Here is a 72089-nt window from a genome sequence, read left to right as displayed (position 1 = left end):
AAATTCGTCAGCAGTCTTCCCCATTATTGTGGTTTCAAAGAACAAGAGATACCCGGAATTTATACTGTAGGGATGGTCATTAATTAAAACTCAAATGTAGATATTCTAATATTTTGAGATACTGATTTTTGACTTTCATGAGCTGTAAGCTCTAATCATCAAAATTAAAACAAAAAAAACTTTTGGAATGTTTTACATTTAATGAATCTAAAATATATGAAAGTTTCACTTTTTGAAATAAGTTACAAGAAAGAATGAACTATTTCACGATATTCAAATTTGTTTAGATGTACCTGTATGTGCACATCCATAAATAATGAGGAGTCATGAAAGATTTGCATCATGGAAATCCTCTCTCTTCACAAGCAAAAGCATGTACTCTGATCTGATCTTTTGCTTCATGCATTTATATTCATCCCTGCAGAAAACTGCAGCATATTTCATAAAGAAAACTGCACTGCACAGACAGAGGCTACGTGTTGTTTGAGAGCTAATTTGAGTTCTGCTTGTCATGCAACATTACCACTATAATATGCTAGAAACTATACATACACCACAGATGTGAGGTTATGTATGAGGTTTACATATTTTTTGTCTCTATGTAGGACAAGTATAAAAATAAGCACACAATGTTTTACCACATTATAGGAGTATGACATACTTTCCCATAATGCTGATTTAATGTCAGAAAGGGTCTAATGAAGGGTTGGCAGTGCTATATTTCAGTTTAGTAAATAGATATGATGTATATTTACAGTTTATAGACTCTTGGGCTTTGAAAAATAAATATTACAAACTTATTGTCAGGCCTGTTAGAGTGTCTGTGTTTCCGGAAGAGACGGTGGTCATTTTAATTCTGCTTTTCAGTATGTGACCTCTACCATACAACCATCCAACACAGCATTATAGAGCAGCCTGTCATGCCCAGTGAACTCAGAAAAGGTGATTTTAATGGCCAGAAAACATTTTACACGTAATAATGGCAGTGATCATTTTCATAAGTTAAAGAGTCACTAGTTAAAGAGGTGTTGTATAACAAATGTCTGTATGAGCCATTAAAGGGCTAGTGAACTGTAAAGATCAAAATTATCTCATTATTTACTATTATTTATCTGTATGTACAAACTATGTATGTAGTTTTCAGATGTCTCTGTCCATATAATAAAAGTCAGTAGATCCAAAACAACAATGGATATCACTGACCTGAATAAACAAAAATATTGAGACATTTTAACAATATATTATTTTGTTCGTTTCAAATCTGTATTACTTTCTTTATTATGATAATTCAGTATTAGTAAAGATGGCTGCATGTTTAGATAGCAGTACAGATAGCAGACAAAAACTATGAGAATATACCCAAAATTTCCATTCCAAATCTTCAGACATTATTTGAGTTTTGTTATAAAACACATCACAGGTTTCACTGTAGACCGCGGCTGTGGCTTGTCTGCTAATTGGCCCTAATGTAGGTTTCCTGCTCTTTGGGCTTTATGTAAGTCATGTATAAAAATACACAGGAAGTGTTTATCAGATTGTATGAGCCATATGTGGTACATCTACCTGTCACTAAACCTGAGGAATACTTCTGTTCATTAAAGTCAGACAATGGAAGATTTTCAGATTGAAATTCCAGAATTTGAAATTCCAGAAATTGAAGTTCCAGAAGGGGACTTTTGTGATGTGGAGATGGAAATGGATTATGAATTAGAGATGGAGGATGATAATGGAGAGGGCATAGAAGATGAAGAGTCTGAGACTAAAAGACCATCTCGTCCAAAAGCTGGAAATCCAAAACACCAAATCCAGTACAACCGCCAAATGCAGCAAAACCGCCAAATGCAGTACAACCGCCAAATGCAGCAAAACCGTCAAATGCAGCAAAACCACCAAGGTCCTCGCAAAGTCCAAGTAAAAGTGAAAGACTACTTACGCTGTTCTGTGCTCACCATCACCTTCTGCAACTGCCTGTTTCTGGGTACGGCTGCATTGATATGCTCCTTGAAGGTAAGGGATTTTGCTACAAATACTGTAATACTGTAAACACACTGTAAGCAGTGGCTCAGGTCAAACCTGACTCAGAAACTGACTTTTTGACTTAGAGAGCCATATTTGCCATATATTATGATCAAATTGCAATTCAATTGTTGTGTAAAAAAAAATTGTTTTTATATTCACAGGCAATAAATAGGAAGTATAGGAGAGATGTCAAAGGAGCAAAGAAATTCAGCCGCCGTGCTCGGGCTGCCAATATTTGTGCCATCATTATGACCATCATCACTATAATTGTTGTTTCTGTTGTCACTGCAATTGTTAATAATTACCATAGAATATGTTATTTCATTTAAATTTTTAGATCCAGCCATTACAATGAAATATCAACAGCAAAACTTGTAGCTCTGGCTTTATGAAAGGCTATATGATGCAATCTACATTCATCTTCATTAGTTTTGCATCAAAATGTATTATTTTCTTGTTATTGTTTGCTGCTTGTTATTAAACATTGCTTTCAACTGTACATCTTTGTCTTTTCATTGAATGTTTGTTCATGAGACGTATACTGACATTTACCCTTTCACACACAGATTATTATATAGTTACAGCTCTTTGAAGCTACGAGCTACAGTATGAATTTACTTTTGTGCTGAACGAGCACTAGGCTTCAGATCAGCAGCACGTCCTGAAAACAGAGACTTCATGTGTGCATTACATTGTATATACACACATAAATAAAGCTTATATAGCTTTCATGCATTTAAAGGTGCAAAACTAGTACACTTTGAATTAGAGTGTTTGTGAAGTGAAGAGCTGTGTTGGGGCTTTCTGTGGCTGTATCCGAAATCGCCCCCTATACCCTCATTCACTATTCCCTACATTAGTCCACTCATACAGTTCACTTGAAGGAGTGAATGAAAACGAGTGAGTGAATTCGGACACTGAGTGCACCGGAAGGACTGCTGCTTTTGCATAGTTTGCTTGCTGCTTAATAATCATTTGATACGGGCAGCTCCAGTAGTAAGATTGAAGGATTTATCTTGAACTCTGTCACGGAAATTATGTATAAACCCTAATAGTCAATTTACAATTAATTTGTACCTGTGTTGTTGTTACACTTTCAAGAATGATGTGACGTCCGTTCTTATGGCAACACATTTATTTTCTGTTAAAACAATATGAAAAACACAGGTTAAATGGGGAACGCTTTCCGTTGCGTGTACACCGACACTAATCACGTACTGAATGCTATTTCTGTTCTCTCAGTCAGCTATCTTAACAGAGTATCATAAACAATAACATGTCTTATAGTGCATGTTTATGCAGATACATGGCACTGGACACATTACTCTTTAAACCACACTCAATTCTCAAGAAATATCTGCTGTAAACTCATAAACTTCATTATCTACTAGATCTGAATGTGTTCTGTGCCCACTCGCACACAGCGTAAATAAAAAGTATGACAAATAACATTTAAACATCACAAACCCACTTTAACATGAATACAAACGAGTAATGCAAACCCTATAAACAAACTATGAGGATGACTAATTATTTTATATCCATATTACTCCAGCATCGATAACTGTATGAAGCTGTATTCATACTCTTTTTAATAATTTTGAATCCTCTATGAAATATGCTAATGAACTGACTTTATCTCATGAACTAGATCTTAACCGAACACCAGTTACTATGTTTTCCATAACATTATGACAACATGATTAATAAAAGAATTTTACCACTGAATCTGACTGGAATTCTTGTATTTCTGAATCTGAATATACATATACATATATAATTTTGAATTATGCCAGTTATCAGCATTTCAGTGGTAAGAACCTCACTAACATTTGGATTCAGCCTTTCTGAAGATTTTAGATGACACTAACACCTGTGAAGAGATAACAACCCCTGCAAAAAACGTATGATCCCAACTCCGAATCAACATGCAAAACTGCTAAATTATCCTTATATTGCAATCATTATGATCACAATCATTTCCTAAACATGTTTGTGCTTAACTGTACGATGTTCACTACCCAGATCCAGCCCGTTTCCAGTCCAGATGGTGGATCAGCTCCTAGAGAAGACCACGACATCTCTGAATGTCAGTGGAGACCATGTCAACTAGATGTGCCCTAGAGACAGATCCCCTGCGAAGACCTCTTCACCTCGGCAGTCATCAGCACAACTAAACTGAGCACTGAATCAACGATGAACTGACTAACTGAGAAACTGACTGTTTACTATTGTCCTCATATTAGAGCTGCTTTACAGCTGAATTGAACTTTCTTTGCATTGAGACACTATTTCAGTATTTAACACTGTTAAGCTCTTTTGACACGATCTGTATTGTATAAAGTGCTATATAAATAAAGGTGACCTCACTTGACTTGACAGACCTCTATTATAAAACTGTACATTTCTGCAATATGGACATTACATCAACAGTCATTTCTGACAGCAGATTTCTCTTCATAGTAAAAAAAAAGAAAAAGCATTTTATGTAAAGATGCTTTAAGCTATGTATTATTAAAAGTGTGTGTGTGTTTGCCTCAACACCTAAATGTATATACGTTTGTTGAACATTCCCTATTCAGCATAATTCACTGCATTTTATCTGTCACTAATTCGAAATTATATGCATAATGCAAAACTATAGCTTGTTTATCGCTCATTCTTTAGCCATATAAAAAGAAAGAAAATGAAATGCTTGACATTCCTTTGACCACAGCAATATTGATGCTCGAATTCATTTAACTTACACAAATTAAGTAATATTTTTGAACAACTGCCTACACACGCGTTGCAAAGAAACAAAGTAACACCTTATTTAATGAATGTACAATTGTCATTAGAATATATATATATATATATATATATACTGTATATATATATATATATATATATATATTGAAACGAATTTAAGATAGCCTAAACAAATTAATCTGGGCGTGGTCTGAGACGTGACTTGAAAACGCATTAAGACTTCCCTTAAACCGCGTCAGATACATTTGAACATCGACAGGGGAACATAATACAATAATACAAAGTCCATACATAAGTCCAATAATACAAAACATTCACAAATAATGTGGAAAGCTTTGAAATCTGTTCCGTTGAAAATTCCCTGTGACGAATCTGTGGAGGTCCAACGTCTGCTGGAAACTCAGGTAAAACTATTAGCGTGCATGCGCATGTCCCCAGTTAACACGATCCCCAGTTGATCCATAACACCGGCACTCCTACTCACGGTAGCTTGGCTCTAAATACTTTTGTAAATACTCAATTGGGATAGTAGGGAGTCTGATGCCATTTTTGTTTGTGAATCCTTTTGTTCTCTGTTTTGGTGATAGGAAGTTAGGGGAGTGAATTGTATTTTATTTAGTTTTGTTTTGTTTTGGGTAAGTTAAGTGAGGTGAGGTTTTGTTTGTTATTTTGGCCTTGTCGGCTCCTGAACTTAAACTCCCAATAAACGTATTGTTGTTTGAAAATCTTTTTGTTCATGGTAGTCCTTTCATGTTGTGCTTCTTCCCCAGACGGGGCATAACAATTAGGATAAGATGTATGTTTCTTTGGCTCAGAGATGTACAGTGATGCAGCGCCATATGCTGTTTTTATTTTGTCATTTCCTCCCTGGCTTGTTTTTGTACAGCTCGGTGCTTTTCTGCATCATTGTGTCTCATCACAGCTGTATCTTGTGTTGTCAGACCAGAGAGTTTCAGATACACCATGCTGTTTGAATTGTCTCTAGTGATCTCTATTCGTCCCTCTACACTTTTAGCGTACACCGTTTTACTGGCATCAGACCAGATAACCCCCATCCAGTTCAGTGCTTTCCCTGCTGACTGTCTGATCCAGTGCATGCCGTATTGTCCAAAATTAAATCCAGATCCTTTACAGGAGAGATTCAAAGTTTCTCCAGGCTTTTTGGTGACAGGACTTGATGGGATGGACTCCAGGCTCTGGCCATCAACACCTAAAACAAAAAAATGATAATGGCCTGTCAGCATTATCATATACAATACATCTATTGATGAAATCTGAAGCCAGAATTAAATATTATTACACAGACAAATAGACTGCATACATACTAGTAAAGCTCATCAGGAGAAAAAATAAGAATGAAATGTCTGCCATTTCAAATGATGCAGGAAGGTCAGCTGCTACAATGTCATTGAACACTGCTGGTAGAAATACTGTATGTAATATCATTTACATTTGGGTGGAGCTTTAACATTTATAAAATATGCCACTGTTGGTGAGACAAGTATAGAATCTCCTTCTTTCATAATATTAAATTACCATATTTTGTTTGTCAATTAATTTCCATTTAAAGAATGATCTTTCTTTTTTACATTATATCAGTCGGTATTTTTTAATCTCTTCAAACATACTTGAATAAGAACGTTGACAAGTTCTATATTTTTTATATTCTAACAATTTCAGTAATTCTGGGACATTCTCAAATTTGTGAATTACTGTTCTTTGACCTCTTCAGTAATTTTCATGTGCTATTTAATGTTTATACATTCATTACATCTAATTATTATTGTGATACTTATGAAGCAATATTGTGTTTCTGGCTACTACTGTTATATAACAAGATGACCTATAAATCCTATCTTCCACATATTGTAAAGAACTAGCAAACAGCAAGGTGCAAATTATTTTTAGTGATTAGACTGGGGAAAATATCAGGAAGTTAATTTGTAATATGATGATGGTGTTTTTGTACAGGGAGGCTGTTGGTGTCTGTCACTGTGTGTCTTTGGCACAATAATACACAGCTGTGTCTTCAGCTCGCATATTCTTTCCTTGCAGTGTTATTGTGTTACTGGAAGTGTCTCTGGTGATACTGAACTTGCTTTTCAGGGAATCCTTGTAGTATAAGCTTCCACCACTCGAGATCCATCCAATCCACTCCAGAGCTTTTCCTGCAGGTTGACGAATCCAGCCTGTATGCTCACTTGTAACTGAATAGGAGACTTTACAGTTGATAGTGAGAGTATCATCAGGACGGACAGTCAGAGACTCAGGCTGAGTGAGTTCATATGAATCAATACCTGTGTCAAATCAAATAATACCAATTAATAAGAGAGCACAATGTTTAAAAACTGTTAATAAGCTTTTTGGCAACAAAATGATGTATCACACATAAAATAGACTAAACTTACAGGATATCACTGCCAGAAGCAACACTAAAGATGAAGAGATCATGGTTTGTTTCACAGCACAGTTTGAATGAACTGAAGCGATTCTTCTCTCCCTCTAGTGATCAGATGAATGTATAAACTGACTCATGCCTGCTGTTTAAATATGCAACAGGAGATTTACATAATCATACAGAGATATTAATGAACTTCACATGCATCACACTTTCCTGAATATTATTTTAAAAGCTAGTTTTGAAATCAATGAGGTCATTATTTTATATTATTATATTATATATTATATTATATTTATATTATTAGTCAATGAGCAGAAATGTAAACAATTTGCTGACATTGTGACTGTAAGTATTTTTTTTAACACCAGCTAAACACCTAGAAGTGACAAAAAATATAATTTATTGCTTATATTAAAACATTTATGGCATTAAATTCAGAAATGTGGACTAGCTGAATTTTATTTTTCCTTTTTTCAATTTTATTTTACTTTGGTTAAAATGTATTTTATTTAAAGTAATAATGGGGTTTTTATTGTTTTAGTTGACTGTAATAACACTGATTCTGAAAGTATGGTTCTTTTGGACCTATATCAGAAAGAATAAAATTCAACTATGTTAGCGATATGTTTTAATATGTTGCATTAATCCTTCAACATCCCTGATATTCAGAAATCTGCTTTTCATCACACGAAGGCAGAGAGTGCCCTCTATTGTAATATCAGCAGTATTGTCATCAAAGATGAATAACGTGACTTTAACCTTCACTTTATATGTGACTATAGCGAACAGTTACAGGTAATCTCAAAATGTCCTTCATGTGGTAACTTTAATGAATTGGTTGCATTCAAGTCAAGAATATTATTTAATCTGATTAAACCAAACTGATTGTACTATTAGGTTACATCAGCAAAGTAAGTCTGTGGGTCATTTCTCAGACATTTGCTGAGCTGTAAAACACTGGGTCATTTTTTGTTGACTGTTTTTTTTTATTGCTCATTTCATTCAAGATGTTTTTGACCAGAACTGCTTGTGTTTTGTATCACTGTGTGCTCTCTCTCTGGTGCAGTAATACACAGCTGTGTTCTCAGTCTTCATATTCTGTCCTCGCAGAGTCACTGTGTTGCTGGAAGACTCTCTGGTAACTTGAAATCTACTTTTCAGTTTATCACTGTAATATGTGTTACCATCACCACATATCTCTCCAACCCATTCCAGAGCTTTTCCTGCAGGCTGCTGTATCCAGTGAGTGCAGTAGCTGCTGTCAGTCACTGAATATCCAGAGATTTTACAGGACAGTGTCAAAACCTGACCAGGACTTAAGACAAGAGAATCAGTCTGGGTCAGTTCAACACAGTGGACACCTGAGAGGACAAATATGGTCAGACAAGTTAGAGATATGACAACATTATGTATATTATAAACCTTAAGTGTTTTTATTGTGAAGTATCTCTAAACAAGCTATAAAGACTTATGAGAAAGAGCAACAACCAGAGAGACGAGCAGATCTGTAATGTGGACTTTGGGTTTAGGGTTTGGTTTCATGTTTTCATGTCTTTTATTTTGGAGTTTATGGTCCCTGTTTGTCATGTTTCCCTTGCCCTCATGTATTCGTGCTATTGGTTCCTTTCTTCATTGTGTCATATTCTTATTGGTTATTGTCCTGTCATGTGACTCTCAAATCTGTTTGCTCATTGGTTGATTCTTGTCATGTGACCTGTTTTGTTTGCTATAAGTAGTCATCATGTCGCCATTGTCTCTTTTCGTGTATTAATGTTGTAACCTGCTGTTGGTGAGTCTAGTTTGTTCATGTCAAGTCTGTTCAAGCCAAATCTCTGTTTGGATTATGTTTGGATTTCACGGTGTTTAATAAATAAAACTGCACTTGGGTTCATCACTACACTCGCCTTCAGTGGACTATTATTACAAGATAATAAACCCAACGTGAGACTTAAAAGAGACATTAGGTCCCCAGTGAACGGATAATTGAAAGTATAGTGAGTCCAACATTAATATATATAAATTAATATAAAATCAATATCTGTGATCAGTTTTTAATTAAGAATATTGCCTAAATTTAATGATTCAAGAGTCAAGATTTTTTTTTTGTCACATACACAATTATACAGAGTATAACCAGCAGTGAAATGTAGGTCAGGTCCGCTCCAAGGACAGTGCAATTATATAGAATACAAATATTAAGAAAAAGAAAAGTAGAAAAAATAAAAGAATAAAATAAAATAAAAGATAAAAAATATAAATATAAATGTGCAGGTCAGTATGTTGTTGACTTAAATATTAATAACAGGAATGTGCAAAAAAAAGTTGTACAGGGTATTTAAATAGCAGCAATATGAGGTAGAGAAAAATTATGAATAGCTTATAGATGTATTGATATTTACATGGAGTCAAGTGATGTTATGACACAAATTTAGAGTTTAGGAGACTGATGGCCTGGGGGAAGAAGCTCCTCCTAAGTCTCTCAGTTTTTGCCATCAGGCTACGGAAGCACTTACCAGATGGAAGCAAAGTGAATAGATGGTTACCAGGGTGATTTGAGTCCTTGAAGATTTTAACAGCTCTATTTTTGCAGCGTTTGAGGTAGATGTCCTGCAGAGAGGTGAGAGCAGACCCTGAGATGCGCTCAGCTAAGTGCACAACTCTCTGTAGTGCTTTGGAGTCCTGATTGGAGCTGTTTCCATACCACACTGAGATGCACTGAGTCAATACACTTTCTATGGTCCCTGAATAGAAAGATTCCAGGATTGCTGGTGAGACCCTGAATTTCCTCAGCTGTCGCAGATGGTACAGTCTTTGCCTGGCTTTCTTAACCTGTGTTTGGATGTGTGTAGTCCAAGTCAGGTTCTCGGAGATGTTTAATGATCACATGAAATTGGAGTCAGATTGAACGCGGAGCTAGACTAAAATTGAAACTAAATCCAGATAAATTCAGAGGCACAAGTAAAAGACTGAACATGCATTAAACCTTCGACCAGGCCGCTGGATTCCGCTGTTTGGGTTAGCGGGTGGATCCTTACACTGTGAATATAACCACGGCTGTGATAACATGCATCTATGGCCGAATCTCAGCTGTACTCTACTGATAACAACAGCCCTCCAGCTCGTGTGATACTGTTTAGTTGGTAAGTAGCTATGTGATGCATATTGTCACCTTGAATGTGGTTCAGAACGGATCACAGTATTTTGCAGTTTGAATGTATAAATCAAACATAGCTCTGCAAGAATCAGTGTAGAATCAGTGTTGTATTGGAAACACATGAAATGTAATATTGCACATTTTTAATTACAACCTAACAAAGTTAGAATGTGCATTATAATTTAAGATTTGTATGCAGTGGAATGCGGCTGATCAGTCAATATTCATCATCTGTATATGTGAATGAGGAAGTAGTTTTTGTATTGCTTTGACACTGAACTCATTCACAGTGACACTGTAGCGCAGTAATATACAGCAGTGTCTTCAGTCTTGAGGCTGTTCATCTGTAGATACAGTTGACTGCTGGAATCATCTCTAGACACTGTGAACCTGCCCTGGACTGACTGGGAATAGGAGATTGGAGAACTAGCTGTGCTGATGTATGCAATCCACTCCAGTCCTTTTCCAGGGCTCTGTCTGATCCAGCTCAGACGGAGACCACTGAAAGTAACTCCAGTTATTGTACATGACAGTTTGTGAGACTCTCCTGGTTTTTTAACCACTGCTTCAGACTGAGTGAATGTCTGACATTCAATACCTGTGAAAAAAGAAAAAAACATTACATGTAATGAAGTATATTGTTACAGTTTTGCACTATTGCTGTTCATGTATTGACTTACATGGTAAAATGGTCAGAATTACAAATATAAACAACTTTTTTAACATGATGTCTGTTAAGTTTAAACCAGAAAGATAGCCTTTGTTTCCAGAGTTCAGATGTCTGTTCAGATCTCAAAGATGAACCGTCACTTTTAAAGAAGCTGATTTGCATATTCAAATCAGATAACTGATTATGTAAAATGCTGACACATATTTGGTCCAGATTAATATTTTTGTGGCTAATGTTTGATCTATATAAACAGACCATTATTTTTGTAATATTAAAAGATATATTTTTTTGTTGCTAGAGATACATTTTGTGCACTGTATTACTTTTAATTTTATGTTCTTTAGTGGATTTAAAATAATTGCATTTCATTTTAATATGAAATTCAAATATGAATATCATAAAATATTAAATTGTAGAAAATTATGTCTTCACAGTAAAAATTTGAATAGCATAACATGGAAAGTGTTTAAAACCACTGAAAATCAATTTAGAAAATTCAGTATAGGCCTACGACAGGATAAATTCAAGTGATGGATTACTGCCATTGGTGCTTATTGGTGTTTAAGCAGTCAGCTGACATTTCTTATAGACCTCCTGGACTCACATCACACAGACAGAAAAAGCACTGCAGTTCACTGACTGACACAGATCTGATGATGAAACAATGCCGCTCAAACGGTGCTGAAAACTACTGTATCACTTCTGAGACAAAAGCAAAACAGGGTCAAAACAAGCTCTATCAAAATGCACCTTTATTGACCAACAGACTTTCTAACCTTATGGGAAGAGAGTAAATTGATGCAAAATATAATGAATTTTTTTTTTACTTTCTATTGAAACATAGTTTCTGATTATAATGTTTATTTTAGCTAATTAATATGTGTTTTTTATTAGGTAGTTTGCTGTTTTTTCCAACTGATTGGATGCATATTATAATCAAATTAATTCCAGCTGTAAATGATAAACATCAGTGAATATCAGTTGTAAAAACATGATAATACTGTAATGTGAATATGATGTTTTTGTACAGGGAGGCTGTTGGTGTCTGTCACTGTGTTTCTCTGGCACAATAATACACAGCTGTGTCTTCAGCTCGCATATTCTTTCCTTGCAGTGTTATTGTGTTACTGGAAGTGTCTCTGGTGATACTGAACTTGCTTTTCAGGGAATCCTTGTAGTATAAGCTTCCACCACTCCCGATGACTCCAATCCACTCCAGAGCTTTTCCTGCAGGCTGACGAATCCAGCCTGTATCCTCACTTGTAACTGAATAGGAGACTTTACAGTTGATAGTGAGAGTGGCATCAGGACGGACAGTCAGAGACTCAGGCTGAGTGAGTTCATATGAATCAATACCTGTATCAAATCAAATAATACTTGTTAATAAGAGAGCATAACATTTAAAAACTGTTAACATGCTTTTTAGCAACAAAATGATGTATCACACAGAAAGTAGACTAAACTTACAGGATATCACTGCCAGAAGCAACACTAAAGATGAAGAGATCATGGTTTGTTTCACAGCACAGTTTGAATGAACTGAAGCGATTCTTCTCTCCCTCTAGTGATCAGATGAATGTATAAACTGACTCATGCCTGCTGTTTAAATATGCAACAGGAGATTTACATAATCATACAGAGCTACTAATCAAATCTACATGCTACAAAAAATATTCATGTTAGGGTTCATATCATTTATTGCTCTAATTAGAGACTTAAAGACATGTTTTGTTTAGATCACTATTTCCATATTTTCTAATTCTTTTTGAGGGCTTGACATAACTGATATACTGTATTGATAAATATTTTTTGACAGAAACAATAGTTCAATAAGCATGTTTCTCTTCTACCTGCATCATTAATATAGCAAACCTGTGCACTGGAAAAAAAATATCTTTAAATATGATTCATATTTGATTCATATGCAGTTTTATTCCTATGAGGATTTTTTTGTACTTTCATTCAAGATGTTTTATATCAGAACTGCTTGTGGGTTATCACTGTGTTCATTTTTGTGCATCTTAAGACACTGTTGTGTCCTTCATTGTCATACTCTCTCCTTATAGAGTTATTTTGCTCCTGTAAGAGTCTCTGGTAACTTAAAAATCTGGGCTTGTATTCATGAAAAATCTTAGTGCTAAGAGTTGCTCCTAGTAACAAAATTCTAAGAAAATCTTAGAAATGTGGGCGTTTCCTCTTAAAATTAAAGAAAATATCCTAGTAAAGAAAAAAGTAATTCAGAAAGCATCTTAACCCTTAAAAGACGTCTTAAGGTCCAAAATTGCTAGGAGTACGGACGAGGACTTTTAAGGGGCTTAAGAGTTTCTTTAGCAGTGGGGAAAATGGACGAAGCATGAAGAGGGAGAAGAAATGCGTTGCACACAATGCATGACAGTGAGTTAATAAGACGCTACACATTAGATCGTGCAGGGATCATGTTTGTGACCGATCTTATTAGAGGCATGCTAACATCTCAGACACTACGCTAAAATGCCATAGCGCCAGAAATGGACGTAATCACTACATTAACATATTTGGCAACTGGAAAAATGCAAGATTTGGGTCTGTTACAGAACTTATTAGGCTATGTCTCTGTTCATTTCCTATAAAACACGGTAAGTATGACAGAATTAAAGCGTTTTAGTTCTAAAACTAGGTCCTAAATCTGTGAAACGTTAGGAGTAGTGAAGAGGACTCCTAAGTCACTAAGACCAAGCCAAAAACTATCCTAAAATGGCTGTTGCTGGCAATCTGCCTCAGAATCTAAACATTTTAGAAACATTTGATGATAATGAGCCTTTAAAATGGTATCATCTTTAAGGTTTGGAGGTTATCCCAACTCAAACTTTTCCTTTCATTATATTCTTTTCATTAACCAGTTGGGCAAGAAGTAACAGTTATTGTGTCCAGTTTGGTTTTCTTTTACGTTTGCATGTCTTACTCTTAACCATGATTATTCTACTCTGTTAATTAAAAGGCGGTTTATATGCATCCACTACAAGAAGCATACATGTAAGAGACTGACAATTAGCTGAACATATATTTGTTTAAGTGATACTTAGCCTGCGTGTTAAAATCATTATTTGAATGTGGCAATTAACATTATTTTTTAAACCTTTATTTGGATATGGCAACATAATATCGTGCTCTACAATATTTCTATGGATAAATCTCTGACAGGGACCCCTCTCCTATCAGCCAATCACTGTGTGCAAAGTTAATAAGCATGCTGAAATCATCCATAGCAACGAGGTCAACCTCACCCTTACTCTTAGCTTAAGACTTCTCTCTATTCCTTTTTGTCTCAGCAGCTTTGTGAATAGGTTTTAAGAGAAAACTCTAAGCTAAGATTTTTAGTTTGTCACAGTAACATGTATAGCCACTACCACAAATCTACACATCAAAAGACGCATGTTGTGTTGAAGGAGTCAGACATGCCTTTGTGCTGTATAATGTTTGAGCTTTTATAGTGAACTTCACTGCAGAAACTTCACTGCATACCATCCAGCGATAGTATATAATCTCATTAGGCTGCATTTTATAGATTTTCTTTATTCTCTGCTGCCACCTGTTGACTTTGAGTAACAAGAGAAAAAACAGCCAGTGTGGTTTTTGTTCAGCCGTACAAGACCTTTGTGTCACTGTGCTTGCTTTGCACAATAATACATGGCTGAGTCTTCTGCTGTCAGGCCTGTTACTTTCAGATACACCATACTCTTTGAATTATCTCTGGTGATTTCAATTCGACTTTTGAAGGATTCAGAGAAGTCATGGCTATTGCCATGACTATAAACACGTCCCATCCACACAAGAGGTTTTCCAGCTTGTTGTCTGATCCAGTGCATGCTACAGCAGTCAAAGCTGAACCCAGATCCTCTACAGGACAGAGTCAGAGTTTCTCCAGGCTTTTTCACAGCTGTGCTTTCAATAGACTCCATATTTTGACATTTTACACCTGAAAAGAACATTAAAAAGACTGATTTCATTTGGAATCTATTTACACTCAAACTGATAATAGACATGTAGAAAAACTCACGTTGTAGGCTGAATGAGAGCAGCAGTAAACAGAGTGCACTCTTCATCTTGAGAGTGGTGATGTAACACTTCAGATCCAATCAGCAGCACATAAATACTAAACAAATGTTCAGGATTGCTTTGATTTGCATTGGGAGGGTCACAATGTGCAATCATGACTGAAGGGACAAACTATTAACTATTCAAAACCCTTTTATTTGTTTTGGGGTTTTTTTAGATTGCCAACTAAACATTATAAATATATTAAATACATTTATTTTTATTATAATGTTGTTTTTGTACGTGGTGGCTGTTGGTGTCTGTCACTGTGTGTGTTTGGCACAATAATACACAGCTGTGTCTTCAGCTCGCATATTCTTTCCTTGCAGTGTTATTGTGTTACTGGAAGTGTCTCTGGTGATACTGAACTTGCTTTTCAGGGAATTCTTGTAGTATAAGACTCCATTACTCCAGATCCATCCAATCCACTCCAGAGCTTTTCCTGCAGGCTGACGAATCCAGCCTGTACCATAGCCAGTAACTGAATAGGAGACTTTACAGTTGATAGTGAGAGTGGCATCAGGACGGACAGTCAGAGACTCAGGCTGAGTGAGTTCATATGAATCAATACCTGTTGAAAAAAATAAAAGAAATACAAAAGGGCATTCAGATCAGTAATTATTAACAAGCTTCATATAAATCTTCAAGAAAATTGTTAAAAATTGATGTTCCCAAAAGAAATACCTTACTGTTTACACTTACCAGAAGTAAGCCTAAGAAAAATGTACATTTACATTTACAAGGGACTTACAAATGAGGACATAAGAAGCAATCAAAATCAACAAAAGAGCAACAATATGCAAGTGCTATGACAAGTCTTGGTTAGCCTAAAGACCTTTCCACACTGAGCGTGAACATTCGCGCACCGAAAATGCTAATGTTTTTTTTTTTTTTTTTTTTTATCCGGTCCGACGAATCTTTTGAGTTTCGCAAAGCGAAAACACGGGCCGTCCAATAAGATTTGAGCATTACATCACATGACCAAAGCAACTGCTGTTACCCAAAAGGTTGACGCTAAAAGCTCAGAAGACTGTACTGAGCACGAGCGTAAAAAACACAGAAATAGAGGACTTTTTCCGTAAGAGAGAAGAGAGAATTCCGGGTTCTTGTTGTTGTTCTTGTCTATTCTCACACGTTCTTTATACAGAATAACTTATTAATTACCTACTGAATTATGTGATCTGAAGAGCACCGTCCATTTTCTTCCACAAGCGCGAGTGTTTATGAGTCAGACCTTGTTCATCTAGTGAAGTGAGTGAAGTGACATAAGGCCAAGTATGGTGACCCATACTCGGAATTCGTGCTCTGCATTTAATCCATCCAACGTGCACACACTGCATTTAACCCATCCAACGTGTTCACAGCAGAATCGAAATCCATTTTAGATCACAATCGGAAGTTATTACAAGTACTCGATGATGATTTAAAGTGGGTTTTGAGCAAAAACATTAATGATTACATGCATTTTCACCTAGTGTGCAGGCGTAAATTAGCAGAAGGCGAACAGTCGTTTCGTGCTCGGTGTGAAAACAACATTCGTGGGCGATTCGCCTCTCTTTATCGCATCGCGCTCAGTGTAGAAAGGCCTTAAGGATTCATGACATGTCTTTTAGGAAGCATAATTTGCTAATAGGTTGTTTGCGCATGACGTCATTAATAATGCACACATGAGCATTATCCGATCGGCTCCTCTCGACCACAGATGCAGGTTTACAAGCCACTTTTCCCTCCTTATGAACAACACATTTTCATACACGATAAAATCTCCTTGTGTTTTCTTGGTTTGACTGATTTGAGCATTCATAAACTACGCAAAACACAGGCATCTTGAGTTTCTGCTACTGATTCCTATGGAGAAAATATTACTTCTTGCCCTCCAGCTGCATTTCACGCATCATCAGAATCACGTGTTTGCAAACAACCTATAGGTTTGTCTTGAATACTGTTCTTAGTTCTTTAGCTCAGCGTACAAACCCTTAGCTGTCCAGGAATGTCTCCAAAATTCGACCTAAAGGCCAAGAATTCCGTAGTGAAGTACTGTCGATAATGAGAACAATGTCGCCAGTTTTACAGTTTTGTTTGGTTTTGTCTTCTGCCTTTTCTGCAATAATGGGAGGTACTCTCTAGTCCATCGTTTCCAGAAAAGATTGCAGATGTACTGTACTTGTTTCCATCTTCTTCTGGAATAGAGGTCATCCTTCTGAAAAATCCCGGGAGGCAAAATAGGAACTCCTTTCATCTGAACCAAGTGATTAGGGGTTAAAGGGTTAGTTCATCCAAAAATGAAAATTCTGTCATTAATTACTCACCCTCATGTCGTTCCAAACCCTTAAGACCTCCGTTTATCTTCGGAACACAAGTTAAGATATTTTTGATGCATCCCGTGAGCTCTCTGACCCTCCTATAGACAGCAAGTGTCCTTACACAATCAAGGTCCAGAAAAGTAGCAAGGAGATCTTTAAAATAACCCATGTGACATCAGGGGTTCAACCGCAATTTTACAAAGCTACGAGAATACTTTTTGTGCGCAAAAGAAAAAAAAAAAGACTTTATTCAACATTTTTATTCGTCTCCTCCGCGTCACCCTATAGTGCCATTTTGGGGAATATCCGCTGGACATAAACAGTGTAACAGAGTAAACAGCGTATACAGCATATGCTGTTCTGTGTCGCCTTGACCCCTTGACCCCTTCTACACATAAATCTTCTAAGAGCACAAATACAGGAATCTGTGTTCAGTGAAAAGGCCATTTCAAAATGAGCAGCTCTACTATTAAAACAGGTAAATATTACTCCATATCTTTTGTTATGAGCTCTCCCCCTCTTCACCTCAATGAATACAGGAATCAGCATCTCCAAGATGCTTCCAGAAACCTACCTGCAAAGCTACAGTACTGTTAAACGTTTTAGGCACTTGTGTAAAAATGCTGTAAAAGGAGAATGCTCTCAAAAATACTGTCATAAATAGATTTTCTTTATCAGTTAACTTCTATTAACTAAATTAAGTCCACATTTGGTGTGACCATCCTTTGCGTTTAAAGCAGCTTTTGCCCTAGGTGCACTTGCGCATAGACTTTGCAGGTAGTTTTCTTGAAGCATCTTGGAGACGTTGCCACAGTTCTTCTATTTAGTCTGTCTCAGTTTGTTCTGTTTCTTCATGTCATTCCAGACAGACTGATGATGATGAGATCTGGGCCCGTATTCACAAAACATCTTAAGGCTAAAAGTAGCTCATAACTCGCCGACAAACCCTTAAAAATAGTGAGCGTCTATATTTAGGACTCCTACATTTTTGCTCTAAGAGTTTTAGCGCTAAATCTAGATCCTAAATCTGTGAAACGTTAGGATTAGTGAAGAGGACTCCTAAGTCACTAAGACCAAGCCACAAACTATCCCAAAATGGCTGTTGCTGGCAATCTGCCTCTGAACGTAAACATTTGATGATAATGACCTTTTAAAAAGGTATCACCTTTGGTTTGGAGGTTACCCCAACTCCAAATTTTCCTTTGATTATATTCTTGTTTTCATTTACCATTTGGGCAAGAAGTTACAGCTGTTCTTGCATCCAGTTTGTTTTTTTTCGTTTGCATGTATTACTATCAGCCATGATTATTCTACTCTGTTAATTAAAAGACTATATGCATATCTGATAATTGTTTTTGAGAAGCATACATGTAAGAGGCTGACAATAAGCTGAACACATACTTGTTTAATTAATGATACTTATCCTGCATTTTTAAATCTTTATTTGAATGTGGCAATTAACTTTTTTACTTTTATTTGAATATGGCAACATTGTGCTCTACAATATTTCTATGAATGAATCTCTGACAGAGACTATCAGCCAATCACTGTGTGCATAGATAGTAAGCATGCTGACATCCATAGCAACGAGGTCAACCCCGCCCTTATTCTTATCTTAAGACTTCTTTCTATTCCTTAGTAAAAGTTTGTCTCGGCAGCTTTGTGAATAGGTTTTCAGAGAAAACTCTTAGCTAAAAACTTTTACTGCTATTTAGGAGAACTCTTGTGCTAAGATAAAATGTTTCGTGAATACGGGCCCAGATGTCTGTGTGGAGCACTGGCTGTTGTCAGACTCCTTGTGCAAACAAAAATCTCACTGGATTATTACAACTGAATGAAATTGTAATTTCAATTCAACAAAATGAATGTTTGGAAATGTAAACTGATATTTCGTACTGACACACTACTGCAAAAGATAGAAATAACTGACTTCAAACCATTTCTTATCTGGTGAAAATGTATTATTTTGGCCACCTGTGTGTGTGTGTGTGTGTAGCATTGTAGTATTTCATGATAACATACTTGGTGCTACAGAAAAGAGCAGCAACAGTATCCTCACAGTCATGATGTTTAACGAGTTCGTTTGTCCATATAATTATTAGGAAATAGAGTAAACTTCTTTGGCTTGCTGTCCACTGATGAGGGGCTTGATGAAGCAGCTTCAACTTGAGCTCTGATATACCCCCCAGGGACTTGATATAAGGTGATTACAAAGGGCAAGGTACCTAAGAAGAAGGTGGAGATTGGGGAGGTGGAGGGATGCTGGAACAGCTGAGACTGGAGAGAGGTAAGCAGCTGCTTATATACTCTGGCTGTTGATTTAAAGATTAGATGGGCTCGCTCTTCCCTAACTTACGTTTAGGAACTTTCTTTTATTTTTGCTCTTAACTGTGCACTAGCTATGCAGCATATTTAGCCTGTGTATGTGCACATCCATAAATAAGGAGGAGTCATGAAAGATTTGCATCATGGAAATCCTCTGTCTTCATAAACATGTACTGTGATTTAATCTTTTTCTTCATGCATTTATAGTCATCCGTGCAGACAACTGCAGCATATTTCATAAAGAAAACTGCACAGCATGGACAAAGGCCGTATGTATGAGGTTTACATATTTTGCCTTTTTTTGTCTCTATGTAAGACAAGTATAAGAACAAGTACACAATGTTTTACCACATTATAGGAGCATGACATGCTTTCCCATAATGCTGATTTAAGGCTCTCATGAAGGGGTTACAGTGCTATATTTCAGTTTAGTAGCATAAATATATTGTATTGGGCTATGAAAAATAAATATTACAAACTTACTGTCAGGTCTGGTAGAGCGTCTGTGTTTCTGGAAGAGACAATGGTCATTTTAATTCTGCTTTTCAGTATGTCACCTCTATCATACAACCATCCAACACAGCATTATAGAGCAGCCTGTTATGCAGTGAACGCATCTCAGAAAAGATGATTTTAATGGCCAGAAAACATTTTACGCGTAATAATGGCATTAATAATTTTTATAAGTCATAACATTGTTGTATAACAAATGTCTGTATGAGCCATTAAAGGGATAGTAAACTATAAACATCAAAATTATCTCATCATTTACATTTACATCCTTATAAAACTGTATGTACAGTATGTATGTGTTTTTCAACTGTTTTGATCCATATAATAAAATGTCAGTATATCCAAAACAACAATGGATATCACTGGCCTAATTAAACAAAAATATTGAGACATTTTTAACAATATATTATTTTGTTCACGTTTAATACCTGTATGACTTTATTATGATAAATCTGTAGTAAAGATGAATATTTATAAGTAGAGATAGATTACATGTTATGTCTTAAAACAATGAAAATATACCCAAAACTTCCATTTTAAATCTTCAAACATTATTTGAGTTTTGTTATAAAACACATCACAGGTTTCACTGTAGACCGCGGCTGTGGCTTGTCTGCTAATTGGCCCTAATCTAGGTTTCCTGCTCTTTGGGCTTTATGTAAGTCATGTATAAAAATACACAGGAAGTGTTTATCAGATTGTATGAGCCATATGTGGTACATCTACCTGTCACTAAACCTGAGGAATACTTCTGTTCATTAAAGTCAGACAATGGAAGATTTTCAGATTGAAATTCCAGAAATTGAAGTTCCAGAAGGGGACTTTTGTGATGTGGAGATTATGAATTAGAGATGAAGGATGATAATGGGGAGGGCATAGAAGATGAAGATATTGTGACTAAAAAGACCATCTTGTCCAAAAGCTGGAAATCCAAAACACCAAATCCAGTACAACCGCCAAATGCAGCAAAACTTCCAAGGTCCTCGCAAAGTCCAAGTAAAAGTGAAAGACCTTCTGTTCTGTGTTCACCATCACCTTCTGCAACTGCCTGTTTTGCTACAAATACTAACACACTGTAAGCAACGGCTCAAGTCAAACCTGACAGAGAAACTGACTTTTTGACTCAGAGAGCCATATACTTGCCATATATTATGATCAAATTGCAATTCGATTGTTGTGTAAAAAAAAAATTGTTTTTATATTCACAGGCAATAAATAGGAAGTATAGGAGAGATGTCAAAGGAGCAAAGAAATTCAGCCGCCGTGCTCGGGCTGCCAATATTTGTGCCATCATTATGACCCTCATCACTATAATTGTTGTTTCTGTTGTCACTGCAATTGTTAATAATTACCATAGAATATGTTATTTCATTTAAATTTCATTTTAGATCCAGCCATTACAATGAAATATCAACAGGTTTTGCTGTTGATATTTCATTGTAATGGCTGGATCTAAAAATGTAAAGTTTTAAAGTTTTTAGTTAAATTTAAAAAAGTTAGTTTTGCATCAAAATGTATTATTTTCTTGTTATTGTTTGCTGCTTGTTATTAAACATTGCTTTCAACTGTACATCTTTGTCTTTTCATTGTATATACACACATAAATAAAGCTTATATAGCTTTCATGCATTTAAAGGTGCAAAACTAGTACACTTTGAATTAGAGTGTTTGTGAAGTGAAGAGGAATCTTGATTGTGAATAGAGTGTCTCAAGTTTTGAGAAGTCTAAACCTATTCTGTGACTGTAGTCACTGTGTAGTTTCTGTGAGTTTGTGAGTCATGTGAGTCACAAATTCTTGTGTTCCACTGCAACCTACTGACACAGATGTGAACTGCAGTTTGAAACTAAAAGTGTGTCTAAACCAGTTTTTGTATCATTGCTACATATGTTAGTGTCACTGTGATTCTCTTGCACATAAATACACAGCTGAGTCCTCTTCTGTCAGTCCAGACAGTTTCAGATACATCATGCTTTTCGAATCATCTCTGCTGATTTCAAGCCTCCCCTTAACAGATTCTGCCTTGTATCCACTTCCATCACTGTAGCCCAGACCCATCCACACAAGAGGTTTTCCAGCTTGTTGTCTGATCCAGTGCATAGCACAGCAGTCAAAGCTGAACCCAGATCCTCTACAGGACAGAGTCAGAGTTTCTCCAGGCTTTTTCACAACTGTGTTTTCAATGGACTCCATACGTTGACATTGTAGGCCTGTAAAGAGAAAGTAGGAGAATTTTTAGAAGAAAAAAAAAATCTATCTATCTATACACACACATTTTATTAACTCACAGTTTAGGTTGAATAAAATTAGCAATAAATGTATATTCTCCATCTTCTGAGTGTTATATGACTCTACAGCTTCACTCAGCTCAGCAGGATATAAATACTTGGAGCCTGTCATAGATTCTTTTGAATATGCATAATGAGGAAATGATGGAAGATCACTGAGATGATCTTTTACACTTACATAGAGGATAACCAGAATCCAGTGTTTGTAGGGCTTATTAACATTGATTACATATTTTAATGTTTGATTAGTATTAAATATTTATATATACGGTATATATTTAGTTGGGTTTTTTTTATTCATGTAAATGACCAAACCTATAATATAAAGTATAATGTTTGTGAAATTAACTTTATCTCATGACATTTTTTTCTAGAATGTCTGATTAAATGTTGAGAAGGTGTTTAAAAGAAAATATCTAGTGATTGTGTGAGTCACTGTGTAAGGGGAAGTCGTGGCCTAATGGTTAGAGAGTCGGATTTGTAATCCAAAAGGTTGCGGGTTCGAGTCCGGCCGGCAGGAATTGTAGGTGGGGGGAGTGAATGTCCAGCGCTCTCTCCATCCTCAATACCACGACTGAGGTGCCCTTGAGCAAGGCACCGAACCCCAAACTGCTCCCTGGGCGCCGCAGCATAAATGGCTGCCCACTGCTCCGGGTGTGTGTTCACGGTGTGTGTGTGTGTTCACTGCTGTGTGTGTGCACGTTGGATGGGTTAAATGCAGAGCACAAATTCCGAGTATGGGTCACCATACTTGGCTGAATGTCACTTCACACTTCACTTCACACGTCACACGTTGTGGCCTTTACTTGTTGGATTGTACTGCAACCTACTGTCACAGATGAGAACTGTAGTTTTACAACTGTAGTTTGTACAAACCTGTTTTTGTATCATTTGCACACAGGTTTGTGACACAGTGCTTGTCTTGCACAGAAATACACAGCTGAGTCCTCTTCTGTCAGTCCAGACAGTTTCAGATACACCATGTTTTTTTGAATTGTCTCTAGTCATTTCTATTCGCCCCTCAAAACTTTTGGCATAGTCTTGTCCTTGTCCGCTACCCCAAACTCGACCCATCCACACCAGTGCTTTTCCAGGTTTCTGTCTGACCCAGTGCATGTCGTGGTTTCCAAAAGTAAATCCCGATCCTCTACAGGAAAGACTCAGAGTATCTCCAGGCTTTACCACTGATACAGAAGAAATGGACTCCAAATTCTGACCTCTCACTCCTATTGAAAAATAAAATAGAAATCAGAACATAACATCAGGTAGAGTGAATATTTACTGTTACAGTTTGAGATGGTGTAAGGTTGCACATTATGACACACTTGTAAAGGCCAGTAAAAGCAGAAGGTGAAGCAGGTTGTTGCACATCTTTGATTCAGTGAAGTGACCTCATATGAGATCCAGTGGAGAAGGACCGAACACATATATGTTTGACAGATGGAGGGTGGTGACGTCATACTGATTTAAGACAAAAGGGATGTTTCAAAATATTCAAACAGGCTAATTTGTTCAATTATATCAATACTGGGTGTAGTTCAAATCAAGACGTCTGTTGTAGTTATTGGTTATTGACCAACATTTCAATAATTCTATTTACATTCTAAATATGCATTTATGAGTAATAACAACATGATTTCACACAGTATAATTTGAGATACCACAATAAATTACTATTTAAGGTTTATTTTATTTATTTATTTTTGTAAAAAATAAGCTTAATAATGTAGACCTAAGTATATAATTTCAAAAGATTACCTCTATCTGGTCTTTAAATGTTCAAATGTGGTAGAAATTTAAACTTTAATCAGATTTGATTGAAATGATATACTCATTCATCATATTAACTTATAACATCCAACCTATTAAAGTATGAAAATATCAAAATGTATAACTACTTAACATATATTAATATCATATCGTAAAATGATTTTAATGTGAAAATGCACCTGCATGAGAAGGCATATCGTTTCATGAACACAGAGCAGCTGTATGAAAGAAACAAATGTCAGCCCACTCGAAGGATGAAAATGAAAATTCCCTGGGGCAGGTCCTGAAACCGTTTACACCCAAGAGAATATATAGCCAAAGCTTATTACAGCTCACTGAAACACCCTTAAAACTAGTGAAACTTTCAAGCGTTAAACCGCCTTGTTTTGTTAGTCAAAACATTAACAGCTGTGCCATGCACCTGTGCATTAGCTTTTTTCTTTTCCTGTCAACGTTGTGTTTTGGGTTTATTTTAATTAGTGCATATTTTCATAAAATAATACACATTAAAATTTGTAACAAAAACAATAAAATCATAAATTTTGTGTTAAAAAAACAGATAAATAATTAACATAAAATGAAACAAACTGAACTTTTTAAAATGTATACCCATGCTTTTTATTACAATGCAATGCGTAAGGACATTTCTTATAGCCACTAAATGGCAAACATTAAGCCATTTAGCGTGTACACCTCAAAACAAACAAACAATACATCATTTAATTAATATCTGAATAACCTTTGTGTTATTTATATGGTTTGAAAGAATACATGGATCAAAATTCACAGAAACCGTGCAGTAATATCACATGAATCACTTCCTTCCAGGATTCACAAGATCACATTCCTGCAGACAATAAATCAATAAACCTTTTGAAATATTACTTTTGACTTACTTTTACACCCATATATCAGGGGTTTTGCATATATTAAAAAGATCTTTAAAAAATATTAATTCACCTTCCATAATTTAAAGACTTAAAAAAGTCTTAATTCAGAGCACAAAGTCTTAAATTCATAAAGTCAGGGCATTAAATGTTGCATGCATTGCAAAAAAATGAATATCTTCTCCAGTATTTTGGTTTTCAAATATACTAGACATCATTAAATGAAGATACATTTACTTGAATTGCAAGTGTAAAATGAAATCTTGAAAAACTGAACAAAATTAAGTTTCTGCTCAAAACAAGAACAATGGGGTGCATAGAAACATCCCTCTTAATGAAGTTGACATTTATGAACACAATGGCAAATGTTTGTTCTTGTTTTGTTTTTTATCACAAATTATTATCAATTGATTTTTATCACTGATTAAATATCACGTTGATTGTATCTTGGTTTAAGACGTTTGCACTGATTTTTTTTAAGTAAAGAAGATTGTTAACTTTTATTATATCTTTATATTTAAAGTTATATAATATATTTATAGTATATTATATAACTTTAAAGCGTTGCTAATACAACTCATTGTGTGCTCTCTAGACATTTGCATTTAGAGAACATGCTGACATAGCATGTGTTCCCTTCAATTTATTCCTTCAGTTTTCTTTACTTGGTCTTAAAAAGGTCTTTAAAACGTTTTTCATAAATCTTCGTAAAACCTGCAGAAACCCTGTATGCACAAGCCAGTTATTGCAACAGTGTTTGAGCCTCATATCTTCATCACTAGTCTTGCTTTAACTAAATTCGTCTAGAAGCTTCAGAGCCTGATAAGTGCATTATTATGTGCAAATTCAATAGGAAAATATGTCTATATTATTCAGAATTGCATAAATATACTGTGTTAGATTAAATGTCTCGTCTTCACATAAATAAATAAATAAATAAATAAATATGTCGTTTGCAGTTTTTCCTTGTTTCTGCTGCAATAAACTAAACAGCAGGTTTTTCGGGCTGCAGTATGACTAACCAAACTCGACAAACTTGAATTTTCTGAATAAAACGCGAAAACCCGGAACTAGTCTTCACTCTTCACATGTTGGCTGTACCATTAACTGGTGTTATTTTATAAGAAAGGTACGTTTATAAGATTATTCTCGTTATGTAAAGTTTGTCACACTTGGGTGATCTTGTAAAGGGCTTCTGATTTATCATGCACGTTTTATAAATAAGCGTGTTGTGTCGTTTATTTAAGCTTGTTCTCTAGTTTCCGTTTTACATTGCATTGTTGTGGCTTGGCAGTAAGCATAAAGTAAATAGCTACAACAGCTTTGAGTAATTTATTAGGCAGAGCTGAGAGACGAGCAGTGGTCAAGTGACATGTACGATACCAAAAACCTCTGCATCTCTCTCTTCCTGTGTTGATGTGCTCGTAAGAAAAAAAAAGAAATGGGATTTTAATAGAACAAAAAAACTCCTGTTGTTATGTGAGGTAGCTTGTAGCCAAAGAATCAGGAGATAAACGCAGAAATGGGGGTAGAATTAAATGGGCGAGGCTTCGTGGTCTGGAAGTTATGAGGTGCGAAGTGGCCTAAAATTAAAATGGTCCTATTTTAACACTCCACTCTGTTTTTCGCTTAGAAATCTAAGTACACCAGTGTCGTTTCATTCGTTCATTTATTTTCCCGACAGACAACCGCTGGATATCAACGGTGTTGTTTGGTTCATGTTACTTTTCTCAGCGCTGGTCAGGATGAACTAATAACAGTCGTTTGTGATTGCTGTGTAATCATGATGCAGATTTGCATTTGTGTGTGGGGGAAACACATTTAAAATATTGCACTTCACGTACAATAAATACAAATATCACTGGAGGATTTGGTTTTCAGGGCCTCATACATTGTTCCGTGGAAAAACACAGATTTCTGAGACGTCTGTTAAAAAGAGTGTTTTATCTGAAAAGCTCATGCTCTAAATATTGCGTACACACATATTTTGAGTTCCTCTGCAATGTCCAACACAGGTGTTCTCACTATGGAGGGCCAGAAACAGGTGCTGGAGAGGGTGCGGGGTGCTTTCCGCTCAGGTGTGACCCTTCCTGCCCACTTCCGGTTGACTCAGCTGGAGGCCATGATGTCACTGTTTGAAGACAATGAAACCCAGATTATAGAGGCAATGCATGAAGACCTTGCTAAGGTATGAATATGCACAAGTCGACACACAAGTACTTTTAAAAGCAACACACATGTGATGTTTCAATCTCATCTGTCCTGCAGCCCAAGTTTGAGTCAGTGCTGTCAGAGATTGAAATTGTGGTGAATGATCTTTGCTACACCATCAGCAACCTGCAAACCTGGATGCAGCCCACTTATGTGGGCACAAACCTGGTGAGATGCACACTAATATATAATTATATAAACATTATTGCACCACTAACACATGCAGCAGCTATAATAGGTACAAAATGCTCCAACGATATTATTCAACAGAAAACCTTCAAGGGTCTGGTCAATGCAGATGTGAGATTGATCTCCCTAAAAATGCTTTAATTTGTTTCCTCTCCCCCATTTCATTTGTATTCCAGGCAACAAAGTTGGATGACTGTTTTGTACGCAGGGAGCCATTAGGTGTTGTTTTGATTATTGGAGCATGGAACTATCCTCTTCAGCTAATTCTGTTACCTTTGATTGGTGCAATTGCAGCAGGTACTATCTATATCTTTTTCTGTTAGGGGTGTCATGCACCTAGTTTTTATTTTTAAGGGAGCACTCATGTAATATATGGAAAACAGAGGAATTGACTTTGCAATTAAAAACTCCACCCCAAATAAAATAAAAACAATTTGTTGTGATAAAACTTTACTTCAGGGTTTCACTGTAATAATTACTGCAGTATCTTCACACCCAATTATATGGACTACTGAATTCTGAACTGAGAACATGCATTAATAATGTCTTTACTGTTGCTATCGATTTAATCTGCAAAAACACAGATTCTCTAGCATGCTTAATTTTAACAAAGGCTTATATTTAAATAGATATATAATACATATTGTGCGCTAAAATCCTTTGGTTGTGTTTTTGATTTTGTTCAATTTTGGACCGATTACCCAAAAACCTAGTGGTTCTGCACAAATTACAAAGGCTAAAGGACATATTTGGGCTTCAAAATGGCCAAATTCACCTACTTTGGGAAACTACTAATTTTGTTCCTACAATCATCATAGAACTTAATTATCAAATATAAAGAAAAATATTTTTGTCCTTTTGGAAATCCATTGGCTCCAAAATCTGAGGAGGCTCATCTGCAATATGTTTAACTGAATCACGTCTTCTTTTTTTTATCAGGTAACTGTGCTATTCTGAAGCCATCAGAAATAAGTCGAGCAACCGAAAAGCTTCTTGCTGAACTCATTCCTAAGTACCTGTCCCAGGTAACCCTTGGGAAAGACCCATGTGATCAAACTTAGTCTCCTGGTGCTACAGTGTTTATGATAAGGTTGTAATCCTTCTCCTGTAAATGGGTTTGTTTGTGCCATGTGTCTTTTGTCTTGTAGGACTGTTATGCAGTCATTTGTGGTGGAGCAGAAGAGACCAAGACATTGCTGGAGAATAAATTTGATCATATCTTCTACACAGGTTAGAGTTTGCATTGTTATCAATGACAGATTCAAGAAAAGTTGTCACCTTCCTATATTTGCTTCAGCATCTCATGTCTTCTCTCCTCTAGGTTCGCAGTCAGTGGCTCGTTGCATCCTGCAGGCCGCAGCAGTGCATCTCACCCCAGTTACTCTGGAGCTGGGCGGAAAGTGCCCCTGTTTGATATACGGCCGGCTAGACATGAAATCTGCTGCTAAGAGGCTGGTGTGGGCCAAGTTTTTCAATACCGGGCAGAGTTGTGTGGCTCCAGACTATGTTTTATGCACTGCTGAGACGAGAGACATGCTGTTACCTTTTATAAAAGAGACTCTGGAGAGTTTCTATGGATCTGAGCCCCAACAAAGCCAAGACTTGGGCCGTATTGTGACAGACAGGCACTGGGACCGACTGGTTGAGCTGCTAAAAAAGTCTGAGGGAAAGATAGTGATAGGAGGAGAGAGTGACAAAAAGACCAAGTACATTGGTAAGTAAACAAGGTTACATATTCAATATACAGTATATACTCAAAGTTTGGGGTCAGTAAGATTTTTTTTAAAGAAATATTTGTTCAGCAAGGACACATTAAATGGATCAAAACAGTAGAGACATTTATAATGTTACGAAATATTTCTATATCAAATAAATGCTGTTAACTTAAACTTTCTATTCATCAAACAATCCTGAAAAAAATGTATCATGGTTTCCACAAATATATTAAGCAGCACAACAGTTTTCATGGATAATAATAAGAAATGTTTCTTGAGCACCAATTAAGCATATAAGAATGATTTCTGAAGGATCATGTGACACCGAAGACTGGAGTAATGGCTGCTGCAAATTAAGCTTCGCAAATCACCAGAATAAATTACATTTTAAAATATATTACAATAGAAAACAGTTATAATAAAATTGCAATAATATTTAACAGTATAATTGTTTTTTACTGTATTTTTGATCAAATAAATCTAAAAAGGTCTTTAAATTGCATTTTAAAAATATATTAAGATAGAAAACAGTTGTTTTAAATTGTACAATTTTAAATATTGTATTCTCACTATCACTTTTTAAACGATATCTCTGTATTTTTGATCAAATAAATGCAGCCTTGGTAAGGATAAGGGACTTTTTTTCAAAACATTTTTAAAAATCTTACCGACCCCACACTTTTGAACAATATAGTAGTTTAGTGCATTGTATCATACTAATATCTTACTCTTACTATTGCTGCAGTATGCATTTTCAGAATGCTTAGGTTTCTGCGTGACCTACTGAATTTCCTAAAATGTGCAGTATATATTCATATAAAAAATTAGTAGGCAGCTAAACTGGTATTGCATTCTGAGCTTTTTCTCTTTTGCTTTTTCATGAACTATCTCAGCCCCCACTGTGCTCGTGGATGTCAAGGAGTCAGATGCTTTAATGCAGGAGGAGATTTTTGGCCCCATCCTCCCCATTCTAACCATCAAGTCTCTCGATGAAGGAATCAGTTTCATCAACGAGAGGGAAAAGCCTCTGGCACTCTATGCTTTCTCTGATGAGTCTCAGGTAAGGAAGGAAAAAACAAAAGTCCTTAACATGAGTAAAGTGTGAAGTAAGAGTAAAGCGATGCATATCTCTATTTGTTAAGGTTGTGACTACAGTTCTTGAGAGGACCAGCAGTGGAGGCTTCTGTTCCAATGATGGAATAGTTCACATGAGCCTCTCTGGATTACCTTTCGGAGGAGTTGGTAATGTAACAACTGCAATGCTTTTATTTTTTAGGTGAGGTAAGGTGAAATCTGATTTATTTTTTTCTTTGTATTTGGCCCAGGTGCCAGTGGGATGGGCAACTACCACGGTCACTGGGGCTTTGAGACGTTCAGTCACAAGCGTGGCTGCATGCTGAGGAGCTGGCTGCTGGAGCGCGTCAATGTGCTGCGCTACCCCCCCTATAATGAAAGCAATCTCAGCTGGCTGCGCTGGGCCACCACCGCCAAGAAGAAGGGGTGGGTAGGATGTTCTATTATGTGAGCGCTGAGTCTGATGCTCACATGGCCAATTTTTAGATTTTTTTCAAGGAACAAAAACAATATGGCTTGGCATTCACCAAGATTTTACAGCGAGTTTGCTCAGAAACACAAACTTCATGTTTGGATTTTCAATTGATATCATTCAAAACACCACCAGAGGTCAGCATTGAGAAGTTGCTTTTGGATGCTTCTGTTTTGAGAGCAAAGAGGCCATTTACTAGCAAAGAATGAACTTATTTTAACTACCATTGTTCAAATACACTACTCAACCTTTTATGTACTTATTTGCATCTGAATAAAAAATCCAATCTTTCATAAAACGGATAATCCATACTTCTCAAACACTAAAGTGAAAAGCATTATTTTACTTAGTAAGGTAATGTAGCATCTTTACTGTTACATGTTTTGTTATATACAGTAGCTCATAATATTTTAGGGTTTTCTATTTAGTGAAAATATCAAGTAGAATTTCTAGTTTGAGTTGTATACTTGTGTCATTTTCATCTTCAAAGTTGAGTACAAAAATAAAGTCATGTTTGCCTGCAGAAAGCATAATGGGTATTTATTTATATTATTGTAAATGCATTTTTTCTTTTTATATTTAACAGCTAAAAAAAACACAGAAACTGACACGATGTTGCGTAAATTATTTTGGTATACAGTAGTTTGTAATTTTTTTTTAAGAAGTATCCTATGCTCGCAGAGTCTGGATTAATTTGGTCAAAATGCAGTGAAATAGTAAGATTCTTACCATTTTGTTTGAGTTTTCTATTTGAATGTTAAATGTTATTTATTCCATTACTGCAGTCTTCAGTGTCACATAATTCTTCAGAAAGCATTCTAATATGATGATATGCTGCTCAAGAAACATTATCAATGTTAACACTTGTGCCGTTTTATTATTGTAGATCTCATGGTACATTTTTTTTTTTCATGATTCTTTGTTGAATTGAAAGCTCCGAAGAACAGCATTTATTTGAATTAGATTTTGAAACAACATGAAAGTCTTTACTGTCACTTCTGATCAATTTAATGCATACTCGCAGAATAAATGTACATATTTCTTTTTAAAAACACAGACCCAAAAGTTTTTAACTTTAGTAAACTATTAAGATTTCATGAAAGTTACAAAGAGGTAAACTATCCTGTAACAACATTCCAAGCAACCAATCAGAATTGGGGGACAAGTTTACAGGAAATGTCAGTTTTAGCCTTACAACCAGAGTTAGGTGCTTCTACAGCCTTGTTATTCAGCTAACATTTCCCACTGATTTTAGGCATAAATTATGGGTAGGGGAAGGGACAATAATGTGGATCCAGGAACAACAAAAAAATGTTAATCCAAGAACATATCTTACTTGGCAAAATCATGGTGACCTTAAAAAGACAGGAAAACCATCCTTATTTAGCCAGTGATTTATTTGAATATTTATCTATAAAATGTCTTGCTTTAAATCATTCTGACATGAATTATATTAAACGAGGGGCACATTTACAATTCAAAAGTAAATTGTGTGACATACAACTAACACACTTCATCAAAATAATACAGACTTCAAACCATGTGCAAGTGTGTTCCAATCTAGTTTGCTTGTTTACAATGAACCTAATTCTTGCTAAAGAAATATAAGGACTGAGTCTCTTTACACTTGCATCTGTAAAGTCCAAATTCCAGTAGTCTTCAGGACTAGGCTTAGTGATACTCAATAAAAGGTACAAAAGGAAGGTCACAAGGTTCAGATATGACGTGTGAGCTGGTGACTGTCCCCTCAAACATCTGCCAAAACAGACACTGAACCAGTGACGCAGTAGTTCACTCGCTCCTGCTGGGAGTCTCTTTCAGGGCTCAGGCTTGTATGAGGAGGGAGGGTTGCTGCCGGACTGGCCTGGCTCAAAGGCTTGAGGTTGTGGGGAGGTGGATGCGCTTGCAGGACTGGTGGGCTCTTTTTGAATAAGTTCTGGCTCATCCTGCCCAGCCTGTGGTGGATGAACCAGGACCTTGTCGATGATCCCGAAATCCTGCGCTTCCATTGGGCTCATGTACCGGTCTCTCTCCATCACGCTCTCTAAGCGAGGACAACAGAATACAGAAACTTAATGTCAGGAAGTCACGAAATATGAAGTTAATTAAAAATATTTTTAAAAATGTGTTATAATATTAATGAGAGATTTCTAACAGAAAAATGACCTAAAGTCTCCAAAGGCTGGCCTGTGTGTTTGCTATAGATGTTGTTGATCTGTCTTTTAAGTTTGAGAATCTCCTCAGCCTGGATGGCAATATCTGTTGCTTGCCCCTGAAATGACAAATATTGGTGTTAAATTTGTGACAACTGCTCCCTCTTTTTCTCTTCTTTTGTCCCCCATTCTTACCCTTGCTCCTCCGGAGGGCTGGTGCACCATGATTCGGGCATTGGGCAGAGAATGCCTCATGCCTGCGGTTCCTGCGGCCAGAAGCAGACTGCCCATACTGGCGGCCTGACCCACACACCAGGTTGAGATGGGATTTAAGATGTACTGCATAGTGTCATAGATGGCAAGTCCAGCTGTAATCACACCACCTACAAGACAGAGACAAAAAATGTAGACTGCTGGCTTCAAACATTTCTGTATGGAATATCAAAACCAAAAAATGTATTGATTCACTTTTGTTTTTTTTACTTCTGTATACCAAAACTGTTTAAACATGTAAAGCCTGACGTAAGAATTGAATTATGATCATTTACAATTTTTGAAAAGGAACAGTTTATTGAACCTTTAGACAAAAATGTAAAAAGTTTATGTATTTTTTTGTTGAGTATCCTATTTGATACAACAGGCCTTTGTTTCTTATAATACAACAAAAATATGGAGCTCACACTCGAAGAGGGGAAAAAAACACCACAATTTAATTCAGAGGTCCAAGTTGAGCAAAAATATGCAATTTGGTGTAGTTACTGATCTTTATATGGCCAGTGAGATGAAAGGTTGTAATGTAAATCTGTGAGATCTTTATAACAGTATAGCAAACTAATTATATAAAATGCATATAAATATCACTATTTCTCCCAGTAATATATCCTGGTATTTATACGTATAATTTTACAATCAAAGCTCTGTAGTTTTCATTGTGGGGTCAAAACATTGCAAATATGCATGTTGTACAAATAAATATTCCTCAGATGCATTTTTAACATGATTTTTCTATAGTGCTAACAATATAACATTTATTCATACATTTACTTTATAAAAATCAGCCTATTTTAAACCTATTTTAGGCGGCTTCTTTTTTTGGTGCTTGACGAACAAAATTATGACATTGGTAAAGTTGTGAATGAAGCATTTGCAGAGCAAGTGCTGTTTTGTGTTCAGCATACAGTAGTGCATAAGTAAACATTTGCAATACTGTAAGAAAGTGAAAGTGGATTGCCATACAGGTATCAAGCAAATCTCGGATGAGCAGCAGACAATTTAAAACAGGACAGATTAAGACCAAAGACTGCCAGCTGAATAAACATAATGATCAGATCAAATCTGCCACAATCTTTTTTTATGTCAGTGCAGTAATGTTTCTCACCAGGACTGTTGATGTACATGTGAATAGGCTTGTTGTTGCTCTCAGACTGGAGAAAGAGCAGCTGAGCGATAACCAGAGAAGCTACAGAGTCATCGATCTAGATAAAGAGAGGGACAGAAAAACAAAGGAAACACCTGAAAAGGGCTTTCTGAAAATCATTTTAGACCATTTTGAGTCTTTCCTTGCATTTGAACTTACTGGACCCATAAGACAAATTATTCTCTCTCTAAGCAGCCTTGAGTAGATGTCATATGCACGCTCTCCTCGGCCCTGAAACAGAAAAGACTGTAAGTAGCTGTCAAGTTCCTGCAACACTAAGAAGCTGCACTATTGAACTATTGAATTCACAATAGGCTCTGAAAGTAACCTCTTGATACTAGATGATCAGTTTAAAGCAGGGCTGTCAAACTCAGTTCCTAGAGGGCCACAGCCCTGCAGAGTTCAGATGGAACTGATCCAGATAATCAAGTCATTAAGGCTTATTTGAAAACTACATGGTTAGTGTGTTGGAACTAAACTCTGCAGGGCTGCGGCCCTCCAGGACCTGAGTTTGACACCCCTGGTTTAAAGTAAACCCTCAAGAAAACACTGCGGTCAGGCCAGCCTCCACTTTGAAAAACACGGTCATTCTAGCCGCCACGTTATTTAGTGCGCGCATATGCTATATGCAAAACTCAGATCAAAGGAAAACTGATCTCTGGCATTCATTCAGACAGTTTATCTGTCAATGAATTAATGAATAAATTAATAAATAAAAATAATAAGTTTAAAACGGTCTGATATAAATAAATAGATCAATTAATATGAAAAAACAGTCTGATGAGAAATAAAATAAAAGTCTTTTACAACTTGCATTTAACCATTTTTTATCTGTAAATACACATAGTTATGAAAATAAAATCCCCTGTCTCCACAAAAAAACTCCCCGTTTATGCTACCTGTTCTGCCTGTGATTTTGGATGGTTCTAAAAAGGAAACTCCCTGTTTCCACAGACCAGTTTCAATTCAGATTAATAGTCCACTACCCCAGGGTGTCACTCAACCAGTTTCAAGACGATCTGATGTTGCATTACAAAATAAAAGCTCTCCAAAAACTCATATATGTTTTGTCTTTAAATGAAAAAACATGCTTTTTGAACTAATTTCAAAAAGCATGTTTTTTCATTGTGCATTCCAATTCATCTCAAACAAACTACAGTTGGGTTATTTTGATTAGGTAAAAAAAATATATAACTAACAAATACAGCTAACTGCCACAATCAAACTTGATAACATAATAAAAAAAAGTATCAAATGAATTCAATCCAAAAATATTAATAATTTGTAAGAAATCATTTTCACAGTATTTTTAAGTGCCCACGATAACAATATTGTGAATGTCCATTCTCGTTATATATTGCATTAGCGAATACTGGCACATGTTGAGTGGAAACAGGGAGTTTACTTTTTAATCTGAATTGTCAGACAAAAATGCATTTTTCTGAGTTTTTGAAGGGATTACGTGTACAATACATCTGATATGAAAGTGGTCTGTGGAAACAGGGAGTTTAATTTCTGTTGCAACCTGAACCAATAGACAAAACAGCATATTTATTTTAGAGGACGTTTATTTTGAAATGACATCAGTTAAAACGGTTGGAGTTCACCCTGGGGTGGTGAACTATTAATCTGAATTGAAACTGGTCTGTGGAAACAGGGAGTTTCCTTTTTAGAGCCATCTCAAATCAAAGACAAAACTGGTCATGTATGAGTTTTTGGAGGGCTTTTATTTTGTAATGCAACACCAGATCCTCTTGAAACTGGTTGAGAGACACCCTGGGGCAGTGGATTATTAATCTAAATTAAAAGTGGTGTGTGGAAACAGGGTTTTTTGTGGAGACAGGGGTTTTTATTTTTATATCGATGTGTAGTTACAGATAAAAAATGGTTAAAGGGAAGTTTTTAATTTTGTTATTTCTCATCGGACTGTTTTTTCATATTAATTGGTCTATTTGTTTATTTATAGCAGACCATTTTAAACTTATTATTTTTATTCATTAATTCATTCATTGACAGAGAAACTGTCTAAAGTGGAGGCTGGTCTGACCGCAGTGAGAAACGTGCTCTTACCGTCTGCTCCACAACTATTGGTATGAGTGGACTTCTCCATGGCGCACTCTGATGAATGGACGAACTGACTCTGAGAGCAGAAACACCGCTTTGTAAGACCCTCTATAAAAACAACAGTCATGAGGATGATGAGCAGTGGTCGAAAACACACTCAGCATTATGTATCCAAGGTCAATGGACATTTCAGTGGCGAGCTTGACATCAAACAGAGCACAAATCATTACTTCAAGTGCCAGTTAAAAACCTAAGTTTTGTGAAAACGAGCAAAACTTAAAGATACCTCAATTTAGCATAAAGCACTCCTGCTAGCAAAAGAATAGTTGTACAATAGCGTGTTTATCATAACTGCCATCGCTGCTGCACTGCTGAGTTGTTCCACATACAGAGACATATTTCTATTTAGAATTAATGTTTAATTTACAAAAGGTATTTTAATACTTACACGTAACAACATGTTTCTCTTGAGCAATCCTCACACGACCCCTATTGACCCGGATGTGTAAAGCCAGAGATTCTCTAATGAAGAAAGAGATGGCGAATAGTGTAACCATAGTTTGCTGATCCAATACAAGTGTCGTAAAATGAAGCACACATGTCGCAAAATTGTTAGTAAAAAAAAAAAAAATCAATGTTGAAAACACTTTTTTATATTATTATAGAAATCATGATACTTTTTTCCACGATTCTTTGATGAACAGAAAGCTCAATAGAACAGCATTTATCTGAAATAGACACATTTTAAAACAATGTGAAAGTCTTTACTGCCAGTTACCTTAATCCTTGCTTTTCTCTTTTTTTAATTCACACAGACCCCAACGTTTTGAACTGTAGTGTACCTTTGGTAAACTCTTTTGATTTAATGAGCTTGAAACATGCAGTTTGTAACCATCTGCCATTTGAACTGTGTCCTTCAAGTTTAGTAATCTTGTTAATACATTTTAGTAATTTTAAAAAGACCAGAAAATAGCTTGAATCATTTTAAATTAGGGGAAAAAACAAAAAACACCTGATACTTTTATAGTTAATGGCGGGGGGGGGTCATCACGTTGTGTATGTTATTATTTAATCTAGTCTGTCTCTCTGGTAAAAGAGATTTTCGATCTGACGGCTCGGTAAAATAAATCAACTGGACACATCTCTTCCACTGACTTTCCTTCAAACAGAAAACAGAACAGAAAGGATCCCGACGCGTTTAGTTGATTTTGGAGTCTCCACTTGCGGAGGGGCTCTGGTGAAGCACGTCCACTGTCATATATTAAAACAAGGCTAGATGGCGCAACTCACCGCAGACTCAGCTAGAACATTTTATGAGAGTAATGTTATGAAAAATCCTGTAATTGTGTTTTATTAGCATGAATATTAAGCTACTAGCAATAAAAATGCATCTCACCCACCTAATCCACAACACACACACACACACGTGTTCATTAATTTGTTAGTGAATCCTGAAATTACCAACATTGTGTGGAACAGCCAACGCACCCAACAAGGAAAAAAAAACATCCTAATTATGTCTGAATGAAAATGTAAAATGTAGAGAGCTTTACTGTGAGGGGTCTGGAAAACATGATAAGCTCATTATATACAATTGAAAGGGATTCTTTCTGGAGGTATTTATTTGTATGTTTGTTTGCTTCCTTTTAAATCCCATTCATTCACAGGTGAAGGAACACTCTCCCTGCGTCCCAATGTTCATACTATCCATCCTAACTATTATGTGAGATTACAATAAGTGTGTCCCAAAGCACAGTATGTTGAGCACAGTATGTTGAAAAGAGTATGCCAAAAGTCCCCGGATGGTCTACTATTTCAGGTCGGTTTTTGAAGTGTGGACCCGTGCACACTCCAATGGCTAAAATTGCCCACAATCCATTGCGCTTTGGCGAAGGATTCGAGATTGAGGTCTCTGCAGAGTAAAAGAGGGCGTTTCTGAATTTGTGGGTGTTTTCAAACTGCTGGGAGTTTCTCAATCATACAAACAAAATGATCACCTTTACCTAACCCCACCCCTAAACCTACCATCACTATGACGTCAGCCAATCAGGACACATGGTCTAAAAACGCCCCGATCTGGTAACTCCCATTACTTTGCTGCAGAGACCTATACTTGAAGGATTCGGTCCAGAACTACAAACACGTATAAAACGCGTTAGAAAAACTACAAACGTGGCGGATGGTAGAGAGGTTTGCAAAAAGGGGGTTTTAGTTACTAATAATCCACATTTAACCTGGTAAAAAAAAGAATATTTATTTATTGTTATCCATTATATTTAATCTGCAACAGCAATGTGAACTTTTATAAACATCCATTTATGGTCGTTAACTTTTAAATGCATCATTATGCAGAAAATATGAGCAGAGTTCTCCGCATGAAAGACCCAACGAGCTACTTATTTTCAATCCAATACGGTTAAATGAAATTAAATGTGGAGGATGTTAACAGGGACAAGATTATTGACAGGCCAGTTTACAGCGACAGGGAGCGTGTTACAGGTGCGACAGGGCGGTCCTTTAAAGACGCACTTATGTGACTGGATTTTTTTTTTAATTATTATTATTGCAAAAACACAAATACAATAAGGCAATGCAAAATCACAATACGATCTTTGAGAACAGAGCACCAAACAAAATGAAGAAAAAAAAATACAAAAAACACAAAAGAAAAAGTAAAAAAGAGAATTAATTACACAATAGGGTCCTCTAAAAGTTTACATTTCTGCAAAAAACTTCCATTTTTACATTTTAGCAATCTTACCGACTGTTATGTGACTTGATAGTGTGTCCCAAATCTTGCCTACTCTTCTACTACACACTCAAAAGCGTGTACTTTTTCTTCACCAGAAGAATACATACTTTAAGGGCACAATTCTCAGGTGTCCTCCTGCGCCGTCGCAGTCTGAAACCAATCGTCGGTTTCGACTATAGGGGCGCATTTGAGCCAGTTACTGCCAAAGTCAGTCTCGTCTTGACATTGTTACAAACTTTCTCGGTCAGTCAGGAGTCATGTCTAATAACAGCGCAGGTGGTTTGGTGAGTCTCCAGAAAAGCGTCAAGCAGCTGCGGTTTGAAGCAGGAGTCCGCAGAATTAAGGTGAGCATAAGAAAATAAAAAGCAAAAAGATTGAAATCCTTGCTAACAGGGTGTGACTAGACCAACTTGTTGATCCTGTCCGAACATCCTGCTACTTTGTATAATTATTGTACTGCTTTTTTAACATTTCTTGATTAATGTGAGAGCTATTACAACATGTCTCATGTGACTGAAGCGTAATAAATAATGTTGTCTGTTTGCCAGCTTTTACCGTGGCCTGTCTTAGGCTATATTATGGCAGGTTGCAATTTACCTTCGTGTTCAGCAGGTGATAACATGTTTTTAATGAAATGCGAACACGCGTTGTCATCCAATATATCAATGCATTTGTTGAAGTGTATAATAATCGCAGTTCGACAAAAGCCTGAAATCTTGTCGTCGCGCGCAGCCGCATATGAAGTGAAACTCTGCCGGCGGTGGCGCACAGTGCAGCTCTTTGTTGATTGTGAGTGTGTGACACCGTGTCACATTTGTTGGCCGGGAAAATCCAAATCTATATTAGTTCCCACTGGCCCCAAACTCGCTATTTTAAAAACAACTCGAGGCTTTGTGTGTTATTATTGAGTTTATCATGAATCAAATCAACTCTGTAACTTCTGACCGCGTGATTACTAGGACTATGTGATAACCAATAGAGTCTTTATTGCTCCACAAACCCCTTTTATCAGTATATCCAAAGATGTAGATGCAAAAGCCTCTTGGTGCCGTTTGAAATTGTCTTCTAAAATGAGGTTTTAGTAATTTCACTTTAAAGGCAATGAATAGGTTCTTTTCATAATAACTGAACATAAACATGGAGCCTGAGAAAAATGATGAAGAGTTCAGATGGCTTTTGCATCTGAACTCTTCACATGGTCTTGTCTATTTATGTGTTTGTCTGTTTAGCTGTCTGTCTATATTTTATTTAATCCGTCCTTCCCTAGATTTCTCAAGCTGCGGCAGAGCTGAAGACATTTTGCTTGCAAAATGCCCACAAGGACCCTCTCCTTATGGGGGTGCCATCAAGCGACAACCCCTTTCGACCGCCCAAATCATGTGCACTCTTCTGAGGTACCAACAATCAGCTCAGTGTTACTTTTTGCTTTGAAATTTCCTGTTGAAGGGGAATATAAACCGTAACTCTCTCTTCCCCTTAAAGGAGTCATGAAGAATGTGGAGAAACCTCTGAACATTCCTCTTTTACTCGAATGTTTTCACTACACCACCATCAGATCCCCTTTACATTACAGCAGAGCTGGATCATCACTACTATTACACTAAATTGTTTAATTTTGTAAGTTGCATTGTGACTTGAAGTCTTTCATGTTCAGTGATGAAGAAAACCTCTGAGAAGTGATTTAAAAGTGTGTAATTTGTATATTGTTAAATAAGGACGTAGTAGTGAAAAAGTTACACTAGTAGGAGGAAATGAAAGTGTTTAGTTGGTCAAACAGTCCATTGGAAAAGTGATGACAAATATGCAAAAATAATTGATGCCTTTTTTCCCCCTGTGTAAAGTCCATTTAAATACCAGCCTTACACAGAAGAATTGCTAAAGGCTTTCTTGTTGTAATGCGTTTAGTTTAGGATGACACTGAATTTCTTTGTTATTGATACAATTTGGCTTATATGCATGGACTGTTGTTGTCATGAAACCCATGTATTTAAGCTAATGTAATTGTATTAACCACATAGCTCTATTGAAGGAGAGAGATGTCTTGAATCTCAGGTTCTTTTTGATAAAGATCGATGCTGTGTTTCTGATATAAATTCACTTTTCTGAATACTGAATGTGGTACTACTTTTTATTCAAATGTACTTTAATCTAGTGGGCAAAGGTTTCTGCATCATTTGGACATTTCTTAAATGTTATAGTGTTAACACAAGGCACGAGTGCAGAATTATATCTGTTTTTAGTGATATTTGCTGGTGAAAGGGTGCTGCATCTGTTATGCTTTTACGCTAAGAATTTGAACACTAAATGACTGAGCATATCAGCTGGCCTGTTTCTGCATGTACTCTCAGCCCTCACATGCTTACTAATCTCATTTTATATCTGTACTGTGTCTTTATCAGTCAACCACTGGACATTCATGCAAATGTCATTTTTACTGCTGTCCTGCATTAACTTTTTCAGTCTGTTTACCTCATGTAAGTCTTGCGTTTTAAGTTTGATTGTGCCTACAAAAGCAACATCTGATTTATTTGCAGCAAGATACCTATATACTTTTCCTTAAACTGAATCAAGATGTTGTTGGTATAAGATGTCATTGATAAATAAATTAAAATGACTGAGCCTGAAAAGCTTCTTACGCTTTTTGAACAATTTAATTTTCTGTGATTTAACCAATAAGAGCAACACATGCTGGAAACCTCTATAGTTCATGTTTGTAACAGGGTTATTGTTAACTAATGCTAAAACTTTTTAAAACATTTTTTGTTGTTAATTGAAACAAAGCTGAAAAAAATACAAAGTATTAGATGAACAACGTCAACTAAACAAAAATTTGAAATGTTGCCTTGGAAAATAAAGTTTGAGTTGAGGCACTGAAATTACTGACTGAAAATAAAACCTGAGCTAAAACTTAATTCAAATAAAAAAATCTAGTACAAATACTAGAATTAAAATGGAAATATGCACATATAATCAAACATACAAAGCTATTAATAAAAACTATAATTTATTTCCAGTAGCACTAACATACACCAAACTTTCAAGTTTTATTCTATTATGGTTTTTACAGAGTTATATTTATTTATAATTTGCCTGATTTATATAACATTTTGTTTCTTCTTTTCCCCCTGTTGAATGTATTTTCTGATTTATGGAGTTGTAAAAAAGGTATCCAATATACCCTCTGTAATGTATGTCAATTAGGGTTAATTGTAATTAATGTCAACAAAATGAAACTAGACTTTTGGACCTGGCTTTATCCAATATTCAGATTTCTGTTCTGGAAATGTATGTAAATTAGCATATTAGATAACGCCTTGTCTGCATATTTAAACTACATTTCAGAAATCTTCCAAAACAAAACTATTGTTTTATTGTATTGTGACAATCATATGTGACTCTGGAGCACAAAACCAGTCTTAAGTCTCTGGGGTATATTTGTAGCAATAGCCAAAAATATATTGTATGGGTCAAAATGACCGATTTTCCTTTTATGCTGTTTTTCTATCATGTTAAGATATATATATTTTTTAATTTCCTGCCGTAAATATATCAAAACTTAATTTTTGATTAGTAATATACATTGCTAAGAACGTCATTTGGACGACTTTAAAGGCGATTTGTTTTTTATGTTTTTGCACCCTCAGATTCCAGTTTTTGAAATAGCCTAGTTGTATCTCGGCCAAATATAGACCAAGGTAATGTTTTACCCTGTTCACTTGTGTTGTCTCCTCTTCTTCTTCTTCACATTGCTTCCTGTACAATAATGTTTCCAACCCACACATTTAACGAATTTTATTAGTGTACCCAAGATACACCCATAATCATGTCTTGAAATTGAACTACAGCTGGGGAAAAGCGAGATGTGGCCATATGGAGGCAGTAGTAAGTCAGGCCTAGCTTGACCGCTGACTCCAGGGGAGATCTGAGGCGCTGAGCTGCTGTCTGACTCTGCCCAGATCGAAGATGGCGGTGTCGGTGTTCCCAGGCGTGCGCCTCCTCTCCATCGGAGACGCCAACGGAGACATACAGCGACATTCAGAGCAGCAGCCACTGCGGCTAGAAATCAAAATCAACCAGGACGTGGCTCTCATAAGCCTCTCGAACAGTGAGTAGATGCTGGCTTTTAAACGCTTTGCATCCGGCCTCAGTTGAGCGGTGTATCCTAGCTTAGCCTAATGAGAGGTCTGTGCGTGCGGCATGTGCGTGCGTCGCGCCGCCTGATCACCGGGACACCGGCGGCTTTTGAGTTATCATCTCTAACGCGCCTCTTGCACCCATGCATGCCTTCAAAAAGATGTAAAATTGCCGGAGCGAGGGGTTTTGTTTCAACACGCATGCCAGCACAAACCACGTTGTAGCATGTTAGCATCCATAAACACTTCGTATTGTGTTAAGCTGCTTATAGTTGGCTAACCTTACTGTCCAGCTAAAACGCACGGCAGTCCAGCACTGAATGTGCTTCTACACACAGAAGTATGCATGCGTGTCTTTACATGCGTGAGGTTTCTTTTAAGGTTTTCATCCAGACTTTTAGCAGGAAAGTAAGGAAGGGCTTTGGATATGTGGATTGGCGCCTATAAAGTTAGCCGCAGTCTCTACCTTCAGTCATACTATTGAGCTTTAGAAAGTGTTATAGAAACGTGTTTATGTTTTGCTTTGGGTTTTATTTGCGTAAACATTTGATATGCTTGTTGAAATCGTTTTAACCTGGTTAGCTGATGGTCTGAATGGATGCTGAGTTTACTTGATTGATTGATTGCGCACATCCCAGGCACGCAGTTCTGCGCCACCTCTCCACTCTTACTACACTGTACTACACCGGGTTATTTTTGTCAAAGTGCAGCAAGCATTGCTAAAGTAATGTGAAATTAGGCAGAGGTTTCTTGTGGCAGCACCGTTTGGGCATTCATCTTTGTTCTGCGGGGAACAATAGCGGGTCCCCCGCCTCCTTTTCTCCAGTGTCCCGCCTGTTCATTCAGCGCTCAGGGCTTTTGTTTGGAGCCTCATGCTGCCGATGTCCCGTGGATGAGATGAATGTCTGACTGAAACAGATGCGCGACCCACATCGCATTTGAGAAGTTTTTATTGCTTGAGACCCAAATGCCATATAATTTGTTATTTTATTACTTAGTCGAAAGCCTAAGTTTATTCATTGAAATTCATAATAGTGTCAGTGTGTCAGAGTGATCTTAATCATCTGTGACCCTGGACCACAAAACCAGTCTTGAGTAGCACGGGTATATTTGTAGCAATAGCCAAAAATATATTGTATGGGTCAAAATGATTGATTTTTCTTTTATGCCAAAAATCATTAGGATATTAAATAAAGATCGTGTTCCATGAAGATATTTTTATAAGTGTCCTACTGTAAACATATCAAAACGTAATGTTTGATTAGTAATATGCATTGCTAAGAACTTCATTTGAACAACTTTAAAGGCGATTTTTCTCAATATTTAGTTTTTTTTGCACCCTCAGATTCCAGATTTTCAACTAGTTGTATATCAGCCTGATGTTGTCCGATCCTAACAAACCATACATCAATGGAAAGCTCATTTATTCAGCTTTCATCTATAAATCTAAATTTGGACAAATTTACCCTTGTGACTGGTTTTGTGGTCCAGGGTCACATTTATTGTTGTGTAAACATTAAGATCTAGTAGAGGTGCTAAAAGATCATTTGTCTTTTTATATGACACTTGACGGAAGTATTAAAATGATTTATACTTGGATTAAGAATCGGTGCCAGTCTGTTCGCCTCTTCTGCATCCTGCAGTGTTGACGTCACATGGCCGACCTTGTTGTGCAGTTGACAAGGTTGCTAATGATAGCAGTAATAATATTAATAGTAATAACTGTCTGTACTGCCTGTAGTGCTTTAAGCCAGTGTTCAATGTGCTTTACAAATCACAAACATCAGCATGTGTGAAATTCATCGTTCCAAACAAAAATGAGAGTGGGTTGGCCAAATAAATAAGTACTTGTTTTAGTATGGTTTCTGTTTTGGTTTTCAAAACTAATGTGAGACCAGTGAGGCACTAATTCGGCGAGAGAAGGTGCCAATAAAAAGGTCCGTACACCATACTAATCAACCAATAACAACTGTTTGTTGTTATTTTTTGGTACACACAGCTGATATCAATAATAATGATACTGATTATAAGTAAATGCATAAGATGATGATAATCAAACCATAAACGCATTCAAGAAAGATAATCATAAAACCAGTGCATAATACAAGGATGATCATGAATAAAAGATAATATTGCGTGAATGAATAATACACTAAATGAATAATAAACTAACTTGAGCATACACTAAAACCAAAACCCCAAGCAAAAGTATTATAACCAATATACAACCTCAGAACTGTGCTGAAATCTTCACTCTTCGGTGGACTGGGGAGCTCGTTTCAGTCATCAGTGGAAGACCAACACCTGTCCGAGAAATGCCGGGCAACGTGCACTTTACCCACGGCTGAGCTTCCACTGAAACTGAAAGAAACCCCATGTTTTATACCTAAAAATTAGTGTGCAGGTTAAGAACAACCCTCCAAGTGAGAGAGAAAGCAAGTTGGCCAGACTCGATCCCCCTCCCAGTTGGGTGCATTGTGTTTTAATTACAAAGAGGAACCATTACTCAGCAATATTTCTGAGGTTTCGCAATAAGTACATTGTGTCAGAATTCAGTGCTTATCAACGTCAAGATGGAGGTCAGTGAAACAAACTCGTTATTCTTTCCCAGGACAATAATGATGTTTTGCATCAGTTGCTTCACCAGTCTGCAACCTTGAATGTATCCCCCTTAGACTTTCAGTCTCTAAATGTTCATCCGTTGAGCGTACCACAAAAAACAACCCATCTCTTACAGCACTATTATACTGTATGATAGCCAGTACAAACATACTTAGTTTACCTGTCTGTTTTAAGAGAGCAAAGCTTTCAGTTATGAACCGTAGATGCCAAGCGTCACTCTAAAGCTCAGATTTTCGTGGCTTTATTCCCCTGCCCTCTGTTTTAGAGGTACTTTCTTGAGCTGTTGTAGAGACCGTACATATTTTCAACTCAATTATATAAATGAATACTAGTCTAATCTGCCTATGGAAAGCTTGACTTAATCCTACAACAGCTGGGCAAATAGATGACAAAATCCCTCGTCCTGGCTTCACTGTTTACTGCTGCAGTTGTTAGAAGGCCAACTTAATGCTTATGAACAGGTGTAGCTTAGTTTGATTTGCTTGATTTATGTTTAGGTGTTAGTAACCTTTAAGGACCTAGCGTAAAGATGAAATGCAGCTTTAAATTGGTAAATATAATTTCTCCTGTCACATCTTAAAAGCAATAGTTTATCTAAAAATAAATATTTTTTCAAATCTGCCTTTTTTTTTTTTTCTGTGGTGCACAAATGTTTGAGGAAAGTCTTATTTTGTGCATATAATGAAAGTCAACGGGGTCCAGTGTTGCTTTGGACCCCATTAACTTCCAAAAACTGTTGAAGCATTCTTCAAAAGAAAGAAGTATATTCAGTTTTTCTTCAATTTAAAATTGTAAACAGTGGGATAATACAAAAACATTGATCTGTTTTAGGGTGAGGCTTATTAACACCCATGCATTTGCTTTCCTCCACAGATGAGGAGACGTGTGTCTTTAAGTGTTCAGTATCACGAGAGACAGAATGCAGTCGTGTTGGGAAGCAGTCCTTCATCATTACTCTGGGATGTAACAGTGTCCTCCTGCAGTTTGCATCTCCAGCAGGTAAAACTCACCTTCTTTTACAGGCACATCAGCTTTTATGATAATTTAGCAGTTTGCTGAGAGACATTCAGACAAGTTAAGCATTTGATGGACTGTGATGTCCATTAGGACTCTTTTCAGTTTCACTCTTTTACTTTCCAGTTGCCTCTAATGAAAATGAAGTGAAACAAGTTTTAGTTTTAGAATTTTAATCAAAGATAAGTCTATATTTTCCCCCATTTTCTTATTATGAACATAGCCATGGTAGCTGGCATGCTGTTTAACTCTAAACAGACAAACATTCAGATAAGCACAGCTGCAGTCATTCAGTGTGTACAAACTTTTAATTTAAATGACTGTGGGCAAACCTGAATGAAGAGATGGTGCTGTGACGCTTGTAATCTCGTAATGTATTCACTGGTGTTGTGTTTGCCAGATTTCTCGTCGTTCTATAACCTCCTGAAGAATTGCCGTGGGCATGGGGGTGAACACTCAGTCTTCAGTGACAGGACGGAGGAGTCCTCAGCTGTACAGTATTTCCAGGTGTGTTTGGCTTCTAATTAACATGCTTAAACAACATCCATTGTCATTTGAAAAACCAGTTTTATTCTTGTCTTACAACCTTAAGAGAGATTTGAAATGAGTTTTAAAGGTATCCAGACTACCCTTTATTTCTAATGGAGAAATTTGACTTGGAGCATGAACAGAAGTGGCATGATATGAGTGCCCTCTTTCTCTCTTTTTTTCCTCAGTTTTATGGCTACCTCTCTCAGCAACAAAACATGATGCAGGATTACGTGCGAACTGGAACATATCAACGGGCCATCCTCCAGAATCATACTGACTTCAAGGATAAAGTACTGTTGTTGATGCATTTGTTACTGTATAGATTGTAGGTTGTGTATTTGTAGATGGCATGGAGTTGAGTAGTTTCAGAATTGCTTTCTCTGTGCTTATTGTTCTCCATTTAAAAAAAAAAATAACTCATTAGTCAGGCATTTTGTCTACTATTACTTTGAATTTTAGCTTTGATGTTGTATAGACCAAAATATCTCAAATTGAAACAGTTGGCTTTTTATAACTAAGGGAAAACTGACATTTGAATCCACTTCATGTAAAAAGGTTATTCCTTGTGAATGCTTCACTGAATGAATTGCTATTAAATTAAACCTGAAGTTTGGACTTGGTAGTGTCATATCATGTGATTCTTGTTCTCAGTCTTCCTTGTCTGTCCTGTCTGTTTCAGGTGGTGCTGGATGTAGGCTGTGGCTCTGGGATTCTGTCATTTTTCGCAGCTCAGGCTGGTGCTCGTAAAGTTTATGCTGTGGAGGCCAGTACCATGGCTCAACATGCAGAGGTATGATAGACTCCTCAATCGCTAACATGCACCACTGTTCAAAGGTTTGGGTCAGTAAGATTTTTAAAATGATTTTAAAAGAAGTCTCTTATGCTCACCAAGGCTGAATTTATTTGATCAAACAAACAAAGTTGTTAAACAGTCATTTTAAATGGTAATATTTTCTATTTGAATATTTACTAAAATGTCATTTATTCTTGTGATCAAAGCTGAATTTTCAGCATCATTACTCCAGTCTTCAGTGTCACATGATCCTTCAGAAATTATTCTAATATACTGATTTGTATCTTTTCTTACAATCAATGTTGTAAACAGTTGTGCTGCCTTTTATTTTATGGAAAAAGTTTTTTTTTTTAAAGTATTCTTTGAATAGAAACGTGTACATTGTCTTTACAGTGATTTTTAATTAAGTTCACTGCATCCTTGCAATTAATTTCTTTCCAAAAAAATCTCACTGACTGAGTTGTTGGATTTTTTTATTTTATTTTTTTGGCCAAATGCAGATTTCCATAAGATGAGATGTAATAAGATGGCTTTTGGCATTGGCTAATTGAATGTCATGCTTAGTAGTAATAATGCTAATAATTGTGTCCACAGGTTCTTGTGAACAGTAACAGGCTGTCAGAGCGTGTTGTGGTGATTCCTGGGAAAGTGGAGGAAGTGTCCCTACCTGAGCAGGTGGATATAATCATCTCTGAACCCATGGGCTACATGCTGTTCAACGAAAGGATGCTGGAGAGCTACCTGCATGCCAAAAAGTTCCTCAAGCCCAACGGTACAAAGGTTTTTTCAGTAAAAGCAACCAAACAACAAAAGACTAGTGGATACTCAGAGTATCAATATCTTTACATATCACACCTCCATTCTCTCAGGCAAAATGTTTCCCACAATCGGAGACGTGCACCTCGCCCCTTTCACAGATGAGCAGCTTTACATGGAGCAGTTTACAAAGGCCAATTTCTGGTGAGTATATTAAAAATAAGTAAGTAAATAAGCAGGCAGTCATTTAACAGGTAGCAGATAATAGTCTCAAAGTGTAAATAAACAGTCATTTAAGGCAGTAGCAGAAGATGTAACTCTGGATCATTTCTTTTGTGCTTATGCTTACAAACCTGAATCTTTCAGGTACCAGCCGTCTTTCCATGGGGTGGATCTGTCTGCGCTGAGAGGAGCTGCAGTAGACGAATACTTCAGACAGCCGATTGTGGTGAGAAATGGGAGGGAATGAGTGGCGGATTGGGTGTGTGTGCTAGTTGATTCATAAATACACGCTTGCTTTTTAGAGTTAGCCACAGCTTGGAAAAGTCCGAAAACCGTAAACACATGGGCTTGTGTTTGTGCCTTCAGAGGAAAGAGTACACTGTGTGTGTAGTATGAAGGTACCGGTAACTGGAGATTTGTGTCCTCACTGGTTGTAGATCAGCGGTGAGGGCTTGGGGGTAAATACGGACAGGATTGGGTTACAAACTTGAGCCCAAATGAGAACGGTGAGGATGTTTCTGGTAAATGGAGAAAGGCAGCAAGGTTCAAGGATTAGGAAAATGGATTCAGTGGCAGTTTCATATAGGAGACTCGAGTGTAGTATGTATACTCGCCTTTGTGCCCGTGATGAAAGGCTTTACTTCGTGGTCTGAGTTTCTGAGATCACTGTTTGTGTGTGGTCAGAGGGTATGCAATGAATTTAGATCTATTAAGGAAGGTTTATGAAGCACATCTTTGTGATTTTTATTTAGGATCCACAGTGTTTTTGAAATCCGTCAGAGCTACATATGCCACATTTGTTCACTCGAGAAGCCAATTAAGCTGTCAGTTGTGCTTGATTTTTCAGTCCACAGATTTCCAGACATCATAATTGCAGTTTACAGTCTGTGTGTGTGTGTGGTTAATGTCCAGCAGTAGTCAGCTGTTCAGTCATTCGCTGTGTCTGTAATGGTGTTACACTGCTGGGACAGTGACCGGCTGTGGTCTGGCTCCAGGGGGCGTTGTTGTTGCACCCTTCAGAGTTCAGGTCGAGGCGGGAGAGCCCTCTGAGCTAGGACGGAGTCTGATTTACTGTGGCTCAGCCCATGACAAGAGGCCTCTCAGCACATCAGTTTGATCTGTTCAGATTCCTTCCTCCTCTGCATGTAGGACTGAACTTTGATATCCTACCTTTTCTCATATATTCTGTGATTTCATTCAGGACACATTTGATCTCAGGATCCTGATGGCCAAATCAGTGAAATATACAGTGAACTTTTTAGAAGCTAAAGAAGAGGATCTTTACAAGTACGTTTCCACCAAATGCTTCATTTTATTGTATTTAAACACAGCCTTTTGGTATTTGGGAAAAGTGCAAAAAGAACTCAGATTGTCACATTTTTTTATGTATCCTTTTCTTGCTTTTGCAGGATAGAAATCCCCTTCAAATTCCACATGATGCATTCAGGGCTTGTGCATGGGCTGGCTTTTTGGTTTGACGTCGCATTCATTGGATCAGTGTAAGTTCCAACATATTCTCTTCAAAGTGTTTTCACACTTGAGTTCACACTCTCACAGAACCAAATTCAGATCATTTTAAATAGAATAAATATTAAATAAATGAAAGAACCTGGTTTTCTGTGCTTTCACCGTGTCAGTGGTGTGCTCAGGTCAGATCTGTTTTTTGTTGTTGTTTTAATGTTGAACCAATTGTATTACTGTTTATTATTGCTGTTATTTCAAATAAAAGTGTAAAAATATTAGTGCTGTCAAACGATTAATCGCGATTAATCACATCCAAAATAAGTTTGTTTACATGATATACGTGTACTATGTATATTTATTATGTGTATATATATAAATACAAATACATGCATGTGTATATATTTAAGAAAAATGTTATGATTATATATTAAATATTTATGTATATGAAATATAATAATATAAATATAAAAAGGTATATACATATATCAGAATATATATTGTATGTGTGAGTATTTATATTAGGGATGGGAAGATTCCCCGGTGCATCGGAAAAGTTAACGATGTGAGGCATTAGTTTAAAAAGTGCATCGGATGCAAGTTGGCATTTGTATCGCGATGCATTGTTTTTAACATACCTGCATCGGTAAAAACCTATTTATTTATATAGAATTACTAGTGGTCATGGATCAAATCGATCCACCGTGGCAAACAGTGAATATATTTGTGCTGTTTAATGCATTTGATACGTTGTGTTTTCCTCAGTGCATAACTGACATATCACGAGTATATTTTTCATCTGTAAATGACGTGCACTAAAATAGGAGCGCAATAAGTCTGAGTCAAATATACATTTTATGATAGCAGTAACTGTAAAGGAACTATTGTAATGGGTAAATGAAATGTAAGCTAATGCAGTCATAATTGCTAAGCTCAGATGAGTTAATGTGTTTCTTATAGCAGTTAAAATGTAGTTTTAATTTAGTGATTTTAACTTTTAGTTTAGTGATTTGTTACTGCTTTAAAGAGCAATGTTAGATTGTAATGTTCTAACTATAAAAGGTACAGCTGTTATAAAACCAGAGAGAAGGGCTGCATGGCTATGGATAGTATGTGAGAGAGTCGGTGGTAATATCACTGTATTCCTATTGGTCAGTGTTAGAAGAGCTCAGCTTAGCTTTCCTGTAGCTCAAATGGTAGAGCATGGCGTTAGCAGCGCCAAGGTCATGGGTTCGATTCCCAGGGAAAGCAAGAGCTGATAAAATGTAAAAACTGTAACTTGAATGCAATGTAAGTCGCTTTGGATAAAAGCGTCTGCTAAATGCATAAATGTAAATGTAGCCTGCCCTGAATCAGGTTAGCTTTCCAGCATAAGTAGCCACAGTTACTGAGGTTGATCTTTGTTAAATTTGCTTTATGGAACCAAATAATTTGACTTGAGTCAGACTAACTGAAATAAGCCTGGCCTATTTGGTAAACTTGTTTTATGCAACAGGCCTCGAGGCGTTAGAAGTCAAAAGACACAAGTTAATTTATGATTTGCTGTCTGTCTGAACCAAAGAAATAAAAGCAATAATTTTTTTCATTGTGTTGAATCGAATTGAATAGAAATCTAATCACACTGCATCGTAAAAGGGTTGAATCGTATCACATCGCCAGCTGCTTCATATGTATCTTCAGTGTATCGTTGGCTATGCATCGAGATGCGCTTCGCATCGGCCTCAATTATGGAGATGCACATCCCTAATTTATATATACATAATAAATATAAAAAGTACAGATTTTATGTAAACACAAACTTTTATTTTGGATGTGATTAATCGTTTGCCAGCACTAAAAAAAAATTATTATTATTATTACTACCAAATTTAGACTTACCTAAATTAACCAAAACTTGAAACAAGTGATAGAAATCAGGTTCACACTGGTGTGCTTGGGTCTGATTTATTTTTTTTTGAATATTGTATTTTTTATTTTTGTCAAATATAATTTTGTCAATGCAGATTATAAAATGACTGTCAGTTTGTTTTGAGGTTTTCGGTTCATTTTTAAAAGTTTTAGTTTGTTCATGTGTAATCCTTAATCATTTGTGGACCACTGAAATTATAAGTTATCATTAATAAAAAAAAAAAAAATTATTCACATTGTCTGATTTTTAAAACCACTTTTGTAGACCCCTGGAATTAAGTTACCATTATTTATGTAATACTTATTTTATTGTCAGATTTTAAAAAAGTGGTACTTGAATGATGACTCTTATTCAAAAATTGGTATGTGGACTAAAAGCATACATCAGTTCATATTTAAATCATTCCACCAAATACATTTGAATGAACTTAAGTAGTCATGTGATCACTTATATTAATTTCCTCTTCATGATCATTTTTTCAATGTGTTGTGTCTCTCTGAACAGGATGACTGTGTGGCTCTCCACAGCCCCCACAGAACCCCTCACTCACTGGTACCAGGTGCGCTGTCTGCTGCAGTCACCTCTCTTTGCCAAGGCAGGGGACACGATGTCAGGCACTGCAATTTTAATCGCCAACAAGAGGTGAGGGCGCACAGTGTTTTGTGTATTAACCCGCAGACTGTTTCGCTCTTTACTTCTCGTGGGCTCATTTGTTTCCACTTCCTCTCACAGACAAAGCTATGACATTAGTATTGTTGCTCAAGTGGATCAGACAGGCTCCAAGTCCAGTAATCTACTTGACCTCAAGAACCCCTTCTTCCGGTGAGTGGACGATTTGCTTTGGAAAGCAATAAGAGGATGTCTGCGACATGCATTGCTGACGCTGTGCTGTGGTCTGCAGGTACACGGGCACAACCCCGGCCCCTCCTCCAGGTTCACACTATTCCTCGCCCTCAGAGAACATGTGGAACACAGGGGGAACCTACAGCATGAGCCAAGGCATGGCTGTGTCAGGTACATCACCAGGAAGCCTCTGATAAAAACCATTCCTGACCACTTTTTAGATATAAATCCGTTAGCTGAAGTGATGCCACTAATGTTTGGCTCTATCGGTGTTTGTCAGGGATGCCTACAGCCTATGATCTCAGCACTGTCATTGGCGGCAGTGGGACTACAGTGTCCCACAACAATCTCATCCCCATTGGTACAGACACGCATGCACGTATGGATATTTACACACACGCTCACAAATACACACATTAGGAGTGAAATTAGCCCTGTGGTGTTTTTAAAGTGATCTTTTTTTTTTTTTTTTTTCATCCAAAAATGAAAATTGTTTAATCTGTTCCTCGCCCTCATGTCTTTCCAAATCCTTTAGTTCATCTTTGAAACTCAAATGAAGATTTTTTTTTTTTGTTTGTTTGTTTTTTGTTCATCCTTTGAAAGTTTACACAACAAAAAGGTATGAAAAGACGTTAAGTAATCCAAAAGCTCAAATCTCATTGGCTTACACATGTCAAGCAAGCATGTTTATTTGAGCTTACTTTAAGTATGTGATGATCATTCTTTCTGTACTTCTACACCACCGAAACCTTGATGCTTCATGGGATGGACAAAAATGAAGTGAGAGTGTTCGTATTTTAATTTGTTCTGATGAATAGAAATCATACAGATTTTGAATTACATGAGTATGAGTTAACTGACCATTTTTTGTTTTTGGGTGAAATATCCCTTTAAGAACCAAAGGGTGAGGTTAATTTTAAAATTAAAAAGGTTATTATATTAAAAGGCCTCATCATGAAGGATCAAATCTTTAATTTGATATTTTGAGAAGTCCAAATAGTCAAAAGAATGACCGCTTGGTGTAAAATATGTCATTTGATAATTGTACCTCAGGGAAAAATTGTGTATATGACCCCTTTAATAAGCGTTAAACATGCTTATTTTAATGTCTTCTATTGTTTTTTTTTTTTTGTTAATACAACAGTACTACAGTTTAAGATTATCTATATCACAGCCTTTCTCCTTTAGCTTCATTTCAGATATTCATGTTTCATGTAGATCACATTTTGTTCTTGTGTAAATTGAAAAGCGATGTCTTTTTTCCCCTCCAGTGAACACAGGGATTGTGAATCACACTCACTCCAGAATGGGTTCTATAATGAGCACCGGAATCGTCCAGGGTGAGTGTCTCTGCTCTTACGGTCTTCACAGAGTAAAACAGACCTAGACTCCTACAGATAAATTGATAGTTCTCCCAAAAACTTTAAATGTTGTAATTATTTGCTCACCCTTATGTTGTATCAAATGGAAAAATGACTTTTGTTTATCTTCAGAACAGAATATATTTCATATTCTCTCTTAATTTTTGTCCAGACATTGAAATTCCACACTTTCCAAAACTTTCATGCATAAAAAATTAGTCCAATTCTCACTGTTAACAAACTATTAACCATGACTTTTTTTTTGTCAATAAACTCCTAATTTGCAGCTTTGTTTTTGGCTGGTTTTGTGGTCCAGGGTCACAGATGGTCATGCAGAATATGTGCTTTATAAGTACCAATAAACAGCCAATGTGTTAATATTAGGCATGCCTAATAAGCAACTAGTTAAAGTGAGAATTGATTCCTAAACTAAAGTGTTAAAATTACATAGACATAAATGAACTTTTTGTAAAGCTTTTATTCATGTATAAATACTAATCAGCCTACATAAAACAAAAGCTCAAATGTGCTTGCTTGATGTGCAAGAACAAACCTATTTGGTTCTCATGTGTCAAGCAAATCTGAGTTTCTGATGATGATGATGATGATGATGTGAGAATATATATAAAAAAATTGTGTTGTAAAGATGAACGAGATCTATGGGTTCTGGAATAACTGGTGAAAATGATGACAGAATTTCCCTTTTTTTTTCTGTCCGTACCGAGTAGACCCAGTAAAACTGATAATATATCAGTAAAAGAACGTTTTTAAGTGTGAAGGTGTCCATTGTTTAATATTGCATTGAACATTTGTGCTCGCTGTGATATGAATAGGCCTTTACAGTACTGGTAGCGTGTGCTGATCCTTGCAGATTGATAGCTTTATCCGCTAACGTGTGAATAGTCTCATTGTACTTAATCTCAAACCATGAGTGTAGCACTTTCGAGATGGTGTTGCGTAAAAAAAGAAAAAGAGAGAAATTATTTCTCTTGTAGTCTCTCAAGTTAGATTTTAAAGGGTCTTACGTAAAGCTGATCAGGTTAAAATGAACCTGAAACTAGGATAGACATATTCTTTGACTACTGTGTTTTGAACATCCCCAATGTTGATTGTATACTTTAGTGGTCACACAAACACTTAACATACAATCAAATAGAGTATATTTTGAAAGCCTGTATGTGTGTAGACTCAGGCACTCAACACATGCACACTAGGAAGACAAACTTATTAGTACCAAAAAATTTGTCTCGCACACTACACGAGTAACACAGCTTACACATGAAAACCAAAGCATACTTTGAAGATCTTAGAAACCACACACTCATAAATACAAAGGATATAATGTTGCTTTTTCTCTCCTCAGGGGCCACAACTGCCCAGCAGGGTCCCACCAGCAGCAGTCCGTATTACCCAGTCACCAACCAGTTCACCATGGGCGGCCCGGCTATCTCCATGGCATCTCCTATGGCCATCCCCAGCAACACCATGCACTATGGGAGCTAAGGCCAAGGGATGGCCTCTGCATGTCTCTTTACCCCCCCCCCCCCCCCCCAACCCCCAACCCCCAACCCCTTCAAACTGACTGCAGCCAAATTCAGAATACCAAAACCAATGCACCAGTCTCTGACCATCACTTTATAGCCTCTCTCTCGCTCTCTATATATAGATACACATGTATATGTATATATATATATATTCTAATCTCTGTTTCTCTCACTGGTGTTTTATTCTTACATATCCGTCCCGCGGCCCTATAACGTTAACAAGCGCAGGCATTCGCCCGGTTCAAGACGTCTGAGGTGTATCATTGTTACCCACCCCCCACCCCAACCACACACAGCGCCAGCTCCACAACCAGCCACTAGGAGGCAGCACTTGTCTGTAAGCATGCTGAAAAAGCACAAACCAGAGACTCAACGAAAAGGACTCGTTCGGAAGAACGCTAACTATGGGACACATTTTTTTTGTTTTTTTATATATAAATGCTTTACAAATGTGCACATGTTTCCCCCTTACTTCATGAACTCCCAATTTTTAGCCGCATAAATGCCATCATTGACTATTGATATGAATTCGAGATCTACTGCAGGATCTCGCCACTGTTCCTAACAGCTCCAGCTCCATTGAACCTACACTTCACCTTCGGCTTTTTCACGTTTTCAGTGAAATCGTCTGAAAATCGCCTCTCGATTCTCTCAGCATGGGATTCTGACGGCCATCTAGACTCGCCTAGATGTTCGCAACCTTTCATCACTCGCCCAGAAGAAACGGACACGTGCTGTAGATGCTCACAAAGTTCATTACGACTACTAGCGCAGTCCTGCTGGATCCTGCCTGTAGACAACCATAGTGTTGATGGAGATCGTCTTTCTCTCATTCCATTTCTGACTGTTTTAATGTAGTGCAGTCCCAGATTTATGTCGCTTGGTGTTCCCTGAGGTGAATTCTGAGCATGGATTATCGAGACTGCTTCTGTCGACCTCCGACTCCATATAGACGCAAATCTGACTTGGAAATTGGAGGATCCATTGTTAGTCAACTATAAGGACACAAAGGTTTTAGGAAAAAGAATACCAGCACCAAAACCCTCCATTATCAGACAAGGAGGACGGCGGAGTGCTGGGAAGGGTGGGGTGGGATGGGAGGGGGGACAAGACCGATGGATGAACGACATAAACAGTGAGGTCTGTGGACACACACTGACCGCTGCAGCAGGAATTGCAGTATCCTAGTTTACATCCCCCGAACCCTTATCTTGTCAACTTCTGTGTGTTGTGAGACCTGTTGAGGAAAGGAGGAGATCAAGTGATGCCTAACTAGTTATAATTTTCCTCCCTCTCCCACACCGGGGGTATACGAAATGATGATAGCCCCATCCAAGACTTTGAAGTCGTATTCCGCTTCCAGTCACTTTTTTTTTTTTTTTTATTCAGTTTGATTTAGCAACTGTCATGAGATCATGAGATGAAAACAGCCATGTCTGCTAGATTGTAGAATTAACTTTGTTTTTGTTTTCTTTCACAAAAAAAAGCAACAGACAAAAAAAAGAGCAAATTAAATGTTGGAGAAGTCCCTAAGTGTGGCTGCTTATAGTAGCATTTGTTTTGTTTTATGGATGACATTGGGGGTGTGTTTTTGCTTTTGGGAAATGGGTTATAGATGGCAAAGCGGATGTGTCTTAAAGGGATATTTTACCCAAAAATGAAAATGTGGTCATCATTACTCGCCCTCATGTCATTCCAAACCTGTGAGTTTCTTTCTTAAGCTGAACATAAAAGATATTTTGAAGAATGCTGGTAATCAAACAGTTGATGGTCTCCATTGACTTCCATAGCATTTCTTTCCCTTCTGTGGAAGTCAGTGGGGACTAACAACTGCTTTTCAAATATCTTTTGTGTTCATATGAAAGAAACTCACACAGGTTTGGAACGACATGAGGGTGAGTAAATAATGAAACCATGTTTGGGTGAACTATTCCTTTAAACGGAGAAGGAAAGAAAATAGAGTAACACTTTACATTGGTGTTCCATTTGCTTTTATGCAAATTTTGGTATTACATTTTTTACAGCACTTATTATGGTTAATTTCAGATTATAAATATACTATTATTAATTATTGTTTAAAATATAAGTGAGTGACAAATTATGTAGAAATTAACATTCAACCAAGATAAAAGCTGCAAAAATATTAACGTTATTGTAAAGTGTTATTAAAAATCTGTAATATTTCATGTTGTTTGACACCTATATGACTTATCTTTCATGAAACAAAAAGGAGAAATGTTGCTGCCTGAGCTGCTCTTTTCCATATAATTAAAGTGGCCCGTGCACAATTTCAACAATTACTTTTCTTTTTCCTAATACAAAGCTGTTGTATTTTTTCAGAATACTACTTTTAGTAATAGGAACTCATTTTGAGGTCCTGTTATGTCCTTTCTGATTGTCAGCCACTGGGCACTGTCCGTATTTTTGTTTTATGAAAAAGTCCAGATTGAACTGAATTGGAAGAATAAAATTCAAAGTCATATAGGTGTAACATGAGGGTGGAAAATGAGAATTTTTTTTTTATCTTTTTAAGTGATTCTTGAAAGATAGTTCAACCAAAAATAAACATTTCAAAACCATATTAATTTATTTTGTGAAACAAAAGATATTTTGAGAAAGTATTTGTCTATACAGTGGAAGTCACTGGGTGCCAAAATGGTTTGGATACCAACACTTTTCAAAATAACATTTTATGTTCCAAAGAACAAAGTTACACAGGTTTGGAATGACATGAGGATAAGTAAATGATGACGAAAGTTTCATTTTTGGTTGAACTATCCCTAGAAGATTGACTTGTATATTAAATAAATGCAAAGCATACCTTCTTAGATATTTGTGGCTTAAGTAGGAGTGGTGATGCATCTGTCCACATTCATACCAAACAAGCTCAAAAAGACGCGTTTGACCCTGACAAGAATGATTTTAATCCACAGTGTCAAGCAGAAAACGGTCCAGGAAAGCAACATTAAATACTTAATACAGGTACTTCCTCTCAATTTACAGAATAATGAGAGAAAGTAGCCTACAAGGAAAGAAAGCAGTCTGGGGTTATAAGTCAAACCTCAAATCAGTTCACTGTAATACAAGATCACTTATAAATTACTCTATTTTGATCAAAAAAAAGTGACCATAACATGAAAAAATCAGGCAGGTCACTTTATGTATTAAAGAAAAATATTACAAACTAAAGTCATTGTGATTTGAGAGAGGTTATTTTATCTGCTGGGTTAGTTATAAACTGGAAACACTTTCGGTGTGTTTGTTGGGAATGCTTGTGCATCATCAGCACACTAATCTGAACTCTTTCATTGCACAGTTATCATAATTACTACACATTTGTCATGTCCTTTGAATATAAAGACTCCTCGGTTCCCATTCAGTTGGTCATTGACGCTTTTCCACAGCAAGTGTTGTGTGATTTGTGGCTGGGCTAGTCTGTGGTCCGGAGTGCGATGATCCAGTGTCTGTTGGTGTTTTGAAGAAGTAGAGCTTAAAAAAAGAGAGTGGGAAATGTATTAAATACTAAAGCTGAGTGTTTGTTGTAATAGCTGGTGTCATTTTACCAAAAAAAAAAAAAAGAGCAGTTGGGAAAGGGAGGTAGTGCTTATGCTATTGATTTCAGTCCTTGATACACTATCGTTCAAATGTTTGGGGTTAGTAATATTTATAAAAATACAGTAAAAACAGTAATATTGTGAAATACTACAATTTAAAATACCCGTTTTCTAGTATTAAATATTTAAAAATGTCATGTATTCCTGTGATGCAAAGCTGAGTTTTCAGCATCATTACTCCAGTCTTCAGTGTCACATGATCCTCCAGAAATCATTCATATATGATTTGCTGCATTTCTTAGAGACATTTCTTGTTATACATTGAAAACAGTTGTGCTTAATACTTTTGTGGAAACCGTAATACAAAGTCAAAAAAAATTCAAATAGAAATCTTTTGTAACACTGTAGATGTCTTTACAGTTACATTAGATCAAATGAATGCATTCTTGCGGCTTAAACATAGTAAAAGTGCATATATATATATATATACACACACTTACCCCAAACTTTGCAACGATAGTGCATGTAACATCATGAATCACTTTAAGCACTATCTGTTGTTGTCAATTACCACAATTTAATATGGACTCTGGTTTGTAAAAATGAAATATCTTGCTGTGATATCAAACTGGTTCTAATTAAATGTGTTAAGTAATATCCAATCTCTCAACATGCCATAACCAGCTATAAAAGTAACCAAACGCTACTTGTGCCTTGTATTCACAGAAAGATTACAGGAATAATGGTGACACAAACAGTTGCTCCTAAAAACAGTTTCACCTTAAAAGGCTCATTTAAAGAGTTTTATCAAAGATGAGAATTATTTTCTGTGGTTATTAACAGCATAGCTGGTAGTGTTTAAGGTGTACTGGTTTGGAATATTCCTTTGAAGAGTTTCTCTCACCTTAAAGCCAACAGCCAGAAGGGCATGAAGTGACACTATTACTGCCATGGTAGCGAATGCTGTTAGTCTTGTGTCATCGCGAACAGCCGGCCAGAACGTCATTACTAACACTGAGCCCGAGATCACCGTGGCAATGACAATCAATAGCCACTCGAGCCAGTCGACGGGAATGGTCCATAATATCTGAAAACAGAGATGGAGTTCTCTTATCAGGTCTAGCATCAACAAGTCAGGACGTGTCTTAAACATCATCTCAAACTTACCGAAGTAGGGATATAAATGAACAGAGAATAACCGTAGACACACGCAGTCTCTAAAAATGTGTAACCGCTGATGTGTCTCTCAACACTTTGACGCCACGTTAGGAAGCCCCAAACTCCTAGAGGCACCAGCCATGCATAGAGGAACACAGTGACGGCTGCAATCGAGACTAAAACAGAACAAAATCTTCATTTAGTATACTCATAAGGGACTGACATAAACAACAATGTCTGCTACATGTTATTTTTTTTTTTAAAAGACTCAAATCTTGTGGGTTTAAATCAGTGGTTGACCTTTAGATTCACTGAACCTCAAATCTGATTGGTTGTTCATATAATAATATTTATATGACTAAAACAAATACATAACCAAAAGGGTGTGTTCTTTTATATTTGTAAAGTATATTATTAGGTCAAATTACTCCAAGTACTAAAATAATCGTTCTCCACAAATATCCATGCCCACTGCCGCCTCACCTTTGTTGAATTGAGGTCTATAGTGAAACTCCGGGTTTCCCATTTTATTCAGAATTGCGTTGAGGTCTCCACTGATGGCCATTGAGAACACTAGAGTCACACAGATCCAGAAAGGACCTGACAAGAGGAATGATAACACAAACTAAGATGTCTGACACTTTTGTGATAATCCAGATTCATTCAAATATATAGACATTGTTTGGCTGTGTTGAGAGGTGCTCTGCAAGATTAAAAATAATATTTACATTACCATAGAGATCAGGGTTATTTCGAATGTGGTGTTTGACGAAATTCCGTCCTGGCAAAGGCATGACTGAGCCCTTTATCCTATCCAGCACCTACAATAATAAAGATAACAGTAAATACAATTACTGGGGCACTAGAGTTGTTGATGCTTTCATTTGAATGTGGTAGTTCCAAGTAGGTAAATCACCAAGCAACTAGGGTCTCCCTTTAAAATATTTGAAATTAGTTTAAATTTACCAAGATAAATTGAGAGTGAGATACAGGTTATAAATAATGTTTATTTTTTCATGTCTCTCGGCTACACCCTAACGTTATTTACATTTGTGACCCTGGACCACAAAACAAGAGTCATTTTTTTTTTATTGAGATGTATAAAATAAGCTTTATATTAAAATAAGCTTTCCACTGATGTGTGGTTTGTTAGTACAATATTTGGGTAAAAAAAAAAAAAAAAATTGAGAATATCGCCTTTAAAGTTGTCCAAATGAAGTTCTTAGCAATGCATATTACTAATCAAAAATGAAGTTTTGATATATTTATGGTAGGAAATTTACTAAATATCTTCATGGAACATGATCTTTACTTAATATCCTAATGATTTTTGGCATAAAATAAAAATCAATAATTTTGACCCATACAATGTATTTTTGGCCATTGCTACAAATATACCTGTGCTACTCAAGACTGGTTTTGTGGTCCAGGGTCACATATGTATTTGGCAGATGCTTTTATCTTAAGAAATTTACACTGAGTAGACAGTATACATTTTTGTCAGTTCATGCAGGTGACCAATTAGGGTATTTTTGACCCACACAGTGATTGCACCAAGATTCATAACATAATATGGGGGTTATAAAGAATACCATTAGTAAGAAAACAAATGTACCTGCATTGTATCTACGTTGAAGAATGACTGATAGTACTCAAACGTCCAAAAACCACCCGTTTGTTTTTCATCTCCAAGCAACTGTGGGAAAATTCAGAGAAAATGGCTTATACCATTCAGCTTTTTGTAGCCTCGTTTGCCTGTTCGGTTTCGCAGCTCACCTCTGAACTCTCTTGCTGATTGTCTTCGTCGTCTGACAGATCAACTCTGACATCTCCAGAGGAGGCTGCTGCGCCGGGGCTGGAGATGCTGAGGGTTGAAGCTCCAGGATTTGAAGACAGGAGATCTGCGGCTTCCTCAAACTCTAGAAACGTGCAGAATGAAGATTAAAGCAGAAAGACAGAGAGACACATCAAGAAAGAGCACATAAGACACATAAACCTTACCCTGAAACTTTAAATCATCTGGACTAGCCATGACTGGAGATCACAGGATCCTCAGAGAGTTCTCATAAGAATACTATCTGCGCAGAAACAAGACAACAAATATAATCAAACGACAGCTGTCACCACCGAAATCGTGTTTAGACTGATTTGCTCACCTGGCTGCTCCAAGATGATAATCCTGCGCCAGTCCTGACTCCTGGCAACTTCAACAGTCAAGCTTGTTTCGAGCTAGCAGGTACAAAAACAACTGCTTCGTCGGGCCGGATGGTATTTAATAGTATCTTTTGACTAAACGAGATTTTAGAACACCTTAGTTTAACCGATTGTAGCTAGAATATGTTTGATACCGTCTCGTTATCGTCCCCATATTCCACGTCACCTGCAGGGTACCGATGCGTCAAAACATAATCACGTGACCGGAACAAAGCCGGAACTAAAACTCATGCGTTTTACCTGTTTTTCTACTATATTCATGGCTTAAAGTTAAGAATCAGCAAGGCAGGTTGTGTTATATCTAAGACAAAAGTGTTTTTCGCTCTCTCTTTTAAAATAAAAGACCCTCTGTATCGTTCTTGTTTTTACTTACGCTACTTTGATAAAAAACATTCCCTGACTTATCTAATAGTTTCATATATTCGACAGTCGTATTAATACATACGCATATGATATTGTCAAAAGTTCATAGCGCATAAAAACATTTGCTTGCCAAATTCCACATTCACAGATACAAATATTTGATTTGAATTCTAGACCTCTCTTTTTTGTGGGAAAAAAACAACTTCTGTTTCTTGTATCCTTTCCTGCTTTAGTGACACGGCTCATAAGAAATGGTGGAACCGAAAAGGCAGTATTTTGTTTCCCCACCGGACCAATCGCCATTTTGGCTCAACAGTTTCACCAGCCTCCGTTGGTACGTTGAGCCAATGTTGGAAACTGTTGGCCGGAAGCTCTTCCTGTGTTAGATCCATCGTGAACTGTGAACTCTCACACTTCGTCACTTCATTTGCTAACATGGCCGCCTCGTGGCTGCTGAAGAGATGGTGCTCCACAGCAGCTACAGAGACAACCAAGGGCACGAGGTGGCAAAGACTGATAAATAGTCGCGCAGGTAAGACCAAGCCACGGATATTCTTTTTCCTTAAGACATAAGTATGAAAACACTGTTCGTATTGTGATTAGGAGATCAGTCACGCGAATCAAGTGGACATTTAGTTATTATCTAAATTGAGTGCAGGGCGTGTTTATTTTTTTATCAACGGAAATACAGCTGTATCAGTTTTCTAGCTAGTTTTTTAAATCTGTTATAGTGTCAATAAAAATATAATTTTGTATTGCTTTAGTTTTTTTTCTTACTGCATCATCTTTCATACAATATGTGGCAATTGTATTAGCTGAACATGAATCAAGATCTGCTATTTCTTCACTGTTTTCAGGTGCATGGTGCAGGAGTCTTTTAAGCGATTATAAGGAGGCTTGTCGTGAGGCAGTGCTGGGGGCCCGGGAGCGACCCCTTAAAGCCTCGGTCTACTTGGGTCTTCTGGGAGGAATGTACGCCTGCTATTACGCCAACCCTGATGATACCTCCTTTGAGACCAGCCTTCTAGAAACTTCCAACCGTCTGGCTCTGCTGTCACCATGGATACGCAGTGGCACCTCAGATGGACACGTCCAGACCCTTGTGAAACTGCGAAACGAGGGCAGGCTGCGCTATGCCAGCTTGGGCATCGCATCTTTGACTTATTACACAGACTATGACCCCGAGTCCAGCCTGTATGAGGCGCGCTGCTCGGCGATCTCTGTGCCCTGGTCAGAACTGCCAAAACGTGTGCTGGATGTGGGCTTTGTGGGACGCTGGTGGGTGCTTGATCATAAGATGAAGGATTTTGATATAAATGAGGAGGAGTTCAAACATCTTCCCCCTGCTTTGGTGGCAACATTCCCACCGTCACCCCAGATAACAGAAAGAAACGAAAAGCTGCATCAGGAATCATGGAAAGCTGTGGTGATGGAAGATGAGAGCAGTGAATTAGATGGTATACAAGACATGGACACACCAGTTAAAGAAACAGAGAGCAACGCATTATACAAAGCACAGGCTTCTTAATCAACACCTTAACTTTAATGCTATAGCTCTCATGAAGATGACCCTAAAGAAACATGCTTGCAAGAGTCAGCTGTTGATACGAAATGAAAAGTAAAAGATACGTACAGGAATCATTATTATATTGTGTTTATGGAAATAAACAAGATATTGTGCAAATAAGTGTAACTGGTTAAATTAAAACAACTGCAGTGTATGCTGACCTTATTTTGTGTGACAAAAGCAGTATATTATCACTACATAAACTGTTAAAAATATAACTTTTATACTTATTAAATTTAACAATATTACCATTTTTATAAAATAATTCTCCATTTTTTTGGTGAATTACAATAATGGTGCAACGCATCACACAAATACGTTATAATAATATGAATAAAATATCTGATTAAATGCTTCAAATAATTATTTTTCTTCTGAACTTTCTATTCATCAAAGAATCCTGAAAAAAAAAGATTAACAGTCCACAAAAATTTTGAATTGTCTTAAAATGTCAGAATATTCCTGATTCAACAGTATTTTATGATGAAATAAACGCCCTGGTGAGCACGGTTTCTTGGTAACTAACCAATAAAATTTTGCTGCCTTTCAAAAAGAGTTGAGTAAATTATGTCCATTAATCCCATTACCTTTGACCTTCCATTTCACTGTCCGACTTTGATTCATTTTCAGGGGAAATCCTCTTTTGCATTAATCTCTTTACTCTTCCACTCTCTGGCTTGTCTTCCTCCATTAGTCTTTCGCTCGCTCCCCCATGCCGTCCTTTCTAAGATGGTTGGTATTGATTTGCTGGCTCCTAGAGCTGCATTCTGCTCCTTTTTTTTTTCTTATTGGTATCTCAGCTCCTAGAGAGGACAGTTTATTCTGATCGTGCGGTTCCTCTGCAATAAAGCATGCGAACGCCATGCTGACCCGTTCGTGTTAAGCTGGAACAGATCATGTTCTCAGTAAAAGGCCACATAATGAAAGTAAGGGATAGTACGCACTTAATGATGAAAAACTCTTAAGATGCGCTAATGAAAGTGTAGGAGCCCATTCGAAGACGTCTGTAACAGTGGCAGACTGCAGGGGCTTATCTGTGTGTAACTTAACCCCGCTACAGTCAACGTTGAAATAATAATGTCATTAGGGTGCATTTACAAACTGCCTAACAGAAATATTGCATGCCACTCGAGATGTGTATTAATGAGAGAAGACCTATGGCTTGCTTCAGGCGAAGGCTGAACCATCTGACATCCTAATGATTAACTTCTCTGCTGTTATAAACGACTCTTACTGTTGTATTTTGAAATGGTCACTTAGCATTATCACACCGCTGTTATCCAATCACTAAAGATTTTCAGACGGTTGGAGGATGTAGCTTTAGCCTCGGACAGCGGTATCTGATGTGCCTCGAACCTCATAATGTACTGAAGCACTCTGTCTGTCCATCAGGGTGTCCACAGGGACTTGCTAAAATGGAGGAGCTTTTCTAACAGTGCTCTCTGCAAGACTCTCCCAGCTCACACACACTACCGCTGCGTCCCAGTGCTTTTAAAGTACTGTCCCTGGCCTGTCGTATTGCCTTCAAGCTCACTGATCTGAGATAACTAGGCAGTGGGAAGCAACGGAGTGGAAGCCCACCATGTTTTTCAGGTGGTGTCGCTGCTGTCTCGTTGGCTTTTTACTTGGCTAAATGATGAGAGAGATGGGAAACTGTTACTCATTAATTTTTGAATTTGTTTCACCTGTATATTTGATAGATCCTTGCGTCTTCATTATCACAAACAACCGTTTTCCCATAAACCCATGAAACTGAAATACGGTCTTTAAGGTATAGTTCAGGCAAAAATGAAACCATCAGCATTTACTTACTCTCATGTTGTTCTAAACCTGTATGACTTGCTTTGTTGTTTTTTTTAAACACAAAAGGAGATTTTCTGAAGAATGTTTTTGGTCATACAATGTCTAAAACAGCTCTAGACCCTATTGGAATTACATTAGAATATATATATTATATTTTTATTTAGTTATTGCTGCTTGTTCAATTTACTTTGTTAAAATGAACTGAAGCAATAAACTTGAACATTTTGTAAAAGAAAAATACTTAACTGAATCATGTATTGTTTGGGCTACATCAATCATTTTTGTTGACATAATTAATTGGGCAGTAGATCTGTAGATCCCTGTATGCTTTGCATGGGACTGCATTAAAAGAACATTTTGAAACTGAAGTGTAATTTTATGTTTTCAGTAAAGAGGAAGACTTGTTATTTTTTAATGCTCAGTTTTGATTGAGATTTAGAAGAGTTTTTGTTGGTTTTGAGTTTGTGCTGTTGTACAAATCTAAATTATTAAAAAATTGTGTGGAAAAATGTTCCTTAATGTAATTAAGTTCATTCATTGAACTATTTTTGAGACATTTTTCAGAGTACCTTCTTTTATGTTCCACAGAAGGAAGCAAGTCGTACAATGTTTGAAACGGCGTGAAGGTGCGTAAATAATGGCAGAATATTCATTTTTAGATGAACTGCCCCTTGTTCTGCTACAGTCTCCCTCCTCATTCATCCTTCGGCTGACATGGATCCCCCCCACCCTCCACAACCTGTCCTGTCCTGTATTGACTATTGACTGTCACTCTATCCATCCTCAGCTGCCAATGTCAGACGTTAATGCAGCGTCTGAAAGTAGTGTGTCTGTGGGGAAAATACTTATACAATTCTTTCTCGATAAAACACATACGTCACTCAGACGTCAATATGTGATGCAAAGTGTCATGCATGTGCCACCCTTAGATTTTTGAATCAAGTGAGATTTTAAAACTTCACGATTGTTGTAGGTAGAAAAGTTTTTGTATGGAACACTATCGCTGAAATGTCATTTGTTTGTACAGTTAATGTGGCTCTAGCACATGTAGAAAGCCATATGTTTGCATAGACATTGAAACAAACAATATAAACATATTGAAAGCAGCTAAATTGTAAGCACTTAACCCACAAACATTTATATATTTTTTTAAATAAGATCATTTTTATCTGCCTGTTACACTGTTAAGGTAAGGCCCTTAAAATGAGATTAAAATGTAACTATGCAAAATAATTATACTATCTGTGAATGTTATGTGAATGCCATGAAGTTCAAAAAGCAAAAAAGAGTGTTCCATCTAATAAATGTGAAAGCTGTTCTTTTCTTTTTTAAAGTTCAGTTGCTTGGCTTGTTAAAAAAAAAAAGTAGTTTAAAAACGGACTTTTTTAATAAACCAAGCAACTATACAAATATATTTATATATTTAAATTTAATATTTAAACATAAACATTCTAAAGGTTCAAAAAAGCAAAAAAAAAAGAAGTTATCAAAATATCAAAGCTGCTTTTTTCCCCAAGTTCAGTTGCTTGGTTTATTTAAAAAGCAGATTAATGTTATACAAATATATTATTTGTGTATGTTTTCTGTGTACGAAATTCTTCAGAATTTTTTATTTTCTTTTTAGAAAAAAAAGTATTACTGGTTTGTAACAACAGCATAAGCATTAAAAAAAATCATAATGGAATATTATTTTTTGAATATTCCCAAATTTAACACCTTAAACAGTTAATATTCCCAAATTTAACTTACCTTAAACAGTTAAATGTAAGTTTTAATAGACATTTTTAAGACCAGTTATTGAAGAAATGAGTCTAAACCTAAAATATGGATAATATGTGACAGTGATCAAAACACACGTGAAGACCAAAACGCTGAATAAACACTGAGACCCGACACCCAAGATACATCAACTATATTTAGGGTAGTGGCTCACAGAACACGAAGGGTTAAGTGTCTGGCGCTCAGTGAGGAAAGCATGAATGTGTGTGCATGTGTTTAAATGTGGAGGAGAGAGAGAGAGAGTGATGAGAGAGAAAAAGAGGGGAAGGGGCTAAGTACAAAAATATAAATGTCTGTCTGGAGTGTGAAAATGTTTGAAGATGGGAGGGAATACAGACAGAACAGGCACCCAAAAGAGGGTGAGAGGAAAAAAAGAGTGCGCAAGAGAGTAGGGTGGGGATGAAGGGGGAGGGAAGGAAACGAAGAGTGAGGGAGAGAGAGAGAGAGAGAGGGAGAGGGGGAGGAGAGGAAGCAGAGCGCATTCACAATTTTCATTCAAACTAACAGTCTGTATGTCCCGGTTTGCACTCCCCACTCCCTCTCTCTCCACTCACACACACACACACACACACACACAGAGCAAGAAACACCAGACCGTCTGCAGTTAAGTTAACAGCGGCTAGAGGACAGCTTCAAGAAGAGTGAGAGACCGGGACGAGAAAACCCGAGGAGACCGGCAGAAGGGGTGAGAATAGAAAGAGGAGGTATGGAATTCACAAAGAGATGTCAGGGTGGAAGGTGAGTAGGGAGAGGATGAAGAGTTTTAAAATAGAAGAGAGAAAAAGGGAGGAGGAGGAATGCAGGGGTGGAACGGCCGAGCTCGACGTATGGAGGGGGCAGAGATCGACTGGAGCCAGACTGGGTGTATGCATCTGAGAAAGTCACTGTGGTAAGTGTGTTTTTCTTCTCGAACCCCTGCCACATCCCTAAATGAAGAGCCTGTGATCCACTGTGACTGTGTAAGCGCATACGAGAGGACTTTTCCATTAGGATGCATTGTCATGCTATTAGAATGTGATACAAATTTGATTTGACAAATGTGACAAGTGTTGCTTATGCGGTCAGACATCACTGCAGGACATTTTAATGTGATGCTATCTACCAAGGCATGCATGAGTGTTGTGTTTGCATGTGTTTGTATGCTAGTTAAGGCTTTGGGACATCTTCGGGGCTTGTATTTTTACATTTTTGCTTTTTTAAGAAACAAAAACATCTTTTTTTATTAATTTTCAACTGCTAACTTTGACTAATTGTTGGTTGTAAACACTACTATGGAGAGTGTGTCACTATGTGTTGGACATAATGGTCTCCTAATGGTGTGTGTGTGTGTATGCATGCGAGGTGATATCAATCCCTATGGAAGTGAATGGCAATTGGATTAAACTATTGATTTAGTCTGGAGCAGGTAGACATACACCCATTCAGCCAGACGAGGGGGAAGGGCCATCCACATTACTGCAGACATCTTCATCAATAATCCTCTTGCACCCAAAACTAAACCAACAGCAGTGACCGGCACAATAATGGCATGTCAATGCATGGGCGTGCTAAAAAAGACCAGCTTTTGCACATACAGACTAACATGTGAACTTCACAGTGTACTACTTTTGGTAACTTTGTTCTTCAAAAGAAATGTGAGGTCAGTGTCTTTGTGCGTTACGACTTTTTTTGTATGCTTTGATGTCAGTTTTTATTTTAAAAGGACTTTTATATTGTTGGGAAGGACTGGATTCTCGTAAAAACACTTTAATAAGTTTGCCAGCTATGCTAGAGTTTCCCAATTACGTGTTTCACACCCCAAAATCCAGTTTGAAAAGTTTCCCAGCGAACTTGCTGGGTCCTCAAAACTGGCTGTGATGCCTATGAACTCATTCACCAGAGGGTCACGAGTTCAAGTCCCAAGTGGGGGATTGGGGGGGGTGCTGTCATGGTAGCCTTATTTTTTCTTGCAGACCCTTCCCCCACTTCTTTTCCGTATCTCACGCGGCCGTCATTTCGACGGCTGGACAAACACATACATGAGGCCATGTTACTTTTGCCTGCTTATATAAAAGTTTGACCTTCATCTCATAGGCTAATAGCTGGTCTTGCTTTGTACAGATGTGGGCCTTGAGAACAGATTTGATGCCAAATAGTTGTTATATAAAGCATTAACTCACTCCAATAGTGCTTTCAAACTTGCTTTCACGTTTGAAATTGCGTACACGCCACACCGTCTGTTTGCACGTGAATACGTGAGTGCATTCCAAACACATCGAGTCGATAAACGGACGAGGCGCATTTCAGACAGCCCTTCTTTCATAGGAAATGAGACCCTTTAACCTTTGCCATTCAGTCTGTCTGGAAATGCCGAGCCTGGAATCGATCAACACCCCCTTGCCCAGACATGCACTCACCACCTCCACTCTTCTGCCCGCTCCCTCGATTCCTCCTTCCCCCTTCCATTTTTTTCTTTCTCTCCAATCGGCAGCCCCCTGTTCCCGCTCACTCTCAGCTCCTGCTCCCTTCCCCCCACCATCAGATAATAGACCCCACAGAGCTCATGCTATACTGTGCCCGCTTCCCTGTGCATATGACCAGATCTCCACTGGCCCCAGTGCTCACACAAAACTTCCCCACAGAGACTGTGAGTGCACAGTCCCGTATGGCCAAATATATTTTAAAATTTGCTATAAATAGGCTGGAAACAGCATGGATGTTTTTGCAGAAACCTTCAAATGACATATTTTGCAACGTACTACAAGAGGCACTATTGTTGATTTATATATGTGCATTAATATCGTTAACACACACACATATATATAAATGCTTGTGTGTATACTATATATACAGTACAAGTGTTTATACAGTGTATATATGGGTGTGTGTGTGTGTGTGTGTGCGTGTGTGTGTATATGTACAGTTGTGTATATATATGACATTTTTCTTTTGTGTGTCTGCAAATATATTTTTGGTGTATGGGATGGATCATTGATTTGTTGATGTGTATTAATGAGGTTAACATAACGAAAATGTTGTCAAAAATATATTTAAAAAATATATACAAATGGCCAAAAATATGGGAGAAAATGTAATTAACTAAAACTTATTGAATACATTTGTATCAATACAGTTGCTTAAATATGTTTCTTCTTTTATATGTGTCTGCAATATTATTTTTGCTTTATGGCATGGGTCATTGATTTATTGATCATAATGTGGCTAACATAATGAAAATTAGTTGGGGCGGGAATGTTAACAATATCACATGAGGTACATAAAT

General features: G+C 37.0%; 5 protein-coding genes across 8 annotated transcripts; 3 read left to right on the top strand and 2 right to left on the bottom strand.

Annotated features, from left to right (window-relative positions):
• Positions 1–26232: 26232 nt before the first annotated feature.
• Positions 26233–31862, top strand: aldh3b1 (aldehyde dehydrogenase 3 family, member B1; the record flags this gene model as incomplete). 3 transcript variants are annotated; one of them, XM_079382183.1, is made up of 10 exons in its annotated part: positions 26233–26282; positions 27169–27341; positions 27422–27532; positions 27730–27850; positions 28493–28578; positions 28702–28783; positions 28875–29267; positions 30162–30328; positions 30411–30510; positions 30594–31862. In XM_079382183.1, 9 exons carry the CDS (start codon positions 27180–27182, stop codon positions 30791–30793), a joined length of 1422 nt encoding a protein of 473 aa, XP_079238309.1. In that variant the 3' UTR covers positions 30794–31862. The 3 variants fall into 3 exon arrangements, with proteins under 3 accessions (XP_079238309.1, XP_079238310.1, XP_079238308.1); XM_079382184.1 differs by lacking the exon at positions 26233–26282 and adding an exon at positions 26530–26724 and having other exon boundaries at positions 30594–31338; XM_079382182.1 differs by lacking the exon at positions 26233–26282 and having other exon boundaries at positions 27156–27341; positions 30594–31338.
• Positions 31675–45733, bottom strand: LOC306847959 (ATP-dependent Clp protease proteolytic subunit, mitochondrial-like). Its single transcript, XM_079382223.1, has 8 exons — positions 45563–45733; positions 36897–36970; positions 36455–36556; positions 34544–34615; positions 34346–34442; positions 33163–33350; positions 32981–33086; positions 31675–32858 (listed from the first exon to the last, which is right to left on the bottom strand). The coding sequence occupies exons 2-8, from the start codon at positions 36906–36908 to the stop codon at positions 32632–32634; spliced, it is 804 nt and encodes a 267-aa protein (XP_079238349.1). The 5' UTR covers positions 36909–36970; positions 45563–45733; the 3' UTR covers positions 31675–32631.
• carm1 (coactivator-associated arginine methyltransferase 1) lies at positions 43063–57920 on the top strand. 2 transcript variants are annotated; one of them, XM_079382159.1, is made up of 16 exons: positions 43063–43305; positions 46829–46954; positions 47370–47476; positions 47686–47790; positions 48180–48290; positions 48888–49065; positions 49163–49253; positions 49416–49497; positions 50473–50558; positions 50681–50770; positions 53146–53283; positions 53374–53463; positions 53543–53655; positions 53765–53863; positions 54756–54824; positions 56209–57920. In XM_079382159.1, the coding sequence occupies exons 1-16, from the start codon at positions 43164–43166 to the stop codon at positions 56346–56348; spliced, it is 1767 nt and encodes a 588-aa protein (XP_079238285.1). In that variant the 5' UTR covers positions 43063–43163; the 3' UTR covers positions 56349–57920. The 2 variants fall into 2 exon arrangements, with proteins under 2 accessions (XP_079238285.1, XP_079238286.1); XM_079382160.1 differs by having other exon boundaries at positions 43069–43305; positions 53765–53845; positions 56209–57913.
• Positions 57921–59292: 1372 nt separating this feature from the next.
• On the bottom strand, positions 59293–63927 carry yipf2 (Yip1 domain family, member 2). The gene is made up of 9 exons (XM_079382213.1): positions 63258–63927; positions 63103–63179; positions 62878–63020; positions 62717–62797; positions 61835–61922; positions 61585–61701; positions 61111–61277; positions 60848–61030; positions 59293–59878 (listed from the first exon to the last, which is right to left on the bottom strand). The coding sequence occupies exons 2-9, from the start codon at positions 63131–63133 to the stop codon at positions 59774–59776; spliced, it is 915 nt and encodes a 304-aa protein (XP_079238339.1). The 5' UTR covers positions 63134–63179; positions 63258–63927; the 3' UTR covers positions 59293–59773.
• Positions 63918–65793, top strand: LOC306847967 (mitochondrial import inner membrane translocase subunit Tim29-like). Its single transcript, XM_079382235.1, has 2 exons — positions 63918–64210; positions 64536–65793. Exons 1-2 carry the CDS (start codon positions 64114–64116, stop codon positions 65204–65206), a joined length of 768 nt encoding a protein of 255 aa, XP_079238361.1. The 5' UTR covers positions 63918–64113; the 3' UTR covers positions 65207–65793.
• The last annotated feature ends 6296 nt before the right edge of the window (positions 65794–72089 follow it).

This window comes from Barbus barbus (genome assembly GCF_936440315.1).
Source record: "Barbus barbus genome assembly, chromosome: 3".
Classification (NCBI taxonomy): Eukaryota; Metazoa; Chordata; class Actinopteri; order Cypriniformes; family Cyprinidae; genus Barbus; species Barbus barbus.
Note: the sequence above shows the minus strand (reverse complement) of the source record. Positions and strands in the feature narration are given on the sequence as shown.

Excerpts from the sequence above, each read along its gene's own strand:
- LOC306847967 (XM_079382235.1), top strand. The coding sequence starts at position 64,114 with ATGGCCGCCTCGTGGCTGCTGAAGAGATGGTGCTCCACAGCAGCTACA. Across the intron at positions 64,211-64,535 it reads ACTGATAAATAGTCGCGCAG|GTGCATGGTGCAGGAGTCTT; the intron begins GTAAGACCAAGC and ends CACTGTTTTCAG.
- carm1 (XM_079382159.1), top strand. The coding sequence starts at position 43,164 with ATGGCGGTGTCGGTGTTCCCAGGCGTGCGCCTCCTCTCCATCGGAGAC. Across the intron at positions 49,498-50,472 it reads ACTTCAGACAGCCGATTGTG|GACACATTTGATCTCAGGAT; the intron begins GTGAGAAATGGG and ends GATTTCATTCAG. Across the intron at positions 53,864-54,755 it reads TGGTACAGACACGCATGCAC|TGAACACAGGGATTGTGAAT; the intron begins GTATGGATATTT and ends TTTCCCCTCCAG.
- yipf2 (XM_079382213.1), bottom strand. The coding sequence starts at position 63,133 with ATGGCTAGTCCAGATGATTTAAAGTTTCAGG. Across the intron at positions 61,923-62,716 it reads TCAACGTAGATACAATGCAG|GTGCTGGATAGGATAAAGGG; the intron begins GTACATTTGTTT and ends TTATTATTGTAG. Across the intron at positions 61,278-61,584 it reads TAGACCTCAATTCAACAAAG|TCTCGATTGCAGCCGTCACT; the intron begins GTGAGGCGGCAG and ends GTTCTGTTTTAG.
- LOC306847959 (XM_079382223.1), bottom strand. Across the intron at positions 34,616-36,454 it reads CAATAGTTGTGGAGCAGACG|GGCCGAGGAGAGCGTGCATA; the intron begins GTAAGAGCACGT and ends TTTCTGTTTCAG. Across the intron at positions 33,087-33,162 it reads AGCCCTCCGGAGGAGCAAGG|GGGCAAGCAACAGATATTGC; the intron begins GTAAGAATGGGG and ends TTGTCATTTCAG.